Here is a 72089-nt window from a genome sequence, read left to right as displayed (position 1 = left end):
GTCGGTTCTTACTCCACAGTCTTGCTGTAAACAATTTTTTTGTGAGGGTTAAAGTCAAAGACTTATTTATATCGAGCGAAAACAAATCGACAAAAATCTATAAAATTTCTTGCAAATGTAGCGTGGATCACCAATAGCATTCTTCGGATATCAGTTTTCAAAATTTGTTTATAGGGATGAGGTTTAAAATCGGAGGAGTCTGGCTTTACTCGGAAAAATTATTTTTTGATCTTGAAGAAATGTGTTTTAGTCATATTAGCTTTTGAAAACCTGAGCCTCAGCTGCTCATATATCGAAACCGGAGAGCACTACTTATTCATAAAGCCGATGCAGGAGACGTTGGCCTTTTTTCACTATCACTTATAATTTATTAATTATCCTCCATGAATTAAGAGTGTTGAAAGATAAGGATAATTGATATTCTATTTTTACGATATATAGCGACGACGCAAGTATTGAAGATACTTCTCCAATTCAAGTGTTTTTCTCTTGTGTTCTGTTTTGTTGAATACGCTTGAGGCCGGAATAATCATAGAAATGATAACGATAAAGATACCATTAAATTTGTACGAGAGGCGTTCCAAAAGCAATACCTCCAATTTTTTTTAATCCGAACGACTGGATCAGAAAGGATTGCAAGTTGCATTGTTACGATGACTGAACTCATGCATTCATGAGCTGAAAGGTTCATTTCTCTGTTGCAGATATTGATGGTGTGAGGCTCAAACAAAGCAACTCTTATGATGAACCGAGTCTTGTTGCCATATCTAGGGTCTGCTAGCAGCCACCTGATTGTACCGGGAATCACCACACTCTTCAGCACATCCAGTTAACATAAGACAGAGGATGATAATGATGGAGAAGCAGAGATGTGTCATTGAATTCCTGCCAAAAATTAGATTGAGAATAGCAGTAATTATGTGAACGTTTAATTTTGAAACGAACTTTGTGTGACAAAACGCAATCCGGATGCCCATGCACAACCACGGAACATAGCTAGCAAAAATGCATTGAGAACGCTGGTCACTATGTAGAAAATAAAAATTCTAGAGTTCAAAAAGACCGCACCTTTAAATGGTATCATTCTCGCCTTCGTATCTCTTAATCATATCGAGTTAAAAAAATAGGAGGTTTTACTTTTGGAACGACCCTCTTAGATAAGCCCCCTACCCTAACTTTTTTGGACAGAGCACTGTCGTTACATGATATCGCATGTTGCTTACTCAGCATAATGCAAAGCTTTTTGTAAATAAATAAATAGAGGACTTTATTATTTTTTATATAAAATGTATATCAGTGTGGATCCCATAGCTCAGTGTGGAAGCTGTTGACTATCAACTAGACAGTTGCAGGTTCGATTCTTGATTTTAGATGGTTGGTTATCTAGTTGCACTGAAGTGCTGGGATACAGCGAAACAGTATGGCTATGGATACATATATATTCGTACAAGGGAGTCGCCACTTATCAAGGTTCGAAGGCCCCTCGGGGATAAGGGTTAATGAGTGCAAGTTGGTAGTGTAGAAATCGTTAATGGTGTAAATTTGAGGCGCATGAAGGTTGCCGACATCACCCCTAGTGTTACGTTGTCGTATGATAACTGAGCGTTTGTTGTATATTGGTTGAAATTGGAATGGAGATGATATATTAAAACGTGTCTATTTATAAAAGATTGTGTGTTTGATTATCTTTTCAGAGTTAATGTCGTTGTGTGTGGGTGTGATCGTCTAGTGGTCTTTCTATTACATATGTTCATATGCTGTTAAGTGTGAATATGTGTGTGACATGTTATTTGAACATACCTTCTGCCATTTTGTTGGTCCATCTGGAAATTCTCGTCTGGGAGGGAGACTTGATACCTGTTTTTGGGGACGAAGATTTATTTCACACCAAGACAAGCAATTGGTTCTATAGTTTATTTCACTTTCCCAGATGTCTTGCAGAAGGTGGAAAGTGAATTTTTCCTGTGTTGTTTTTTTCTTCTAGGTCTTATTTCTACCACGTCAGCATTCGTCCCTCCTCCAGCGAAGGGGAGGAGACAACGGCGAAGCCGTCCGCTCTCGTCCAAGTCGCAACCAAATCTTCCCGATTCAGCTAACCTGATCACATGACTCACACGCAATCCAATCAGCAGATCTTGACTTCCGGTCAACGTGTCTACACTATAATTCACCCCCTGTCTCTCTCTCTCTCTCTCTCTCTCTCTCTCTCTCTCTATATATATATATATATATATATATATATATATACATTCTCTAACACTAGTAAAGTGAGTAGAAATTACATACGAAGTTTTGTGTCTAAATAAATAAAACCTTTATAAACCAACCAACAAGAGTCCATGTCGTATTTATTAATAGAAGCATCCGAGTTGCACAGCGGTGACGACCGGAAGATATGTCGAGCTCTTGATTACAGCGAAAAGAACATGGGTGTAGAACAGTTTATATACACACATTGTTAAGCCGCAATGTTACACATCTCGTCGTTATCTATACTACTATATTTTTTGCGTGTATTGATATTCCTATTAAAACTTTTTTTCTCTTTATTTAAAAAAAATACAACTTTGTTATATATGGGTCGTTGAATTACATTCATCTGCAAAAGCTCTACCTAATTTGCATATTATTTTAAACATTCATTTTAATTAATTACCTACTAGTATTTCGGTTTTCTTATGAGATGATCATCTTTAGTTAACTATTACGTGTAATTATATTCATGCAGATATTCTATATGGCTTTTATTTGCGTAATATTTGTGTGAAATGATTATAGTAAACACAAACCTCTTTCCATATATATTTATGTATGCGTATATATATTTGTTAAATAATTTTGTCTACAAACTCTTTTGTCTGTTTTTGGTCTACAGACATGAAACTTAATATATAGGGTATTCGAACCCATACGAAACTTTATATTTCGGTTTTAGCCGGGGAAAATCGGTACAAAAGTGATAATTAAAATAAAATGGAATTTGCCAGGTGGAGGTCGAACGACAGCATTGCGAATATGCATGTGTAACGTAATAGTTATTCGTTCAAGTTTTAGTTTTTAACCTTGCAGCAAACATGTCTCCATAGCTCAGTTGTTGTCACCGTTAATACGTCAAAGGGAAAAGTAAATCTTAAGCTAAACGTTTTGGTTTCGATTCGGAGCCATTTTTTTTTTTTTAACTTTTTAGATCATTACTATATATTGGGTCCAATATAATATAATAATAAATATGAAATCTGCATTAATCAAAATATAATTTTAAATTTTTTTTTTACATGGGGGTCATCACTTATCAAGGCCCGAAGGCCACTCAGGGATAAGGGTTATTGCGTGTACAGTAATCAATGAGATAGTATTGTAGTAATCATTAGTATTGGGGGGTTGAATAGAGTATCTTACTTAAGGGAGCGGTTTGTCAGGAGTTTGTTTATCTTGGACTTGAAGACGTCCAAGTTGTAGTCAGGTGGGAAACAGGCAATCGGCAGAGAGTTCCACTGGCGTGCAGCTCTAAGAAAAAAGCTTTGCTCATGGAATCTACGTTTGGATTTAGGCACAGATAAAGAGTGGGGGAAATTTTTCACAGTAGTTTCAGCCAGACGAGTGTTTCTCGTGAAAAATTGGCGAGGGGGGACGAGGGATTGGAGCTCAGACGAGCACCTACCATGGAAATAACGTCTCTTCTGTGGGAGAGAGGTTGCAGGGAAGAGAAAAGGGCATCCCCCACTAAGCCACGAAGTCTATTTTGTACTCTGTCAAGGCAGGATAAGCTGTTTTTAGCAGCTCCTGCCCAGATGTGGCAGCAGTATTCCATCCTTGGTTTTAAGCGTATTTTACGATCAGGAAATGCCGGGCGGCCTGCTTGTAAGAATATAAAAATAGAATATAAATATTACTGTTTTGAAAAGTTTAGAAAATTAAATAATGTTCAACAACATTTTATTTCGTAATTAATATTATTGTTTGTCTAAAGTGACATGTATGTTTGCGTGGCGGTGCGAATATTTTATAACATTATTTGGTTTTCTAATTTTTCAACATTACAAAACAATGTTTTTTGGCGTAATGGATACGAGTACATCTGGATCTTTCTTCCTTGTAGATTTTGATTGGCTGGCTAAGCCATAAGTAACGACCTGAGAGAGAGACGTCGAAAGGTACGCAAGCCTCGCGCTATAAACACCAGCTGCGATGTTCAGTACAACGACTTAGCAGATTCATTAATCGAACTGAAGCAAGACCGTTTATTTATTTCAACGATGTATACCCCTTTCTATAGATCATACTGGCGACTTAGACTCGTTGCTCTAGTGGTCTACATCAATTTAATGTTTTTATAATTTATTCCAGTCTTTAACTCCAATCGTATCAAACTATTTTCCTACAAACTGGTTTACTCCTTCTTTTTTCTTTTTTTGTCTTTTCAAGGCCAATAGACAAAGAAAAAACAATTATTGAAAAGACTGAAAAGTCTTTTCAATAATTGTTTTTTCTTCGTAATAGTTCTTTATATCAAGTGGCTTTATGTCTAGACTGGAGCGATTTCCATATTGTTTTTTAAATAAGCAAACAATTAGTACGTGTTTCTAAAGATAAAGTTTGATTATTCATATAATTTGGATTCATCAGGCTACTGTTCCCATCTTAAGTGTCATTTTCACGATGCATTAAAGCATTGTAACCTTCGGGATTCTGCATGCGATTTTGAACGGAACTCTACTTACTTCACGAGGTACCATAGCATAGTGGATAAAATACTTGGTAAAATTTAGTTACACTGCTGAAGGGTAAGTCTTCATTGCAAACGACATTCCAAAATACAAGTGTGAATTATATAGCACTTCTACCCAGTCATGGCTGACAAAACAAGAGCATGCTAGCCCTGTGGATTAAATAAAAAAAAAAAAGCTTCCGTTCGAAATTCTGTGGAGATTCCCAAGTTTTACAGAAAGATTCTCGAGTTCGACAGAAAGATTACCGAGTTCAACAGGATACACCTGAAGAAGGTCGGAAGTTACATCGACCGAAACGTCATGCGAATAACAGTCAAGGTATTTACAGTATTCTTAAGAATCCAAATAATACGAAATAACACATGCTCATGTTTTGTTAACTGTGGATGTTTATCTTAATGATGTTTGTATTCGAGCATATCTATTCAATGTACCCACCTTCCGCCTCAATCACAGCCTCGATAGAGTCCGGAACCGGGAGCATGCCTTTTTCCTTGGCGAATACTCGGCGGACGGCGGCAATCAGGTTGGTTTTGGTGTTGTGGGAGGTCATGTTGGTGAGGTTCTCGACGTATGACCAAACAAAATATTTCAGCGGGTTCAGGTCGGCGGAGGAAGGAGGCCAGTGTGAAAAGCGTCGAAAGTCGTAGCACTCCTTGTGAAGCTAAGCCTAAGGCACCCCTTGTGAAGCCGAGTCCTTCTGATACACCCAGGGTCTGATTGCAACAGGAGTGCACCACACTCTTCAGCACATCCAGGTACACTTTGGCGTTGACTTTCAAGCTGACTTCGAAGATGTGTGATGACATGATGTAGCCGTCACTTGAAACGAAACCAAAGAACATAACCGTAGCCTGAAACTTTGTTTTCATCACCCGGGTAACGTTCTTGTTATTCATGGCAATCTAGCTATGCATTTTTAGAGTGCTGGCAATGGTCCTGCTGTCATAACTTGGATCAGTAGAGAGCATGAGTTTTACAGGGGGTGCATCTCCGATCTCGGTCGTTGAACTTTGCGTCACTTTCAGACATGATAGAAGGCTCCTATCGCTCCTGGGATTTGTACACAACTGGCCATCTGCAACGAACAAAGAAAACCGTTTTTTTTCTTAGGCGATAATTTTATCGTTCGATACTGTAGATTTAGCTTTCTGTGTATTGCAATTTGCGATTTTTATAAAGGAAACGTTAACAATATTCTACCTGACAACTTTTTGTTCAAACTCCATGGCTTAACATTCACAAGCAAAACATTGCTAAGGCTACCGATAAAATGTGGGCTATCTCTTCCTTGCTAAAAAATTAGCCCATACTTGGAGTATTGTTGCCATATCTCTGGGTGTGTGCATCTACTACAAATCTCTCTCTCTCTCTCTCTCTCTTTCTCTCTCTATCTATCTATCTCTCTTAGGAACAAAAAAGTCTCCAATGTAATAGGTTCCACACTATCATCAAAAGTCCAACCACTGCTTCATCGCCATAATGTTGTATCCCTGTGCCTGATCTACAAGTATTTAAATGGAATGTGCTCGGACGAACTCAAGGCGCCTTTGATGTAAATTCCCCTAAGCCAAACAGCAAAATCACGCCCCTTCACTGTAGAGATCTATAGATGTCGAAAAGCCTACTCCCCTAAAAGCTTTTTCTCTCAAATTGCTAGACTTTGGAAATCCCTCACGGTTTCCTGCTTCCTTGATTGTACTGGCATGCAGAATTTCAAGTGTAATGTAAACAACTATCTCGCTGCTCAACTCATGACATATGTCCTTGTAGATAAAGTCCCAAATAGCAGCCCCTTCCGTCCAAATTCCACTTTGCTCCGTTTGAGGGTGAATGAGAGCACAAAAAGTAGGTCAACCTCTGTCCCATCGACGAAATGTTGCATCCCTCTGCATGTTTTACAAATATTTTATTGGTGGATGCTCCGACGAACTACAAGCCATTGTACCCCTTTGATGTAAATACCCCTGACAAACCCGACAAGCAGCAAAGTCTCACCCCTACATAATAAAAATCCCTAAATGTAAGAAAACCGTCTACTCTACTAATTTCTTCCCCAGAACTGCTAGACTTTGGAATTCTCTTTTAAGTTTCCTGCTTCCCCAACTGTACTGAAATACAGAATTAAAATGTAATGTGAACAGATATTTTGCTGCTCAAATCCCTACATAGTATCACTGAAACTTATGTTCCTGATAGTAGCTTGCTACATCAAAGTTGCATTGTGCCTTGTTCGGGGTAAAAATGTAATTTAAAAAAAAAAGAAGAAAAAAAATTCTGGAATAAGCTCGGGTGGGGTTTCAAATCTTTACATAATGGCAGTAGCGATTGAAATATACCAGCTGCATGGAGAGGGAAGCAGAGGGGATGAATTCGTCAAACGAAGACATCTTCATCCATTGAGTTCGAGAAGGTGGGTGGATATCCTTTCGACATTGGTAAAAAGCAGACTGACATTTTACAATTAGTCTCCGCGTAGTGATCCACTTCTTTCTCTCAACTCCTATTTGCCTCGCTTACCCCCGGGGGTAACTTTCAGGTCATATTTCATTAAAAACTAAAATTACAAATTACCTCAGTCAAGCAGGAATCGCAGAGATAACAGAACAAAAAAAAGGAAATAAATGTTATAAAAATGAGAAAAAAAGGATGAATTCATAAAAAAGAAGACCCCCCCCCCCAAAAAAAAAATAATAAAAAAACAAGCAGGTCTTTCCACTGCTTCTTCACGTCATTGCATTTTTCCCCGCGGCTGCTTAACTGCGTTGCACATCTTTGCAAACGGACTTAATGCAGTGACTCGCAGGCAACTGTATATTGGAATTGAAGGAATTTTCAATTTCGCAAGCATCATTATTTTGTGGTGGGTTCGTTGTGCGTGTATCTGCCTCTGTGTGTATCTGTGTGTGTCTGTTGCTGTGTGTCTGTGTGTGTGTGCGCGCGTCTGTGTATTCTTGATTCTGTATGCATCGTTTTTACATGCCTTGATTTTATCTGCATTTCACATTGAAGCGTATTGGTTATTGGTTATTGATTACGTATTGGTTATTGGTTATTGATTACGTATTGGTTGCAATATTTTTAGTAAAATAGAAAGAGTAGTTATTTACTACTTGCTGCCCACCACAGCAAGATGTGACACAAGGTCAGAAAATAGAAGGGCACTCTTGCCAAGCAAAGATTACCTGGGCATCCTCGTCAGCATTCCCCGGTCATGGCGTTCCAAGCAACAAACTTACTCCACACGAAAGCTGAGTGAAAAGGTCTGAGAGAGTGGATATTCTAAGTAATACTCAGGTGGCGTACCTCAGTTCGACAGATTATAGGCCACGTAAATGCCTCATCATCTGTTGGGCTGATGGTTACGAATGGATTATTAACTAGTAATGCATGCCACATGGTAATTACAGGAACAAACCATAAGCTTAGCATTCCACGTTCTACTTCTGTTGATACATTATCTACTGTTATATATATAAAAAAGGAACTTTGTCTGTGTGTTTGCGTATCTGTGAGTTCGTTTCCTATGGACTTGAAAACGGCTGGGCCGATTTTTATGAAAGTTTAGACGAAGATACTTTATCTGTCTGGCAGTATTCTTAGATAGGTTTTGTATCGGAATGTCTTCGATAATTTTAGATAATCGAAATAATCCAATGAAAGAAGGAACAGGTGATTGTTACCAGAGTATATACAACTTACATAACATAACATTACAAGTGCATTTGGAAAGCTATATTATCACACAAGCAGTAAGGCTAGGCGTATAAAATTAACAGTAGGTTTTTTGATATGACAGACGCGCGTTTGAAATGAATGTTTCTGTTTAAAGAACGATTAAAGTGTGACACTCCGCTTATACATTTGAAACCTTAATGTGACTTAATCCACAGTACATTGTAGTCAACATTACAATGTAAATTATAATGTATTGCCGACTAAATTACTGTGGGAGACACGTGAGATTGCTTCCGATGCATTGGGATGGGTTCCAGAATAGTGCAAGGAATATAATGATTCGATGTTTTAAAAATTGGTGGTTTCACTGATTTCGATGACAATAAAAGTATTGGAGGTGTAGAACTTTTGTTGATTCTCATTAGATTAGAGCAACGTCAGGTTTTCCTGCTAGTCATTAATAAAATTCAGATTCATTTCTGTAATGCAACTCTCTTTTGTTACAAATGAATTCTTTTTTTTTTTTTGCTGGGTTCGTTGTGTGCGTGTCTGCGTGAGTGCTTACTCTTGACCTCTTATGCATTGTTTTATTTATATGCATTGAAGCGTAGTGGTTACAGGTTGTTGCAATATTTTGGGCAGAATAGAAAAGGTAGGTATTTGAATGCTTCCCACTATAGCATTGTGTGACACAAGGTCAAGAAGTGGGGATACAAGCAAGCTCCCCTTAAGGAGGGCACTCTTGCTTCGACAAAAATTGCCTGAGCATCCTTGTCAGCATTCCCCAGTCGGGGCGTCTCAGGTGACAAGCAATAAACTTACCCCACCCGAAATCCAGGTGGCAAGGTCTGGAGGGTAGACCTCTTGGGTGATACCCAGGTGGCGTACCTCAGTCCGACAGGTATTGGGCAGGTTTTCGTCCACATTTGTCGGGCTGTCTGTCCAGAACAGGTCCTTGACAAGTACTTTCTACCCAATCTCTAAGCCGCTGAAGCCGCCGAAGCCACCGAAGCCGCAAGGAGATTCATCCCCATCATGAATAATGGGGGTAGAGTATAGCCACATAGATTTGGGCGATTCTATTTATAATCCTGTGTGATAAGAACGAACCAATCACATGCCAGAATAACTTTATAAAATAGAGTGAACCTTATTTAATTAATCAATGATATCTTTCTGTCTCTAAACGAGAAGACCGCTACGTTTCTGCTGATCGTGATTATTTTAGAAGTCAATTTCTTAAAGCTGTCCAACACATGTCAAAAGTGAACTTTCTTTTTTTAGTTTGACTAACGAATTACTGCTCATTAAGGTCGAAAGGTCACTTGAGGACAAAGAGTAATGAATTGTGTCAGATAGATGATGAAATTAGTTCGTTGACGATTGCAGAGCAGGATTGGATCTGGGCAGAATTTAATTGCTTAAGAAGACAATTTGTTAACATTAGACTTGAATCAGCCCGGTGATAATACGTTCCACAGACGAACAATTTTTAAGAAAAAAACAACTTTGTTGATGGAAATTCCGTTTAGCTCCAGGGATATAGAGGGAAAAATAATTTTTTATAATGGTTGTAGGTAAACCAGTGTTTATTGAGAACGTTTGATTACTCATGGGACAGTTTATAACAAATATTTGATGACATTTCACTTGAAGCCAACTAGGTTAAAAGCAGTTTCGCACTAATGGTTCACAGATGAGATGCCCTGGGAAGAACCTCTGGCCATGGAAATTCTGCCTGACGCTATGCACAGGGAAGAAGAAAAATACGTTTTGTCTTGTTTTTATAGCAAAAGGAATTCTTGCTGTGAAAGTTTTATAAAGAGGAAGCCGATATTCGATCTCGATCATGATCTTTCCATGATAGAGTAGAAAAAGACTAGCAAAGTCTCTTCTGTGCAGAAACGGACAGAAAAGATCACCTAGTAGATCCGATGCCTCCATTTAGTCTCGAAAGACAAAGGATACCCTCTGTAGATGCAGCTGCACGTGTAATTGTGTGGCAAGGATTGCGCAATCTCCAACTGCACCTTTCCCGAATCGGTACTGTTTGAGTCCAGTGTGCAAAGAGAAGTCCAAGATAGTCTGAAAACAATGCCGAGATAAGCGGAGAGCACATACAGCAACTGGAAGTTCCAAATGGTCACCCATCTGGTACTGGCCAGGCTCACCGTTGCTTATCTTTGATGATTTGACGGGACCGGTGTGTCAAACGTGATTATGCCGTACCACTAGATTGTAAATTTGATTTGGAAACCTACTTATATCATGTTTTAATGCGGATAAAATAAAAGAGGCGTTGCTTGCCTTTATTTGTATTCCTTGTCTTCTGTATAATTAATATTTTTTAAACTATAATTCTTCTCATTGTATTTCACATTTTTTCTATTTCCTTCTCTTGTGTACTCTTTTTAAAACGAAATTCATCTCTCTCTATCTCTCTCTCTCTCTCTCTCTCTCTCTCTCTCTCTCTCTCTGTATATATATATATATATATATATATATATATATATATATATATATATAAAGCTGAGTTTTTTTCGCTCTGACTTTGATATTAAAAGCCTACTTTTTCTATTTACTAATTATTAAAACAAACTTCTAAATATACTCAGTCATGGATATGCGAGTGACTACATGAAGGTAAACTAAATAGCATTGGAAAAATGAATGTTCGATTTATTCTCGTTTTAAGTAAGATGATTGGTTTCATTTCATTATTACACTGAATTAAATTTATGCATAGTTTCTACATTCTGCATAATTTCATAAAATTTAAGATGAAAACTTTTGGCACAGGGAAATGTTCATATATATCTATATGTATATATAAAAAAGAACTTGCCAGCATGTGTGAGAAAAGTCTCTACCAAACTCCTTTCTGAGTATTTGGTCTACAGACTTAGAACTTGATATATAGGGTATTTGAACCGTGGGAACACTTTTTATTTGTTTTTTAGCCGGTAAAAATAGTTGCTAATGGGTCAAAACTGCAAAAAAAAATTAATATTGGCAGAAGTTAATTGACTAACTTCGGAGCATGCGTACACCCTTGTCTTCTTAACACCCGGCATGGTCACCTATCTTCTTCATTCGGACTCTCCTTTCTGGCGGCAGGCACCTGAAAATGAAGGTATCCTCTTCCGAACGGAACATCCAAAACACTGAGTTATCATTTCCAGATTTTTATTTCCAAATGCTTCACGTTTTTGAATTTCCAGCTGTTAATCTTCTATCTTACATCTTCCTTAGTTGGCTGATAGATGTTTCCATCGGACCACAGAGACAACCGCTGTCCGCTTACTAACCCAGTGACTACCTAATTCACAACTCATCTTCTCAACTTCCTGTTACAGACTCCTAATTCTTATTTTTCCTGGATTACATGCTTCTTACATTAGCCAGAGACGACAATCGTTTGTCACGTAAGTCACGTCATTGTTTACTAAACCAAATTCCAAATTAGCTTTGCATATACTTTTCCTTTATTCATAATATTTTACCTTCAACCTAAATCCCCTGTTAAATATTTTAACACAAAATTTGTTACTAACATTCTTTTCTTATAAAACATTTTTCTGAATATTTTTTAGCCTAAATAATTTAAAAATTAATCATAATAATCGTTCTGAACCTTGGCACTGCTCGCCACAACATAAAACAGATACTATGCTGTGATCATAGCCAAAGGACAACATAACACAGCTGATGAGACTGAAATCGTTTTTTTAACTTTTGAAATCATTATTACATATATATTGGGTACAATATAATAATCAATAAAAAATTGGTTGTATAACAATATCATATTTCAGCGTGTTTTATGATTGAGCAAAGAACAAGTCAACATAAACTGCTTCTCTATGTATGCGCAAATATACATTTATACATTAACTTGCATTAATTTTCAAAGATTTAATATCCATCTGTTCATACGCGAGTAAATATCACTGTAACTATTTGAGACTTTCAGGTGCCGTATGTTCTCTCCGCTTATCTCGGCATTGTTTCCAGTCGTCCTGGACTTCTCCTTGCCATTGGACTAAAGCAGTCTCAATTCAAGAGAGGAGATTGCGTAATCCTTGCCTCACAATTATATGCACAACTGCCCCTACAGGGGGTATCTTTTGTCTTTCGAGGCTGAATGAAGGCATCGTATCGCTGGAGAGCTAAATGTTTTGGTTTTAATTCTAGCTGATGGCACCCACGTCATATTTTTAATTCTTTAACTTTTGAAACACTACTACAATTAGGTACAAGATAATAATCAATACAGAATTGGTGTCGTAATAATAAACATGAAATTTGCATAAATTAAAATATCATATTTAAACGTATGTCACGACCAGCCAACGCCGGACGGCATGCTAGATATTCATAATCCTTTTTACTGATTTTTTCATGTTTAACGATTTCCGAGACTACCATTACGTATACAGTGATTGTACATGCAAGGATAACATTGCATTTCAAGTATTCTTCGACAATAACACTTAACCATAGACAAACATGAACGTAACACTAAGCTAACCATAAACAAAAATAACTCATTGATTATGCATGATATTATTAGCGTATTCATGAATAATCAAATAGCGAGTCATCTCCTCATGATGATAAATCGTCCAAATGATCCCCTGTATCCTTATCAGTTTAAAATTAAATGAAAAAAAAAGTATTTTCTTTCTGATCAAAGTTTCAACAATAACTGTTTACCTGAGTCAAAGTCGGAAGTCAGTGCTCAAGCAAACCGAGGTTCACGTTGGCATCATTCTTGCAACCTAGGTTCTGTCCTAATTTTAGACTTTTTTTTTCTTTTGCTGAGATGAAATATGGTAAAATTTAGGTCTAAATGTTTTGTGTTTTTTGTATTTTTTACAAGGAGTCACCACTTATCAAGGCATGAAGGCCACTCAAGAATAATGGTTAATGGGTGTAGGATAGTGGGACAACATCGTAGGGATCAGTAGTGATGGAAATTGAGGTATAATTTGATTATTTAAGGGATCGACTAAATATGAATTTGTTTAGATTTAACTTGAAGACGACTATGTTGTAGTCAGCTGGAAAGCAGGCCCACTGTACAGAGTTCCACATACGGACATTTCAAAGAAAGAAACTTTGTTCATGTAATTTGTGTTTAGATTTAGGCACGGATAGAGATTGGCGAATTGTTGACAATGGATGTCGCTAGACGAGAACTTGTGAAAGTTTTGTAAAAGGATGAACGATAGATTGAAGCTCAGTCGAGCACTTGCCAAGAAAAAAAACAATATAGTAGAGGTAGATGTGAGAAAAAGGTTGCATAGAGGAGCAAAGGACATCATCTATGAGGTTTCAAAGCTGGTTGGGATTCTGCCAAGTTAGCAGGAAAAGGTGCCCCGAGTAGCTCCTCCCCAGATGTAGCAAGAGTACTCTATTTCATACAGGTAAAGGATTGTCGGAAGTGAGGTACCTTTTCAAACAGTATAATAGTGCAGTGATTTTTATGGTGCCTTTGGCAATAGATTTGATGCAAGTTTTTCATTTCAGGTTGGAAGCTAAGGTCAGTCAAAGAAGCTTGTCAAAGCAGGGCACTTTCTTGAGACGAGAGCCATTCATTTCAGTTGTGGCTACCTGACGATCAGAGCATTGATGGTGAAAAAAAAAAATAAAAGCTTAGTTTTGGATATATTAAAATTGACCAGCCAGTATTTTTTCCTTTTTTTTTTTTTTTTTTGGTATTAGACTCCTTTGAGATGAGTAATTTGCGTATTTGTTTACTTGAAGACTTTTATTCTCATCTTTATTCATTCTTTGTTTCTTCGCAACGTTTCGGCCAACTATTTCTCTGCGACGGGATAGGGATGCTCTCTTGACTGTATCTTCAGTAATTACTTCCTTCCATAGTTGTCGTCTCACCATGTTTTGGCCAACGAATCCTCTGGTCAGCTTTGGGTAGGATTCAATGCTTCTCTCCACTGCGCCACTGGAGGGTGATCAAGGTTGAACTTTTTGTCTTATAAATCTAACCACCTGATGAAATGTTACAGAGAGAGAGAGAGAGAGAGAGAGAGAGAGAGAGAGACAGACAGACAGACAGACAGACAGACAGAGAGACAGAGAGAGAGAGAGAGGTGAGTGAACGTGGAGTGTAGACACGTTTACAAGAACCGAAGGTCAGCTGACCAGATTACGTATGAGTGACGTGGTTGGCAGATCTGGAGATTTGATTTGGGCTTTGAAGAAGACAGACGGCTTTCCGTTGTCTCCCCGTCTTAACTGGGGAGGGGGGAGACGAACGTTGACGTGTGTAGAAGAAGAACCCCCACACAGACTGATTTCACTTCCACCTTCTGCAGGACCTCTGGGGAAAGTGAAATAAAAACTATAAAACCATTTCATCGTCTTGGAGTGATAAATCTTCGTCAAACAGGTATCAAGTCTCCCTCCAGGATGAGAAATTTCCAGATGGTCCAGCATCGAAGAAGCAGAGGTAGGTTCTGAAAATACATGTCACACACACGATTCCCTTTATGATAATCAAACACACAACCATTTATATTAGAGACAATCATACGCACACGGAATCCTTTTATGTTATACAACAAAAGTAAATGGTGCCCCTCGATGATAACCCCAGTGAGAATTCAGAAGATAACTATATGTAACAAATGTTCAATTTGGCGCTCCTCGATGATAACCAAAATATATAACAGAAGGCCAGAACAATAGTTGGCCGAAACGTTGTGAAAAAACAACTATGAAGATGAGAATAAAGGCTCTCAAATAAATAAATAAATAAATAAATATACAAACTAATCATCGCGCAGGATTCCCATAATAAAATAATATGCTATTCGGCATGGACTCGATGACAGAAGACCAGGTAAAAACGCAAAACGTGGATTTATGAGATCAAAAAATTCAACCTTGATTGCCCTTTGCGACCTATGGCACAGTAAATAGAGGCGTTCAATCTCTATGGTTTCAGGTAAGTAATTCCAATTAAACAGCTTTGTAAGAATAGGAGTTTGTTCCGGTTGCAGCTTTTGGAGTACTAAGATTGCAATATTTTATAGCCCAGTTATTTTGCTGGTATCAAGGTTCTTGATATGCACAGAAGCCTCACGGACAGAAATGTGAAGGTCACTCAGATTATTTTCGGTTTCAGGAAGAAATGCAGGATATTGATGACCCTGGGTTTAGCTTTGTTAGATGCTGACGAAATTATCTCAGGCTCATTTATGATAATTGCATTAAAGGACACGCATCTGTTCAGGATGTTGTTTGTTGATCGGAAAAACGTAAAGGAATCAATTACATCCCCCAGCAGAAAAAAGTGGTTGAGTTAAATGAGGGGGTGGGGCAATGAGTCTCTACTCAGCTAGTTTTGTATTCTTTCAGATTGCCCCAGGGGAAAGCTAAATTACATTAAAAAGTTTGTTTTAAGATGAAATGATTTGTTGATTTTTTTTTTATCTCCCTTGCCGGTGCAATGTAAAATATTCCCGTGTACAAATTATTCTTTTTTAACTATAAGAGAGAAAAGTTATTTTTAAGATCGAATTTTTTTCGATTTTCGATACTCATCAGATGAATTTCTGTACAAAACATGTCTAAGAACACTACCAGACATAGAGATTAGCTTTGTGTGAAATTTGCAAAAGATAGGATCAACTGTTTCGGAACCTTTGAGCAATGAACTCACACACACACACACACACACACACACACACAAAGTGACATTTTTATAATAGTAGAGAGAGAGAGGGGGGAGAGAGAGAGAGAGGGAGAGAGAGAAAGAATCTACACACCCAAATAATTTCTTCCATTTCAACGAATTTCGTTTTTTTTCTTTTGTCATTTCTTATGAAGTTCCGGCCATAATTCTTTATGTTCGAACTGGGGGATTCTATATCGATCTTTGAAAAAAAGACTTTAAAGAAATAAGTGCATTTATTTTTATTTCTTTTCAATTTGGTAGGTTTTTTTTTTTTTTTATTTCATTATCGTTACGTTATTTATTACTCATGGCATTTTTTGGTGTAGGGAGGGAACCATAATTTGTTTTGAATTTCTTAAAAATGTTTTATTCATCGAAAAATCCTTTTCATTTTATCTTCGTTTTCATTTACTTATTAATATGGATGATAATTTTAAATTCTTCTCTTATTTTTATTTATTTAGTTTTTATGTTTTGAATTTATTAATAAAAAGAAATAAACTTAACATAATCTTGTAACTCCGTTTACCGGAAACGACATTCATACACAAAACGATTAACAATAAAGTTTATTATCATTTGAATCTGAAAACATAACGAAAAAAAAAAAAAAGAAAAAAAATGAAAAGTTTTACTATAAAATCACTCGATTAGAGTTCTACTAATAATACTAATACTATCTAATGTAGTTAGTATTTTTTAAACTTTATCAGTCAGGTGGGTTTAAATCTTATAGGAAACATTTACGCTCACATAATAATGTATTTATTACAAGCAGGAGGACCGAACATTGCCTAGCATTGAATGATGATTAACGAATGTCTAACACTTCCAATAGTTTTTTTTTTTTTTTGTCGAAATCGATGAAATCACCAATTCGTCAATCGAATCAATTAATTACATGCTCTGGTCGGGAAACCACCGCACTGTACCAGTAGGAAGCTTCACATGCTTTCCTGCAGTGACTTAGTCCACAATATATTGTAGTCTACATTTCACTGTAGAGAACCTACCGTTGATTTTATAAAAAAAAAAATTCTCTATAATGGCTTGAATTAAAGTTTAAAATGCAAAACTCAAGTACCATGGCGCAGTTCTGCTCTAAACAGATGCATTCATTTCAAACGCGCTCCTAACTTTTCAAAGAGCCTACTGTTGATATTCTATGCCGAATCCATCCGCTTGTGTAGTGATACAACTTCTCCAATGCATTTGTGATGTAAGGCTGTATAAAGGTGTTAACTCTGATTTTTTTTTTACACGGTGGTCACCACTTATCAAGGCCCGGAAGCTATCAGGGATAAGGGTTATTGCAAGTACAGTACGTTAGTGTGGAGATTTGATGAAGTGTTTACTTAAGGGGGCGGTTCATTAGGAATTTGTTAACGTTGGACTTGAAGACATCCAAGTTGGAGTCAGGTGGGAAGCAGGTAGACGGAACAGAGTTCCACAGGCGTGCAGTTCTAAGAAAGAAGCTTTGTTCATGGAATCCACGTTTTGATTTAGGCACAGATAAAGAGTGGGGGAAATTTTCCACAGTGGATTCAGCTAGACGGGTGTTTTTCGTGAAAGATTGGCGAGGAGGGACGAGAGATTGGAGTTCAGATGAGCACCTGCCATGGAAATAACGATAAAACAAGGATAGGCTCGCAACGTCTCTTCTGTGGGAGAGAGGTTGCAGGGTAAATCGAAATGTTCTTTCTTTAATTGTATTTTTTATTATCAAATATCGATATTATAAGTGTTATTCCGATACAAAACCTATCTAAGAACACTCCCGCTTTGTAGTAAAGAAGTTGAGTGAAGAGTTTTCAATATGTTCATATTGAGTGAATATCTGCATATTTGACTATGTGATAGCATCTCATTATGTATGTGTGTGCGTTTTTCTTAGCGTGTGTATAAATGTGCGCGAATTAATTAAGCATAGATGTAAGTTATTGAGTCCTTTTTGCCTTGCCACCCCAGTTCAAAAGGTCACAGGGTTGTTCATAGAATATTCGTTCTTGGGTTTCATTCATCTAATTGTTGTTTTAGTTTATTGAAAAATAAATAAAAAACACAAAATTATAATGACGTTAGACATCAGCTACGATTCATCGAATTCAAGTCTATATTCTGAAAACTGAGCTAACAAATATGCTAGCCGATTTGACTGCAGGACTAACACTTGAATTCAACATCTTCTGGCACCGACACAAACCAATGTAGTCACATTCGGGAGTTGTCCTATCATCCCCTGAAAAAGAGATATATTCTCGAAATAATTGGAAAAATTAACACACCTATCATCTTGTGCAACACACTATGTGCGAAATGTATGTGAAAAGAAAATTATTGAAATTGCTTCAATATTGTCATCGTTATTTATTTTACTACACGTTATTATTAGGACCAAATTAACGTATTTTGTGTTATTATCATCAAATCGTATAGTATATATTTTAAATTAACAGGTCAATATATGTATCTACGTACGTTGTTCTTAGTTAAACGGACTGTTGTACTCTTACCTAAATGTCTATCTTAACAGCCCGCGACTCATCTAGTTTTTGCGTGTGCATGTCAGAACATATAATTCACGAAACGAAGACAACATACCTGTCCGCTGTTGGACGCCTCTGTCATTTGGACGCTGACTGGGGGGATTCGCCAACTGTGGAGGCGGGCCCTGTTAAAAGGAAACGTTTCAAGGCAGACCCAAGACAGATGAGTGTTTTTAATATATATTTTATTCACTCCTCAGACATCTTGTCATAGCAGAATTAGAGTGAATCTTAGCTTGTGGTTTCCTTTTTGAGACCGTCCCCCCCATAGGGAGACGTTCTTAACCTATCTTGTTTGTTCGGTGTCAAATACAACTCACAAAACTTTACTCAGCTTACGTCAAACCGGAGCACCTGACATGTCAGTTCCGGTCTCTGTTCGGAACTTCCGGTGCAAATTCACCAGTTACAAAGTTTGATACATGTCAAAACATGTCACCATGAAAATCTCTGTTGTCCAGTCATAGATAGATAGATAGATAGATAGATAGATAGATAGATAGATAATTGCTTCTTCCCGGCTATTATCTATTTATCTTCAATGAGAATATTTATTTCATTCATAACAAATGACAAAGCAGATTTAGTGTCACTTTCTCAGATTTTTTAATAGTGTAATTGTATTAATTTATTTTTTCATGTGAAATATGCTTATTTTTAAAATATAATATCGATAAAAAACAAAAAATATAATATTGATAAAACAAAAATATAATATTGATAAAAACAAAACATATCATATTGATAAAAACAAAGCATATAATATTGATAAAAATAAAAAAATATTGATAAAACAAAAATATAATATTGATTAAAAAAAATTATAATATTGATAAAAATAAAAAAATATAATTTTGATAAAAAAAACATAATATTGATAAAAAAACAAAAATATACTATTGATAAAAACAAAAAATATAATATTGATAAAAACCAAAAATATAATTGTGATAGAAACAAAAAAATAATATTCATAAAAAAAAAATATAATATCGATAAAAACAAAAAATATAATATCGATAAAAACAAAACATAGAATATTAATAAAAACAAAAAATATAATATTGATAAAAACAAAAAATATAGTATTGATAAAAACAAAAAATAGAATATTGATAAAAAATAGAATATTGATAAAAACAAAAAAATATAATATTGATGAAATAAAAATATAATATTTATAACAAAATATATAATATTAATAAAAACAGAAAATATAATATTGATAAAAACAAAAAAATATAATATTAATAAAAACGAAAAATATAATATTGATGAAAACAAACAATATTATATTGATAAAAACAAAAATATAATATTAATAAAAAAATATATAATATTTATAAAAAAATATAATATTAATAAAAAAATATAATATAGATGAAATAAAAATATAACATTGATAAAAACAAAAAATATAATATTAATAAAAACAAAAAATATAATATTTATGAAAAATATAATATTTATAAAAAAATATATAATATTGATAAAATAAAAATATAATATTGATAAAAACAAATAGTATAACATAGATAAAAACAAAAAATATAATATTTATAAAACGACAAAACATAATATTAATAAAAACAAAAAATATAATATTAATAAAAACACAAATATAATATTGATTAAAACAAAAAATATTATATTGATAAAAAAAAATATAATATCGATAAAAATAAAAATATAATATAGATAAAAACAAAAAATATAATATTTATAAAAACAAAGCATATAATATCAATAAAAACAAAAAATATAATATCAATAAAAACAAAAATATAATATTAATAAAAACAACAAATATAATTTTGATAAAAACAAAAATATGATATTGATAAAAATAAAATTATTACATTGATAAAAACAAAAAAAATATTAATAAAAAGAATAAATTTAATATTTATAAAAAAATATATATAATATTAATGAAAAATACATAATATTGATAAAAACAAAAAATATAATATTAATAAAAACAAAAAAATATAATATTGATAAAACGAAAAAATATAATATTAATAAAAACAAAAAATATAATATTGATAAAAACAAAAAATATAATTATAAAAACAACAAATATAATATTGATAAAAACAAAAAATATAATATTGATAAAACCAAAAAAAATAATATCGATGAAAATAAAAATATAATATTGATAAAAACAAAACATATAATATTGATAAAAACAAAAGTATAGTATCAATAAAAAATATAATATTAATAAAAATAAAAAATATAATATTAATAAAAACAAAAAATATAATATTGATAAAACAAAAAATACAATATTAAAAGAAACAAAAAATATAATATTGATGAAAATAAAAATATAATATTAATAAAAACAAACAATATAATATTAATAAAAACAAAAAAGTAATATTAATAAAAACAAAAAATATAATATTAATAAAAACAAAAAATATAATATTAATGAAAACAAAAAAAATAGTATTGATAAAAACAAAAAATAGAATATTAATAAACACAAAAATATAATATTGATAAAAACAAAAAACATAATATTGATAAAAACAAAACATATAATATTGATAAAAACAAAACATATAATATTAATAAAAACGAAAAATATAATATTGATAAACACAAAAAATATAATATAAATAAAAATAAAAATATAATATTGATAAAAACCAAAAAATATAATATTAATAAAAACAAAAAATATAATATTAATAAAAATAAAAAATATAATATTGATAAAAACAAAAAATATAATTATAAAAACAACAAATATAATATTGATAAAAACAAAAAATATAATATTGATAAAAACAAAAAAAATAATATCGATGAAAATAAAAATATAATATTGATAAAAACAAAACATATTATATTGATAAAAACAAAAGTATAGTATCAATAAAAAATATAATATTAATAAAAATAAAAAATATAATATTAATAAAAACAAAAAATATAATATTGATAAAACAAAAAAACCAATATTAAAAGAAACAAAAAATATAATATTGATGAAGATAAAAATATAATATTGATAAAAACAAACAATATAATATTAATAAAAACAAAAAAGTAATATTAATAAAAACAAAAAATATAATATTAATAAAAACAAAAAATATAATATTAATTAAAACAAAAAAAACAGTATTGATAAAAACAAAAAATAGAATATTAATAAACACAAAAATATAATATTGATAAAAACAAAAAACATAATATTGATAAAAACAAAAAATATAATATTGAAAAAACAAAACATATAATATTAATAAAAACGAAAAATATAATATTGATAAAAACAAAAAATATAATATTAATAAAAATAAAAATATAATATTGATAAAAACCAAAAAATATAATATTAATAAAAACAAAAAATATAATATTAATAAAAATAAAAAATATAATATTGATAAAAACAAAAAATATAATTATAAAAACAAAAAATATAATATTGATAAAAACAAAAAAAATAATATCGATGAAAATAAAAATATAATATTGATAAAAACAAAACATATAATATTGATAAAAACAAAAGTATAGTATCAATAAAAAATGTAATATTAATAAAAATAAAAAATATAATATTAATAAAAACAAAAAATATAATATTGATAAAACAAAAAATACAATATTAAAAGAAACAAAAAATATAATATTGATGAAAATAAAAATATAATATTAATAAAAACAAACAATATAATATTAATAAAAACAAAAAAGTAATATTAATAAAAACAAAAAATATAATATTAATAAAAACAAAAAATATAATATTAATGAAAACAAAAAAAATAGTATTGATAAAAACAAAAAATAGAATATTAATAAACACAAAAATATAATATTGATAAAAACAAAAAACATAATATTGATAAAAACAAAAAATATAATATTGATAAAAACAAAACATATAATATTAATAAAAACGAAAAATATAATATTGATAAAAACAAAAAATATAATATTAATAAAAATAAAAATATAATATTGATAAAAACCAAAAAATATAATATTAATAAAAACAAAAAATATAATATTAATAAAAATAAAAAATATAATATTGATAAAAACAAAAAATATAATATTGATAAAAACAAAAAATATAATATTAATAAAAACAAAAAATACAACATTAAAAGAAACAAAAAATATAATATTGATTAAAACAAAAAATATAATATTAATAAAAACAATAAACATAATATTAATAAAAACAAAAATATGTAATATTAATAAAAATAAAAAATATAATATTGATAAAAATAAAAAATATAATAATGATAAAACAAAAAATAGAATAATGATATGAACAAAAAATAAAATATTGATAAAAACAAAAAATAATATTGATAAAAACAAAAAAAATGCAATATTAATAAAAATAAAAAATAAAATATTGATAAAAATGAAAAATATAATATTGATAAAAATAAAAAATATAATATTGATACAAACAAAAAAATTATTATTGATAAAAACAAAAAAATATAATATTGATATAAAATAAAAAATATATTATTGATATAAAATAAAAAAATATATTATCGATATAAACAAAATATATAATATTGATAAAAACAAAAATATAATATTTATAAAAACAAAAATATAATATTGATAAAAAATATAATATTGATAAGAATTTTTAAAAATATAATATGTAGATAATCTTACACATTTCATATAATTCCTCTTAATCTGTTTCGTCCCTAATGAACCTTACGCTAGACGCCGCATCTTCCCCATGCTAACACCTTCTCTACTCTTCTGATGAGAAGCATTAGGCTTCGAAATGCCTTGGCATAAAGAGTCCCTTCTATCCCCAAAATTTTGCCTGTATTCCATTATTCAATAAATGATCCATTCTATATCTACCAATATATAGTTTTGTGTCTTCATTTCATACTCTTTTTGTCTTATTGTATAAGCTCCAATAATTATTGTTGAGCTTGGCATTATCTGGATAAGCCTCCTTTTGTGGAATTGAACTTTCTATTTTCCTTCTAGAAGGAAAACTCTGATGTAAAACCTGATATATATATATATATATATATATATATATATATATATATATATATATATATATATATATATATATATATATATAGCATCAGAGTTTTCCTTCTAGAAGCATGTCATAACGAAGACTGTGGGTGCATTTCTCCCAATGAATCAATGTACCTCAGATATCACTCTGAAAATTTCTACGATATGGCGCGGTACATACAGCACCTAGCCTTTCCAAATGATTACCCATTGTTTCTTAACTTCAGTGATCTGACGGGAACCGGTGTAGCAACGTTATTGTTTAGTATTAGGTTTACTGTATGCTCTGTCATCTGTTCTGATAAAGATTAGAAGTAATGCCAATACGTGTGGTTGGTTCCACACTAGGTCTTCACCACAATAAACCAATCATCCGTGTGGATTTTCGAACAAAGTAAATTTTGTGGCGGTAACTACTACACCGAAATCGAGGGGAGAATCCTTATATACATATATATATATATATATATATATATATATATATATATATATATATATATATATATATATAGGGGTGAGAACGAAGCAGGTCACACACCCATAAACGTTTTCACTTTATTATAAGATTGTTCTGAATGAAATAAAGACAGAATGTCGATATACTTACTTTGTTCTTTTTTATCTATTACATCGGAATACTATTTCCATTTTTCTCTTTATATATATATATATATATATATATTGGGTGAAAAATGCGAAGCTCGCTTTTTATATTGTTTATAAACAGGCGGTTTGAGCACTATAAAAGTGGTGGACGAATGTTTGTTTAAAATAGACATACGTCCGTGGTAAAGTGGTAGAACTGCCGACGGTTCAAGCCTTGCCTTGGGAGAGGTGCTAGTCTAGCGGCACTGATGAGTTGTGATACAACGAAACAGGACTGTATGTCGATGACTACAAATATATATATATATATATATATATATATATATATATATATATATATATATATATATATATATATAGGCTTATGCGGGCTTTCTCAAGAGGAATGCTCCTTGACCACCCCTCTTGTGAAAGTCCGCATAACCGCATAAGACGGGCGAAATGTCGAGCCTCTAGGTCTATCCGCCTCTATTTTAAATTTCATATATATATATATATATATATATATATATATTGTAAATTAACTTACATTTTAAATTTCATATATATATAATTATATATATATATACAGATATATACATATATACATATATATATATATATATGTATATGTTTTAAATTTCTTACATTTTTTTCTACGCACATTTTTCTTCCTTTTAATAATATTATTTAAACTCATTTCCTTTTCCTTGTACCCATTTGTGAATTATTCCACAGATTTCTGCCTTTTGGATTACTTTGGACCATCTTTCAATTACGCGATTCCCTTGGATTTTACTTGTGGAAATGGAAATTTATCCAACTTTTATAGAAATGGAAATTTTAACCAACTGGATTTTTGGATTTTATTGGCTATTTTACCCTTCACCAGACTATCTATTCACGTGAAATCGCCTTTTTCTTCACCCTATACCCTCTGCTTCACTATTTGATACCAAGTAAGATCGATGACTTACTTGTAGTTTCATTAAATACTTTTGCAAGCAAAATCCGTTCCCGCATTTTGATAATTCCTACCCTCTTATGAGAAGGAAAGTATTTCTTCGAAACTCCGCGGATGAAGGACTATCCACTTATTTTGTGCTTACTTTTTAAAATTAAATATGTTTTTAACTCTTTTTCAAAGTTTTTTTTAACATGTTTTGTTAACTACTTGTTCTTATATATATATATATATATATATATATATATATATATATATATATATATATATATATATATATATTATAGATTCACTTCCAATTAAAATTTCATACATACATATGTTGTAGGTGTTAAGATTCATACAAAACTACCTAGCAGCATAAATAAATCCTAAATGTAACACAAGTACAATAGATAAATATTTATTGATAAACACGAACAAATGACAACACTGCAATACCGAATAGCACAATAAAACATTACTCACTTCAATAGTGGGTTTACTGACAGAGTGTAGGGGGATTAATCAGTCTAGAGTTCTACTCTGGTTCGTCTGACATTGTTTCACAAGGGGGGCATTTTAGGACAGGCTCTACACGTGCTTAAACTCGTTCCTTTTTTGCTTCTTTTCAAGGGACATCACTCCTTACTCTACACCGTAACTCGGTGTTGTTTCTTTTATTCCCCCCCACATATATATATATATATATATATATATATATATATATATATATATATATATATATATATTGTAAATTCGCTCGCAATTCGATGCAAAAATACGAAACCTCGGCGTGTAGAGTTAACCCCCTTTTCTCCTTTGCCAAACATATATATTTTCACACCTGAAGGAGATCGGAGATTATATCGATCGAAACGTTGTGCAGATTATACTCAAGATGAGAACAATAGTCCGATTAATCCAAATAATACATACATTCATACCTCATTTCAACAATTAAAAACGGTAAAGAATAAATAATGCAATTGTTTTCAGCAACCATTATTTTTCTACTTTTTCTTCTTCTACGACTTCGACCACAACAACAACAACAACTACTACTACTACTACTACTATTAATAATAATATAATAATAATAATAATAAGAAGAAGAAGAAGAAGAAGAAGAAGTTTTCCTTTATTCATCGGACAAGTCAAAATTTTACAGGGAAATATTCTTCTTTTTACACGTTTTTGTTCTGTTCATATTTTGTTTACTTGTTATTTTTTGGTTTTAGAAGCAATTGTTAGTTTTTTTTACCCTTTTGTTCAATGAAAAAAAATCCATTTAATTTCCTTATTCTTATCATCATTATTCAACACCTCATGATTTTGAGACTGTATTGTTTATTTATTTTTATTATTTATTTTGGTTTCTTATAAAACCATAGTCTCGCTACAATTACAAAAAAAACACTGATTTATAGGAATTGAAAAAAGCAAAAATGGCAGTTCAGCAGTTCCTTTAATTTTAGCCTTCTCGCTCATTTCTTTTGGTGTTAAAGAAAGAAAAGAATGGATCCGAGTTCAATGGCTGCTGTCGACCATTATACCTAAAATGGACTTTTCTACGGTGTGTATTTTGGTAAGAACACAAAAAGTTTTTTTTTTTTTTTTTTGCAGTATCAATATTGGTATGAAAGGCAAATAAAATTTGAGCAGGAATACATTCTTTTAAATATGCTTTTACAGTCATTTTTTTTAAATAGATTTTTAATACTTTTAAAATGTTTTTATCATTTTCAATATATTTTCTAATATTCATATAGCCATTTCGTACTGATACATTGGGACTTTGGGCTTTGATTACAGCATAGAATATGTGTTAGTTTGTAGCGGGCAATGCCAAAGGTCTGAACGGTTATTATTATTGGTTTATTAACTGTTATGTAGAAAAAAATATATATTAAGATATATCTAGATATTTAGATGTATATAGTTATGTAAGCAGAGCAACTGTTTTGAAGAAAAGAAAGGTTAGCTAAAATATTTATGTTAAAATTCCAAAGGAGATTTTTCTAACTTACATTTATCTCTATATATAATAATTTGATTTCAGAAATCCCCCTGTGGACCAAAGTGCACTAAGTTTCCCCCAACAGACTCCACATACAGATTTATTATGTCTAGGTTATTAACCACTATATTATGTAACTTTTGAGCGCGTTCACACATTTATTTGTAAGGAGCGACATCGTCACAGTCGCTACCATCTTTAGTGGAAGTAGTTGCTAGTTTTCCCTCTAAATAAAAAGTATTCCTACCGCTCCCAATCAACACCGGGAGCTCTTCTGCATTTTGGACATAACATTTCCATTTTCCGATTCCGAAAATAATGATTTCTTCCTACACGCATTCCGACAAATCTGGCTGCGAACTGACTATTCATTCAATCCACATTAAACCTTCATACAAAAGCGAACGCTCTGTAGATTTACAAACATGGCTTCACTATATACAAGAGGCAATATTTATACATTTATGACCTCCCAACTAATCAGACCATAATCTTTTGGATTATGATGTGTAGGGAGTCGTTGAAAAGAGAGTTAATATGTATACTAGTAACTTCAAATCCCCTCTGATGGAAGCAATAGCCCGAGCAATTTTACATATATATATATATATATATATATATATATATATATATATATATATATATAGGCATCACCATGTATCAAGGCCCAGAGACCACTCGAGGATAAGGGTTAAGAGTGTACAGTAGTGAATTGGACAATATAGTAATCGTTAGTAATGGAAATTCGGTAAATTTGTTAACTTAAGTTGAGCCGCTTATCATAATCATATGCTAACAGGACCTGTGTCTCGGCGTTGCTCATGAATATAAAAGAATGAGTTAGCATTACAAGTCTATAAAATATTTTCAGTTTAAGATTAGCGGTTTATTGTATGTGGGTGAAGGGGTTGGATGTTGGGGTTACGTTTTCTTTTTTCAATTCATTGCTCCTGCACACTATAAACACGACTTACCCGACTGTGCAAACAAGAACTAAAACTTACTTTAAGGTTAGATTAGGATTACTTATGGGTTATGGTAGGATTAGTTTAGGGCCAAATTTAAAAGAAGAAAGTAAAGGAAGAGATTGGAGCAAAACTTCCACATAAGTAATTATAGATATATTAGCTTTTTAGAGAAAGCAACTGTATGTAACAGAAGAGAACATCCTCCTCATGTATAAACATCACTTTGTGTTTGTGTATAAGTGTGTGTATGTGTGTGAGAGAGATAGAGAGAGCGTTTCCAGTGGACTCCGAAACGGCTGGGCCATTTTGTTTTAAATTTAAGACAAATGTACCTGTCTGAAAGTGTTCTTAGATAATTATCGAAAATCGAAAAAATCCGATTAAAAGAAGATCAGTCCGATTTCGACCAAAATTAACAGCCAAGTATATTTAAGAAGCTTTATCCTCGCACAGGCAAAAGAAAAATATCAACAGTAGGTTCCTTGATAAAACAAGAGCGCGTTCGAAAGGAACGCTTCAGTTTAGAACACAATTGAACTATGATAATTGACGTTTGCATTTTAAACTTTAATTCAAGCCATTGTATAAAAGTAATTTCATAATATAAACAGCACTTCTCTACAGTGCAATCAATTGATTTGATTGCAAAATTGTAAATTTCATCCATTTTGATGATAATAACAATATTGGAAGTGTGGAACATTCGTTGATCATCACTCAATAACGGGTAATGCCGGATCTCCCAGCAAGTATATATATATATATATATATATATATATATATATATATATATATATATATATGTATATATATATAGTATATTAATGAATCATTGTCCTAACGATGACGCAAAAAAGCATTAATTTTTCATAATGAGTATTTATTTATATACTTAATTTACAATCGTTATTATATACAATCGTTATTATATACTTAATTTACAATCGATTTCATTTAGTCATGGTTCTTAATTGCCTTTATTGAAAGAATTATAATGAGACTTTTCGGATGGAAATCTAGCTAATCCATGCCACAGAAATCTATAAATCCCTGTATATATGCGTATCAAGATATGTTAGGATTAGTTCAAGGTTTAATTCACCATCTATCCGATTGGTCTGGTTTGTCAGCATCATGGCATATCAACCCCCTGTTTTACTAATGATACACTACTTATAAAAAAAGCCACTCGAGGAGACAAGGTAAATGAGACGGATACAAAGCTAGAATTCGCCCATGCATGCATATATATATATATATATATATATATATATATATATATATATATATATATATATATATATATATATATGTATGTATATATATACATATATATGTATATATTTATATATATATACATATATATATGTATATATATGTATATATATATATATATGTATATATATATATATATATATATATATATATATATATATATATATATATATATATATCGTTGTTGCGGACTATCTGTGTTACGTAAGAATGAAATGATCAGTACACAAGAAATACCGGAAGACAAAGCCGGAGTTGATATCCGGTGAACTAACCAAAATTATTCGTCAGCTGGACGAACACCCCGTATATTTGTATGTTCTTGTGAATACATTTTGTCACTTTATTTCCATGTTCTTTTGTTATTGTGACTCCTTAAAAAGGATCATAATATATATATATATATATATATATATATATATATATATATATATATGTGTGTGTGTGTGTGTGTGTGTGTGTATATATGTGTGTATGTATATATATATATATATATATATATATATGTCTGTGTATGTATATATATATATGTTTGCTCGCTGTTTGTTTGTTTGTTTGTAAATAAACAAGTAGCTCGAGCACTGTAAAAAGCGGTGGGAGAGTGTGTTGGAGTCATTTGGAACACCGATCCCATGGGCCGGGGGTTAGAACTGCCGACTATCAACGCAATGGTTGTTGGTTACATCTCCGGCTACTTAAAGGTGCTAGTCTAGCCGCACTGATGGGTTGTGATACAACGAAACAGTATTGTATATAGATGATCACACACACACACACGCACACACGCACACACACACACACATACACACACACACACACACACACACACACACACACATATATATATATATATATATATATATTGAGCTTTACATTTTTGGCTAGGATTATCCTGAAAGTATTACCTCAGTATAATATCTGACATGATAATTGACTTGATCTTTAATCTGTGATTTATCTCACTTTATATATATATATATATATATATATATATATATATATATATATATATATATATATATATATATATATATATATATCAGGGCAGAATATATACACAATTGACATAATAAGTACGTGAATGATTCTATGCTACGGAACAGGTGCTCTTAAAAAGTGATCATATGTTAACATGTTGAAAGAAATGAACAGTAAGATGGACAACATCTTGAGATTTGAAATATAGACTTTTTTCATATATTTTTTATACTCTGTAGTTACATTAAGCGTCATAAATTAAAGGATTGGTATGAATAAAAGATGAAATAGTATTGAATAAGCATATTTTTCTCATCTCCCTCTCTCTCTCTCTCTCTCTCTCTCTCTCTCTTTATATATGTATATATATAAAAGCACACATATATATATATATATATATATATATATCATGTTAAAAATTATATTATAGTAATATGATATGATACTAAACAATTCATGACCCATATAGATTTTTTTGTGCTAAATATAATTCATAATATTTTTTCAAATTGCCTTTAAAAACAACGCCGTGATAATGGCAATGGAGCAAATATCACAGGTGTTCTGCTATTTTCTTGATTAAATAAATAAAAAATAAAAAAAATAAAAACAACACCTAGAAAACCCCTACAACAAAAAGAATGTGAAGAATCTTTTCAACCGAAAGCAATTTTCTCGCGATATAAGTTTTCCAAAGACTAACACACACACACACACACACACACACACACACACACACACACACACACACACATATATATATATATATATATATATATATATATATATATATATATATATACGAAGGAAAAAGAGAAATCCTAACTCGATTAGGAGAGCTGCCACATAATTTCCAAACTGCCACATTTAAACCTCGATCCCTCCCTCTCTCACTCTAATTTCTTTTGCTGCGTTTACCTCTGACTACCACTCCCCCACTTCCGGAAGTTCTCATATCCACTGCGCCGGCGCCGTCAATTCTTCCGGCCACCCTACAGCACCGCTTTCCCAATTTGAATGTCGTCTCCACACTGTCACTCACTTTTGCAGCACCTCTCCCTCCTCCCCCAATGCTCCCGGAAAGCCGATAAAAATAAAAATTAGATTTGTGCGAGCTCAACTGCCAGGCAATAAGCAGTTGGTTGCTGGTGGGGAGGAAGGGTATAGTGCAGCAGGAGGCTCCGTATTTGGGAATAAAGGGGCGCGTTGCAAAACCCTTGGAGGGTGAGGGGGGAAAAAAAGACGCAGACCAAAGCTGTATCCACCCAGAAGGAAGGAACCTTTATTTTCTTAATCCAATCTTCCATTTTTTATTATTATTATTATTTTTTTTTTTTTTTTACATTTTTCGCTATTGAGGGTGGGTGTCTATTTTTTTTCTTTCTCCGTGGCTTTAAGTGAAAGAATTGGATAAACCAGTCGCAGAGAAAACCATCGATTTTCGTTCGGAGTTCTTCATGGTTCCAATGCCTTTCTTATTTTCTCATCTCTGAAAAAGGTCAAAATTAGGGTCATCATTTTTCACAACGATACGAAACAGTACACTCGTTTATTTAAAAAAAACACTTTTTATGATTATTTTGATCAATTACGAATGTTTAATTTTGTAAAAATTCGTTTTTTTAAGCCACACATTTTCATCTAATGACCATTTTCATTAATTTCTGAATGTATGGTTTTAGAGAAATTCTGTTCATTAAAACGGATGTTTAAAGAAATGCCATTCATTTTCAAAAAGGTTTGTTTTATAAGTCAAACATTTTCAGATAAATAAATAAAAAAATGCTTGCGGCAATTTATTTCGAAATTCGAAATAAAAGCTAAACAAATATTTTTATTCAATAGATATTCAGATAAGGTTTTATTTTGTGTTATTGTTAATTTAGTGTTTGTTTTTGCTTTTACATATACGTTACGCGAAACTTTAACAAATCTTGGAATTATCTCCCCTTTAAATTCTTCAAAAATGAAAACAAAAAATGTTATCCTCCGAACCTAAACTGCACAAGTGCATGATTGTTTGTAAAATATATTCATCATTTTTTTTTATTAAATTTAATTGTTTTTATTGCATTTTATTTTATTTATTATTTTTTTGTATGGGCGGTCATCACTTATCAAGGCCAGGAGGCTACTCTACGATAAGGGTTAAGAAGTGCTTGGTAGATGGTGAGACAACATGACCAGTTATGGTGGAACTTGGGGAGGGCTTAATTATTTAAGAGGACGGTTCAACAGAAAATTATTTACATTAGATTTGAAAATGACCATGTTATAATATGCTAGGACGCATCCCCACGGTAGAAAAGTGACACAATGTTCAACGAGCTAGATCGGAAATGCTCCACTGTACAACTCATGCTCACTACCGATTCAAGTTATGACAACAGGACCATTGCCAGCACCATTAAAATGCATCGCTGAATTATCACCAAACAAAGTTTCCAGCAACGGTTAAGGTATTTGGTAATGTTTCAAGTGAAGGGCCACATCATGCCACCTCACATCTTCGAGGTCGGCTTGAAAGTCAACACTAAAATGTACCTGGATATGCTGAAGAGTGTGGTGATCCCCGGTGCAGTCAGGTGACCACTGACAGATCCTGCGTGTGGCAACAGGACTCAGCGGCGGCCTACAAGTCCAAAGGGACACAAGCTTGGCTTCAGAAGACGTGCTACGACTGTGTACTGGACCCCCTCCTCTCTCAACCTAAACCTTATCGACTTCTTCGTTTGGTCATACGTCGAGAGCATCACCAACATAACCTCCCACAACACCAAATCCAACCTGATCACCAGCGCTTGTGGAAAAAGCATGCTCTCAGTTCCGGGCCCGTATCAAGGCGGTGATTGAGGCTGAAGGCAGCTACATTGAATAGATGTCAGCTCTACTACATAATCAAATTACCTAAATTGATTTTTTTCATAAAAGTTTTAAAATAAAGCTGTTATATTGTTCTCTTTAGTGTGACACTTTTGTCGTTCAACCCTGTATATCAATTTTATATGTTCGATCTTATTTATTTTAATTAACTGGTGGATATGTGCAAAAAAAAAGTTAACGAACTGCACGCCTGTGGAACTCTGTTCCGTCTGTTTGCTTCCCTCCTGACTACAACTTGGATGTCTTCAAGTCCAACGTAAACAAATTCTTGATGAACCGCCCCCTTAAGTAGACACTTTAAATATCCATACTAACGTACTGTACTTACAATAACCCTTATCCCTGTGTGGCTTCCGGGCTTTGATAAGTGGTGACCACCTTGTAAAAAAAAAGAAGAAAGTTTCTTATATAAAAGTAAAGTACATATTAGTTTTTATTATCATAGTCGTGGTAAAAGCACACGCCGTTGTCAGGTTATATTCCACTTTAAAATGACCAATTTCACTTGGAAAACTGAAGCAAAAACCTTAATTCTCTAAAGAGAGTTTCAGCTTAACTTTCGAGCAAAAGATATATAAACGTCATCTAATCTTTTCGGACTAATGATTTTTTCTTTCCCGGTTGGAAGAGATCAGTGAATTGTAGATGGCAATTCTAATTCCTGACAGTTTTGGACACCGTTCCAAGAGACCGTTCGGTTGACTTTCATTTCCTTGTTTTCCTTTGTGTTTTTGTCTTTTGCTAAGGGTCAGTGTGTTTCGGGGAACAATGCCAGGGAGAGAAGAAATAAGCAACTTATTTACGACTACGACTGATCGAAACTTGTAATAAAGATAAAAACGCTTAATTCCTTTTTTAATTTAAGGAAAACAGAAATCGTAATAACAGAATTATCTCCCTTTTACTAAATAAAATCAAAGTTGGAAAGTAAAAAAGCTAGGATGATTATAAAAGTAAGTTTATTTATTTTGTTATTTTATGGCATATTAACCTTTTTTGGTTATTTAATGTCAAAACCAAGCAAGCAGACTAGTTTACAATTGGATGAGTCTTCAGACATTGCTCTGGAGAGTGAGTTGACCAGCTCCGCTCGCTAGGAGAAAGAGGGAAAGATTAAGGAAGATATTTTTTTTTTTTGCAATACCCTGCCAACCACAACAATAGCAATAGATGTCAAAACCATCATCGACTTTTTTTTTTTTTTAATTTTTTTAAAGTTAAGTTAAGCTTGGTTAGCAGAATTTCAAGCACATCTGTATCGCTGGTGCTCTAATAATAATTGGCGTCAGAGGACACTTCATCACGCTTTTCAAGCATGAATAGTCACTGTTCACTACAGCGATATGTTCTGGCGTTGCAAACTCTGCCACGTTTTTTAGAAGTCACGGACGTCGCGATCAAAGTCATCAACTGCATTCATGTGAAGTTTCTTCCGACGAAATAAGAAGGTAACATATAGGAGTTCTGTTTGACATCAAATTTTGTTGTCTATCGAAGGGGAAATAACTCTCTCGGATGTATGGACACTGTATGGGAGCGGTAATATGTCTATGAGAAAAAATAAACAACCTCCATATCCACGTCGACAATGAAGAATTTGTCATGATGCTCGCCTCCAAGGCCGTAATTTTTGGCTGACTCAACGAAATAAATTAATCCTTGTAACAGTCAGTGAAGTTCAAGACAAACTTACTTCTTAGCGTAAAGCATGACTCCAGAAACATCGAAGAGTCAGGCAGGACTAGTTACAGACTTAAAGTGTACTCTCTCGGAAAATAAAACAAGGAAACAAGAAGACAACCCAGGCACAATCAAAGAGTAGTCCATTCTCCAATCTAAAATCGCCCAAAAGTCTGTGTAGTTGTTGCGTCGGACGACATTAATATATAGACTTTTACAAAAATATAATATGCAATGAATGTGGCAGAAAAGGCCACAAATCGACACATTCCATAAAGAATAGAAGAAATACCAGGATCCGACAAGCGAGATCCGACATTGAATTGGAGAAGAATCGGCTGAAATATGTAAGTATTAACATCCTCAACAAGGCAGTGAATTTACAGTTGGCGTCCGGTTCCAACCTGTCAATCACCAACATACAAACATGGAAAAGGTTGAAGAAACCAACTATGAGGAGAACAAATCAGCTCGTGTGGTTACAGGTGATAAGATAAAATTTAAGGAAGAGCTTATACTTCCTTTGAAATTGAATGGTACCACCAAAAACGTAAGAGTATTTGCGCACACAAGACATTCAAAAACCTCTTCGGAACAGATTGGATCAGGCAATTTAAACTTTAGCTTGACACAAAACTGTTTTTTTATATATTAGGTTAGTAAACAGAGATGGCGAATAGAGTTGGTATATATTTTAGAATGAGACTTTGTTATTTTATCCTGACAAAAGAATCAGTCATCGATTGCCAGAAAATCAGTTTGGCACCTATATTACTTTTTTAAACAGTGACGATAATAATATAAAATTAGAATTTATTTACTAATTATTGAGGATTGTTATAGCCAGGAATCCCTAGATTTTTGTGTCTTTTTTTAATATGAGGAAGTATTCGTGTGAGTTAGTTAGTATATATGTTGACTAGTACAGGGTTTCCCAAACTTCAGGACACCATGGACCCCCCAAGCAGAGCAAAGGTTTTTCACGAGAAACTAATAAGACAATTTCTAAAATAAATATGAAAAACATTCATTTCAAATTTTAACACCAACTAATGATAATGTTTACAACAATTTTTTTTGTTTTTGATTAATCAGGGAATGTTGCATTTTTGTCAATTTATTTTAAATTTACTTTTTCATTTCATGAACCATCCTGAAACACTTTATACTTGTAGTTATGTTCCATATCTTTTTTCCAGTAAAAAAAAAGATCAATACTTAAATGTCTGTAGGCATTTAACTTTATCCATATAAACCATTTGATCCTCTTTAAGAAAGGGCTTCCGGAGTCCTTCAGTCTCGCTCATAAATCTCTTTGGGAAATTATGTTCTAATTGTAATTCTACCTATACGTTATCCTTACATCATCAACGCTCTGATCCCCAGCTGGCATCAATTGTGATGGATGGCTCTCGTCTGGGTGAGGCCCCGTGTTTTGACAAGCTTCTGGGTTTGACCTTTACTCCTGATCTGAAATGGAACACGTACATCAAGTCTGTTGCCAAGGTCGCAGGAAAGATGGTGGGATCCTTCTACCGCTCCAGAAGATATCTCACTACTGATGCAATTCTCTATCTATATAAAAGCCAAGTACGGCCAAGGATGGAATACTGTTGCCATATCTGGGCAGGAGCTGCAAAAAACAGCCTATCATGCCTTGACAGAGTACAAAATAGACTTCGTGGTTTAGTGGGGGATGCCCTTTTCTCTACCCTGCAACCCCTCTCCCACAGAAGAGACGTTGCGAGCCTATCCTTGTTTTATCGTTATTTTCATGGCAGGTGCTCGTCTGAACTCCAATCCCTGGTCCCCCCTCGCCAAACTTTCACGAAAAACACCCGTCTAGCTGAATCCACTGTGAAAAATTTCCCCCACGCTATATCTGTGCCTAAATCAAAACGCGGATTTCATGAGCAAAGCTTCTTTCTTAGAACTGCACGCCTGTGGAACTCTGTTCCGTCTGCCTGCTTCCCTCCGGACTACAACTTGGATGTCTTCAAGTCTAATGTTAACAAATTCCTAATGAACCGCCCCCCTAATTAAACACTTCATAAAATCTCCTCACTAACGTGATGTACTTGCAATAACCCTTATCCCTGAGTGGCTTCCGGGCCTTGATAAGTGGTGATCACTGTGTAAAAAAAAAAAAAAAAAAAAAACGTTGTGAGTTCAATCTCTACTGAAGTAACCTAGAAAAAACGAGCATAGCTATCTAGAAGGTATAGAACAGTATGAGAGCAGATTGGATCTATGGTTAAGTCCAAAAGTTTCCAGATTACAAATTATGAGAAAAAAAACACCTGAAGAAGGATGGACTCTATAAGGGAAACCCTGGACAAGTATACATTTTTAATTTCTTTATATATAATAATAATAACAAATCTGCATGATATGAAATTAGAATTTTATTTACTGTAGTCACCGAAGATTATTATGCTAGTGAAGCAATTCTTCTCGTGTTGAACAGTAAAAACGAACCAAATAGACTTCATCTAAAGTCGAAAAAGCGTCCCTCTATTCATATATTTTGGCATTTAAAGGACAAATATTACATTTCGCTGTATTTTCACATTTGATTTTGCCATAAGTTTTTTTTTCTCCTAACTTTTATTTTTGCAATTGAGCCAATAAACACAATGGAAGTGACACCGCCGAGAACATATATTTTTGAAACGTACTTCAGTGAAATAAAGGCTACACTTTCGCCAAATAAAATATAGATTATAGACTTTAGATTCTGAACGTATTATCTTTTAGCATTTTTGAATTCACTTTTTTTATCCCAATTTCTTTTTTTTTTCCATTCCCAAACTCATTTTTTACTTTTTTGTCTGAAAATTATATTTAAATTATTTATTTGTAATTTATTTTGCCATTTCGTTTTTTTTTTTCGTTATTTTTTCTTTCTTTTCTTTTTATGCGTATGTTTAATCTTTCTTCATCCAATTTCTTCCAGTTTTTTATCAAATTTCCTACATTTTATTATTGTTTTTCTTTATTTTTGTATATTTCCTTCTTTTTATTTTCTCTTGTTTTCTTTCATTTCTTCTCTCTTCTGTCTATTTCTCTCTATTTTTCTATATATTCTATCCTTCTCTTTCTGTGTTTTTTTTTTCTTTGGTTTTCTTTCTCAATTATTCTATCCTTTTCTGTCTTCTTCCGTCTCTTTTTATTCTATTCGTGCTGCATGTGAACCCTCAACCGTTTTTTATTAGCTCTGATCTATGGAGTTATTCTATTTCTAATACCTTATTATCCAATAATCTATTACACTAGACAATCTACCCAGCGTTGCGTGGAAATTTTTATTCGTCTTAAACAGTTTTTCTGTGTGACCTCATACACTACGTTATCTGATGTAACGTCATATAGAACGAATACTGCACATACATCCCTTTTAATACTTCGGTTCTTATTGTCAAGCAATTTACGTTGAAATAACATAAATCCGTCACTTAAGCCCACGTGCGCAGATCATAACGTTAAAATCATAAGATCATATTTACGCTTTCTATAAATGTTAATTTCAACTATATTTCTCGCCGCAGATTACGTTGGACGAACTATCTGTTCCTTGCTAACGGAGCCAGACATAGCTTTTGAACTGGATTCAAATCTCCTGACCTACGATAACCGTGATTCCCTGCGCTGATGATTCCCGAAAGGATGAAACACTAATGTTTGTGGGTCTTAAATATAATTATAGCAATAACTAGATGGTGGCGGCTTTTTTTCGGTCCTAAAATACGCTTAAATATGATATTTTAATTTGTTCCAGATTTCGTATATATTATTATAGAGTCGTAATTTCGAAAGTAAAAAGGAAAGCGTTTGGATGCCATCAGCTAGGATCGAAACCGGAACTGCAACTGTAACATTCAAAGCTGGTGGTGTTACCTCTGTACCAAGTAGATATTAAAAATAAAAATAAACTAAGATGAATGTACAAAATGCATAAAAAGTTTTGTCAATTTTGACCCATTTTTGACCCCTTGAAAACTATTTTAACTGACTAAAGACCCATAAAAGAATGGTCCGTAAGAAATCCAATCTAGGGTTATAATCAGGATTCGGTTCTGGGGTTCGGAAAGGAGTGAGTCACTCTCTCGACAACAGCACGTTTCTGTCCTCTTCTTTTCCAATCGACCACACCTGGCCTCTCGTCACCAATATCACACTGCACAATCCGAACGTCAGCATTACAAAATTCTTTTCAAGAGATGTTCACGACTCTTTTCTCTCTACTGCCCAGGGAATTTTTCCCTGCTTTTATATCCTCCTAAAAAAAAAAAAAGGAAGAGACAGGAAAAAAAATAGCTTCTTCCATCATGCTCTGCCTTCCCAATATGCCCTTCGCGTATGCAAATGCACTGGCCATCCTTTCCTTCTTCTTTCCCAAAGAGCGATGCAGATATGCCTGGTACGTTTCTTTTTTTTTCTTCTTTTCTAACCATATACCCCACAACGCCCCTAGCGCCGCTCTGCGTCTTTTAGTTTCGGAGGAGATAGAGTTTGAAAATATGAAGACAACCGGACATATAGCCGCTTATATATTAGATTACTATAAAATTTATCATTACTATAAAACAAAAGAAATAGAAACAACGTATGACATACTATATATATATATATATATATATATATATATATATATTATGGAATTTCTCTTCTTTCTGTTGCAATTAAATCCTGGCGCGTCTATTTCACTATAGAATCATAAGGGATCTGGTGGCTGACATCTATCCTGAGTCACAGTGCGGCTTTAGGTCTGGTCGGGGCTCTGTGAATATGATTTCTTCTCTTAGACAAGTTGCCAAAAAAAGCACGGGATAAAAACACTGAATTGTACATGATCTTTATCGACCTTACTAAAGCTTTCGACATGGTGAACAGAGAGGCACCTTGGAAGGTACTGAAATAGCTTGGAATGTCAGATGTAATGTTTAATGTTATTGTATCATTCGATGACGGCATGAAAGGTACTGTGATCGAAGATGGATCTGCTTTAGAGCCTTTTGTTGTTTCAAATGGTACAAAGCAAGGGTGTGTGCTCACTCCAATTCTATTCGCACTGTATTTTTCGGTGATGCTTCGGCAAGTATAAATATAGTGGTGAATTGCATGGTGATGCTTCGGCAAGTATAAATATAGTGGTGAATTGCATGGTGATGCTTCGGCAAGTATAAATATAGTGGTGAATTGCATGGTGGTGCGAACTTTCAATTTCGTACCAGCGGTGGATTGTTTAACCATAAAACAGTGCTGAGAACCCAAATGATATCTGATGTTATTTGCTCATGATGCTTCAATAGTTGCTACATTGTATGCTGAAGCGCAAGAACTTGTCAATAGGTTTTCTGAAGCAAATCATTTGGACTCACGATAAAAATATTAAAACTGATGCACTTCATTAGCTGCCTCCTCATCAAAAGCAAATGATGTGAAAAAAATCTTCCAGTTCATTTTTTACTGATTATTATATTTACAGTAAATGGGAAGAATTTGAAATATGTCAAATGTTCCACATACTTTGGTTGCATGGTGAACTCAAACGAATCAAATGACGATGAAATTGTAAATCGTATAACAAAGACAACATCAGCTTTTGGTAAACTTCGGAACCGTTTGTGGAATGACAGAGATATTAAGCTAGAAACTAAAATCAGAATGTTCAGGGCTGCTGTTCTGACAACTATTTTCTACGATGCTGAGTCTTGGACTCCTTACCGCACACATATTATGCAACTGGACATATTTCACAAACATTGTCTTTGCACAAAATGTGGATTATTCGTGAAGGACAAAGTGACCAATGCTGATCTTTTTGAAAAGTGTGATATTTTCTTATACAGTGTCAGTTATGTTGGGCTGGACACGTAGTCAGAATGAGTGACGATAGGATATCTAAAGCACTTTTGTACAGTCAGCTTCAGTCAGGTAAAAGGCATGTTGGCCGTCCACTGTTGAGGTACAAGGATAAGCCCAAGCCACAATCTGACAACAACTAGCATCCCACTGTCAATTTTTGAAAAAACTTCTTCTGACAGGAAACCATGGAGACTGACATGTCACAATACCTTAAAAGTCTTTGAATTAGGAAGAGTACTAAAACTCAGAGGATCAAGAAAAAAGAGGAAAGAATTGGCTGCCAGACCACGTGACATTTTATTGAATACATTTTCATTCATGATTTATGGTCGCATCTGCAAGTCATTGGCGGGGCTCAGGACCCATGAAATATATATATATATATATATATATATATATATATATATATATATATATATATATAAATTACAATTAAATTTACCAAAATGATCCAAGATAGTAAAACTAAAGTATATTACAAATACTAAAGAATTAATATTTATAAAGTAATCTCAACCAGATGTAAAAGCTCAATAAAACCAAATAGGAGATAGAGCTTATAATATCAAGTAAGATCTTTGACTTACTTGCAGTTTCATCAAATACTTTTGTATGCAAAATCCGATCCCGCATTTTGCTAATTCCTACCCTCTGATGAGAAGGAAAGTATTTCTTCGAAACTCCGCGGATTAAGGACTATCCACTTATTAAGTGTTTCCTTTTCAGATTAAATGTTTTTATCTCCTTCTCAAAGTGTTTTTTAACATGTCTTATTAACTATTTGCTCTTATATATATATATATATATATATATATATATATATATATATAAATTACTTATATATATAGATTACTTTACTTGTAAATATTAACTCTTTAATATTTATAATATATTTTAAGTTTTGATTTTGATTACCTTGGTAAACTTATTGTAATTTTTATTTCTCTCTCTCTCTCTCTCTCTCTCTCTCTCTCTCTATATATATATATATATATATATATATATATATATATATATATATATATATATATATATATATATATATATATATATATATATATATATATATATATATATATACGGATCCCGATTTCAAATCTCGCTAGATTCAGCCCCTCCGATGAGTCGTAGATGCAAAACACATGTCAGTGGATAATTCTATTTTAAAAATTATATATATATTGTCCATTTTTCATTTATTTTTTATTTTTCTCCATTCCCCATTAATATTTGCATTCATTTATACTTTTTCCGCGTCTTTTTCTATCTTTCACCATCTATCTACCTCTTCGTTCTCTCACACTCTTTCTTCCTCCACATTTTTTCTCTTTCTTACTAGTTTTTTAAAATTTGTCGTCATTCTATGTTCTTGTTTCTTCCTTTCTTTCTTTTTCCCACACACCCATTCACAACTATTGTTTCTTTCTTAATTTCTATTCTCTTCCTTTTTCATTTCTTTTCAAATTCTTTTTCAGCCCAAATAAGACTTATTACCACTTGAAACGTAAGGAATTACTATTTTGGATCGTTTTAGTTTTTCTTTAAACAAGGTTCACCACATTATTGCCCGAAAGCCACTCGAGGATGTGTTAACGAATGCAAGATGGTAGTGTAGTAATCGTCACTGGTGTAAATTGGGTGGAATTCGATTATTTATGGGGACGGCTTAACAAGAATTTGTTTACATTGGATTTGAACGCTACCATGTTGTATTCAATCGAGCAGTAGGCCAGCGAAGCAGAGTTTCACAGGAAGGCAGTTCTGGGAAGAAAGGTTTGTTCATTGAATCTGCGTTTAGATTAAGGCACAGTTAGAGGGTGGAGGAAATCCTATATGAAGTGGTTGTAGCTTGTCGAGTGTTTTTTATGAACGTTTCGCAAGGGAGGACGATAGATTGGACTTAGGAGGATTGTAGGACATTTAGCAGCAAGATGTCTGTCTATATTACATTTAAATTTCTACATTCTGTTACAGTGTGAGAAACAGGAAACAGGGAGGGAATTCCAACGTCTACCAGTTCTAGTGAACAAACTATTAAAGTAGAAAGCTATCAGGCATATAGGGCGACAGATTTCTTTCTTTTTCCACCTATTCTTTAAACGACCAGCATTTCTTTTTGCAGTTTCATTCTTTCTTCCTTTTTTGCTTCATTTTTTCTTTCTCTCTTTCTTTCTCTCTTTTTTCTTTCTCTTTTTTCAATTTTCATTCTATCTCTTTCTCTCTCCATTTTCTTTCTTTCTTTGTACGTTTTTTTTTCTATTCTTCCGACAGTCTACAAGAGATCCATCTTTAAGAACCCTCCGCGTACATCAAACCATTCTCTCCGCCATTTCAACTCTGCAGACTCCACATCTTTCTATCGATTCCAAAATGCCAAGCGATCAATTGATTCAATTCACACTTTAACGAAACGAAAAACAAAATGGCTACAAAACAAATTTGACAAAATTAAGTTGCCACTTCTTATTCGATTTTCTTCCCATTAAAATAAATGAAGGGACAAACAGCGAAGGACTTTCCCAAATTTGGCGCCGAGTTCAATAGGATTAAAACCTTTACACAATTTCCAATTAACAACGTGAAAAGAATGTAGGATCAAGATCTCGCTGCTGAGATAGCTAAAAGTGGGGGTTAGGCTCAGGTGAAATTTCCAAAAATGTTTCTGAATTTTTTAGATGAGGATTGATAATTCGTGGCCTTTCTTCAAATGTAATTTGTCAAACTCGGGAATCTTTCTATCAAATTCGAGAATCTGCACGGAATTTCGAACAGAACCCTTTACTTAATAAACTGGGTAGCATGCTCTTGTTTCGTCAGCCATGACTGGGTATAAATTCTAAGTAATTCGCAATTTGTTTTGTGTGTCGGTCGCACCAAGGATCGAAACTTCAACCTGCAGTAGAGTGTAATTTACGACTGCGGTTTATCAAGTACTTTATCCACTATGCCATGGTTCCACAAACTACCCCAGTGGATTAAACAAAGCGCTTTGTTTGACATTCCGTTCATATTCCCAAGTTCGACAAGATACCCCTAAAAAAGTTGTAACATGGCCGTTACGTTTGAACTGTATTTGTTACCGTTCAAACGTCTCTCGAATCCCCGCGCCGTAAAAGAATAAAAAAAGAAAAAACAATAAATCTGATTCGGCTTTTCTTGCATTTTTAACACAAGTCATTTATTACCGGTTTTCTTTCTCCCCATCTTGTCACCAGTTTAAATGTCTCTCGCTGCCACACGTCCATATCCCCTGATTATTTTCCTTCTGCTCCACTACATGCCGGTCGTAGACTGCCATTTCTTGTCTTCAATTTTACACGCCCATCTTTTTCAACCGCATTTTTCTTCTTCCAAACACGTGGTGTCCTTTTTTCTTTTTCTTCTCGTGCACGCTTCCGAATTTGTATATGTGCTTTATTTCGGCTACTCATGTTAATATCTTCGCAAGCCAGCAATCTTACAGCTGCTGCTGATATTTTCAGACGCGTTTATTCAGGCCCTGTTACATTGTTTTAGGTTACATCGACGGAATCTACGCCTGTTCCGTCTGCCTGCTTCCCACCTGACTACAACCTGGATGTCTTCAAGTCCAACGTAAACAAATTCCTGATGAACCGCCCCCTTAAGTAGACACTTTATTAAATCTCCACACTAACATACTGTACTTGCAATAACCCTTATCCTTGAGTGGCTACCGGGCCTTGATAAATGGTGACCACCGTGTAAAAAAAAAGTTATTCAAACAATAAGTCCAAGTATTGAATGCTAATCTTCAAAGGTGGCAGTGTTTCTTTTATCTTTTATCGATGTTACGCTCAACACATTCAAGTAGCAATATTCGTCGTTCGTGTGTGAAACTAAAGTTTAAAACCGAATTTTCCATGTGAGGTTAAATTAAGCAGAGAAAATAAAAAAAAAGATTCATGGGAAGCTAAAACATTAGAACAAGGGGTTCAACGCTCTGATCCCCTGTCTGGCATCAATTGAAATGTATGGCCCTCGCCTTGGGGGGCCTTCATGTTTTGACAAGCTTCTAGGTCTGACTTTTACTCCTGGCCTAAGATGGAACACGTACATTAAATCCGTTGCTGGAAAAATAGTGGAATCGTTCTACCGCTCCAGTTGATATCTCACTGCTGATGCAATTCTTTACCTGTAAAAGAGCCAAGTACGTTCAAGAATGGAGTATTTTTGCCAGATCTGGGCAAGAGCTCCTAGAAGCAGCTTATCCTGCCTTGACAGAGATCAAAATAGACTTTGTAGCCTAGTAGGGGATACCCTTTTCTCTTCCCTGCAACCTTTTTCCCACAGAAGAGACGTTGCAAGCCTGTCTCTGCTTTATTATTATTTTCATGGCAAGTGCTCGGCTGAGCTTTAATCTATGATCCTCTCTGGCCTGACTTTCACGAAAAACACCTGTCTAGCTGATATCACTATCAATAATTACCCCCACTCTTTATCTGTGCCTTGATTCCATGAACAAAGCTCCTTTCTTAGAACTGCATGCCTGTGGAACTCTGTCCCGTTTTCATGCTTTTCAACTGACTACAATATGGTTGTCTTCAAGTCCAATGTAAACAAGTTCTTGATGAGCTGTCCCCTTAAATAATCCAATTTACCCAATTTCTACGACTAACGATTACTATGCCATTTTCTCATTGACTACTGTACACCCATTAACCCTTATCTTCGAATCGCCTCCGAGCCTGTCTAAGTGGTAACTCCTTTGCAAAAAAAAAGGAGAATATGACATCATGGACAGGAAGTCAAAGATGATATCAATCAAGCTTTTCCCTGTTTGTCTGCGTACGGCCTAATGTCCACATATTGCCACTTGGACATAAGCAGCTACTATTTGGAACCATGCCAGGATAATTTGGGACCAGCAAAGATTAACAAGATGTTGGTTTACATTACATTTAAACTTCTGCATATCAGTACAGTCAGGAAAGCTTGTAGCAGAAAGGGAATTCCAAAGTTCAGCTGTTCGAGGGAAGAAACTATCAGAGTAGAACACTTTCTGGCATTTAGAGACATCAACAGTAAAGGGGTGAAATTTTGTTGCTAAGCGGGTTTATCAGAGATATATATGAGGGGCCACAAGTGCAACGAGTTCATCAGAACACATTTCATTAAAATATTTGTAAAACAGGCACAAAGATATAACATTGTGGCGATGGGACAGGGGTTGGAGATTAGTTGACAACTTGGGACCTATTAGATTTGAGACTTATTTTTAATCCTATTCGAAAGGGAGAAACTAGTGGTAAATGTATCAGTCCAGATGGGGCAACAATACTCCATGCATGGGCGAATGGTGGCTTTGTAGAAGTACAGCATATGAGGGACGTGCAATAAGTAATGCTCCTGACCCACTTCCAGCTGTCTGATCTAGCTGAAATTTTGCATGTGCAATGATTTATATCTCTACGAGTTATGTGGCAAATTACAGCTCTGAACTAATTGTGGTTTCTGTTTTACAAGTGTTTGAACTGAGTCAGGTGTGAAATGGAGCCTGTTGAATGTCCAGCAGTAATCCGGTTTTTGTATTTGAAAGGACACACACCACAGGAGACTTTTGATGAAATAAAAGAAACTTATGGTGATAATGCCTTATCATATGAGCTTGTAAAACGCTGGCATCGTGAATTCAAACATGGCCGGAAGTCTGTGAAAACAGCTCCCAGACCTGGTTGCCTCCCCCATTCTGCCATTGATGAGGCATCTGTCTGTCAAGTTGAGGCTGCCATTTTGGAAGATCGGTGCATTACTATTCGCCAAATAACTCAAGATGTCAAGATTAGTACAGGGTCTGTGGAAACTATCATTCATGACCATTTGCATATGCATAAGGTGTCTGCCAGATGGATTCCCAGGTTGCTCACACCATTCCAGAAGTGAGAACCCGTTGAGTGCTAGAGGGTTAATTTGGAGATGTGCCAAGAAGATGAGTCAAAGTTTTTCAAAAGACTGTTTACACAGGATGAAACCTGGGTTCATCATTATGATCCAGAGACCAAAGCCCAATCAATGCAGTGGAAGCACTTGGACTCACCACCTCCAAAGAAGACAAGGGTGCAGCCCTCCGCTGGCAAGGTCATGCTCACAGTCTTCTGGGACCAGGACGGATAGTGATGACAGATTTACTGGCTAAGAGTACCACAATTACAGGAGCCTATTATGCTTCACTTTTGAGTAAATCAAGGGAAGCTATCAAAATCAAGAGGCGGGACAAGATCAGCAAAGGTACCCTCCTACTGCAGGACAACACTCCAGTCCACAACTCGCATGTCACCAGATCAGAAGCACGGGCGTGTGGTTATGAAATCCTTCCCCATCCTTCCTACTCTCCTGACCTTGCACCCTTTGACTTTCACCTCTTCTCAGCCATGAAGTTGTTTTTGAAAAGAAAGCGTTTCCCAGATGATGCAGCCTTGATTTCTGAAGTCACGTCATGGTTGGAGGACCAACCTGAGGTGCTCTACAAAAACGGTCTCCAGAGCTGCATCAAACGATGGGAGAAATGTATAACTCTGGCTGGTTCCTATGTAGAGAAAGACTAATAACTGTGCCAAGTTTCATTGCTCTACTTCTATGGGAAGTGGGTCAGGGGCATTACTTATTGCACGCCCCTCGTGTCAAGTGTGAGTAGTCATTTAGCACGATAGAGAGAACCTACTTTCCTTGCAGCAGCCTTCACAATGTCCTCAATATATTTGTTCCAGTTCATGTTGCACGTGAATGTTAAGCCAACGAGTTTGAAGAAAGACTTCTTAGATAGAGTGTTATTTGTCATGGATATCAGTGGTTCAAAGGCTTCGGTTAATTGTTAAAGGAGAGCAGCTTAGTCTTACTAGCATTAAATGTTACCATCCATTTACGGCCCAATTCTACTACAGTGTGGAGGTTATTTTCTAAGGATTCTGCTATTGTCTTGGATTTGTGTATATTCGTTCTTCCCTCATGCATATTATGCATATATTGAATAGAAAAGCAAATTCAATAAATAAAGAGTGTGGTTATACCTCAGTCCGACTACCAAGTATGCATAACTCATGCGTGACTTGTGTGCAAATGCCGAGAGATATTTTCTCTTATTCTTATGATAAATAGAAAAATCCATTATTATCCATAAGGTGGACACACAGATTCATTATAGAGAGTCGATTTTTCGAAATCTGATTTATACACGTGATACTCTTTCATAATAATTCTAAACATGCAACACACTGCATGTTTAGTGGGGTGCATACGTGCATGCTACGAACCTGCATTGGAAAGAGATACTAACTGAGTAATAGTTTGGTTCTTTGAAACAATAACGTTTTCTTAGATACGAGGTTCTGTCCCTTTTTTTAAAAAAAATAACACATTCGTTAGTCTATTATGCTAAAGTTTGAAATAGTTAATTCGGAGCTCTGTCATGCTTCAGCTTGAAATAATAAATTCGTTGGTCTGTTTCGCTCAAGTTTAAAATAGCATTACCCTCATTAAACGCACAGATTAAATGGACACAACTCATGACTACCCTCTATTGTTATTTGATGAGGCACTAATAACTTTTAACGGTTAATCACTTTGCATGAATGACCAGCCTGTATAAAGGGTCGATAATAGTTTTCTTATGGTAAACAACCGTTTTATTTGTGTCCACCATTTTATGGGGCCAAACGTATCTGTGTTTAAGTTGAGTTTCTAAATTTGCCTTGCCTATAAAACCGTGCTTCATATAGACAGCAACAAAAAAAAACATCCCATTACTTTAAAGCTGTGTCGGTCGTTCTACACAGAAAATAAAATATATTTATGGTACTTTTTCTTTGTTGCCAATAAAACAAGATACAAGTTAACATTAAACACAATAACTGCTCAGTACATATATTGCATTACTTACATGAATTGACTCATTCTTATCTTGCAGGTACAAGAAATCGGTTGGGTCGAGTTTTTCTAACAGTCAATCAATCTGGTTTATTTAATGTCAAAACATAATAGCATTTTGTTTGGGAAATAATTGATTTTAGAGACCAATACTGATTCATTTTACTCATGGAAGGACCGTTTTTAGATTTGTCACCTTACTAAACTAATCTTAAATATTCTATATCATTATTTTTTTTAAATACTTTCAGATGAGTGAACTCATAAAAGAAATGTCAAAACTACCTGAAAAATATACCTGGTGAACCAAGTGCAAGGGAGATTCAAACAATTGCACATATAGCGGCCGTTCTCAACCGTTCCTCCATCGGCTTTATGTTTTTCTTCATTTACTCCTTATTACCATACAAAAAAATATAGTCACCATGAAGTGACAGAAAAACTGAAAGGTCCAAATTTAGAAGCTGAAGTTTTGTATAAAAATAGTTTATACATTCGTATCACAGAAAAAAAAAAATCAAACGTTTTCTAAATAGAAAATTGTAAAATTAATTTGTATTACATTAGACATGACACAATATAAAAGAAAATAATTGTTTTAAAATTATCAGGTACTTCAATTATGCCTATATGCCCCTCTCCGCTGTGCTTCGGAGCCCATGGCACAGTGGATAGAAGCATTGCATCTCTACAGTTCCAAGTGAGCATTTCTAAGGGTAGCGGTTTCAGTTCTACCCAAAGCAGGCCAGAAGATTAGTTGGCCAAAAAAAAAAAAAACGTTTCGACCAACTCACCTTCTGACCTTCTTCAGGTGGTTAACCACAGCAGGATAGGAATGCTGAGTCTTATAACTATCCCCATTAATTACTGCCTTCCATAGTTGTTGTCTCACCACGTTTTTGGACAACTAATCCTCTGGCCCCCTTTGGGTAGGATTGAAACTGCTATCTCCAGAAAATGCTCACCTGGAATCGTAGAGACTCAACACCTTTATCCACTGCGCCAGATGAGTGAGATGTTAGCTTATTTTACATTTAAACTTCTGCATTTCAATAAAGTCAAGGAAGCATGTAATAGAGAAGAAGCTTTTAGAGTAGAAAGATTTCTGACATCTAGGGACTTCTACTCTGAAGGGGTGTGATTTTGTTGCTAAATGACTTTGTCAAGGGTATGTATGTCGAGCGGATACAAATGTAATGTATTCATCAGAACACATTTCATTAAAACAAAAACAGGGATGCAATATTGCAGCGATGGGACAATTACGTTCTTTGTTTTTTAAGTCATGTTCACCCCAAACAAGGCATATTGCCACTTGGACTTAAGGATTATGTTTAGTGGAGAAGAGCAAGATGTTGGTTTACATTACATTTAAACATCTGCATGTCAGTATAATAAGGAAAGCAGGTAACAGGAAGGAAATTCTAAGGTTTAGCAGTGTTCTTGCGTAGTTATCTCTAATAAAGGGGGATCGTGTGTGATCGTCTAATCAGAGTTAATGTTGTGTGTTCGTCTAGTGGTTCTGTCTATTTCTTCACGTGCCATTATGTGTGTGTGTGGTACATGTATTTTTCAACATACCTTCTGCGTCTTGGATGTTGGTCCATCTGGAAATCTCTCGTCTTGGAGGGGAGACTGGTACTTGTTTTAGGTGAATATTCATTCACTCCAACACGATGAATTTGTTTTATAGTTTTTATTTCACTTTCCAGATGTCTTGCAGAATGATGGAAAGTGAATCTGGCTTGTGTGGTTTTTCTTGGTCTCGTTTCTACACACGTCAGTGTCCCGCCCCCCCCTCGTAGTGAAGGGGGGGAGACAATGGTGAAGCCGTCCGTCCTCTTCTAAGTCTAATTAATTTTTCCACTTATTATTATATGCTATAATAATAATGATCTGCAATATAGAAATTTTCAGTTAAAATTAACAAAAATTCATGGAAAAATATTGAAAAATCGATTTCTTCCTTCATGAACAAAAAAATGGGCTAAGAGTGAAAGAAGGAAGAAATCGATTTTTCAATATTTTTCCATGAATTTTTGTTAATTTTAACTGAAAATTTCTATTTTGCAGATCATTATTATTATAGTATATAATAATAAGTGGAAAAATTAATCCTAAAAATGGTAGGACCGCATCTTGGCGAGGATATAAAAAATCGAATTGCAGGATTAAGGCAGCCCAAAATGAATTATAAGCAGATTTTTGATATTTTAAGAAAAGAAATTGTGAAAACATCTTTTTCTGTTGTGAAGGGAATTGATCAAAGGTTCCAAATCGAACGCTTGGTAAAAGGGAAATCTGGATCTGGTCGCCCTAGAGTATCCACTTTGAAGGACGATCACATGCCTAAATTAACTCTTTTGAAAGATTGAAAGAAAACTTATGTTTACCATAGCAAAGAATTCAAAACAGGGACTGGAAATTCTCTTTCTAGATATATAATATCTAGACGAATGAAAGAAATGGGATTTTCTTCTAAAAGGTACGCAAAGAAGCCATTTTTATCTAAGAAGAACATCGATGATAGAAAGAGATTTTTCTCGTGTTATGGCAAGAAAGATACAGACTGGTTCAGGAATGTTTTTCGGTTAGATAAATCAAGATTTTGTCTTGTTAGTGATGCCCTCGAATAGTGCAATTGAAGAACTGGAGAAAGTTCTTTGCCAAGTTGCATAAAAACGACGGCTAAACACGGGAATGGATGGATAATGGTATTGGGAACATTTACTGCAGCAGGAGTTGGGGAACTTATTAGATGTGCGAATCCAATCAATGCAAAGGAATACATGTGAATATTAGAAACAGGACTGTTACCAAGTATCCAGAAGCTGGGAATATCCCAGAACATTATTTTTCAACATGATAATGCCCCTGCACACACTGCTACAGTCACAAAAAATGTTTTTTCTGATCTGTCAATTAATGTGCTATTTTGGCAAGGTCAAAGCTCCGATTTAAACCCAATTGAGAATATTCGGTCCATAATATCTCGTGCATTAGCTGGAAGAACTTTTTGGAACAACAACAAACTGTGGGAAGCTGTGCAAAGCGAATGGAATAGCATCTCCTCTTCGCAGTGTTCCACTTTGGTTGAGAGCATTTCTAAAAGGATTGATCTTTTAAAGAAACCAAAAGGGAATGCGATTCCATCCTAAGCATTTATTAAATTAAATGTCTTGTTCTATTTTATTAGTCTCGTTTAAATTTCCTCGATTAATTGTTCTTTGTTCAATATAGCTTTTAGTGCAATAAAATGTATAAAATTTGGTTGCCCAATTTTTTTTGCTCACGAGTATATATATATATATATATATATATATATATATATATATATATATATATATATATGTGTGTGTAGACATTAGTGGACCTATTATCGTAAGAGTTTTTGACTTGCATCCTGGAATATGGCATTTATGGTATTCCATGCATAATATTTTACACAAGTCTTTTAGAGTCAGCTCAACTGTAAAGAATAGTCCATCAATTTCAGTTTCTATCGCATCTTATTAAATGAATGACTCATCAAAAAAGTTTTAAAAAATAAAAAAAATTTTTTTTAATTAAAACAAAATGGTCGTCTTTGATAAATTTTGAGATGAAGCTGCAGGGTGAAATCAGTGGAAGTGCATCTAAAACTGTGTCCACTCGCTCGTGAACATAGTCAAGGGTTGAGAAGAGAAATACCAGAGGATATTTGGAGATAAGGGCAGTTTATGTGTGACATTTTATTTTTTGTGAACTAGCAAAAAAGGAGTTATAAGAAGTAGGAATTGAGGACGGGAGTGGGATTGAGAAAGGAGGAGTAGGAAGAATCAAAGAGGTAGGAGGATGTGAAGGATGAGGAATGGTAGGAAGACAAGAAAGATAAATATTAGTAGTATTAGTAGTAATAGTAGTAGTTTGAGACAGAAGAAGATGAGGAGATTGGAAAAAGAAGGGGGGGGTGAAGAAAACGAATTAAAATATGAAAAAAAAAATAAAGGGGAGATAATAGAGAAGATGGATAAAAATAATGAAAAATAAAAACAATAAAAAATAATCGTTTGCAAATATCTTTCCACTGGTGGAAAGAACGCATTCTTTGAAAGTCTGCGGATTAAAGAAATTTGAATATTTCTTTTTGAATAGCTTGTCGAAATATGAATTCTTGTAAAGTATAGTTATCGATCTTTTATTGTCTTCTTTATATATATATATATATATATATATATATATATATATATATATATATATATATATACTAGTGGAAGGGGGCGCCTGGATTTGCCCAGGCGTAAAATACGCTTAAATATGATATTTCAATTTGTCCAGATTTCGTATATATTATTATAGAGTCGTGATTTCCAAAGTAAAAAGTATTTGGGTGCATTCAACTAGAATCGATACCTGAACTGTGACGTTATTACTGTCCCAATGTGACATGCATAGGAACTGATTAAAAATTAAAAATGAAAAATAAACGAAGATAAATGTACAAAATGTATATCGATTCCTTCCATTTTGAACCATTTTTGACCCCTTAAAAACTGTTTTAATCAGCTAAAGACCCATAAAAAACGGTTCGTAAAAAATCCATCATCTGAGGCCCCTAGTACCACTCTGAGAGTTTTAGTTTCGGAGGAGATAGAGTTTGAAAATATTAAGACAGACTGACAGACAGCCATATAGCTTTATATATATTTATATATCAGAATCCTTAGGCGAATATGAACAGAGATTAATGAACCCTGTAGTATGGAGTCTTAAAAAATATTTTTCAGAGGTAATATTATATATGACAATCCCAGCCACCCGAGCTGCCTATAATAGAAAAAGGACAAGATATTCTAGTAAAAAATATATAATTTATTTATAACTTAAAATGTGGCAGCATCAAGAAATTTTTTACCCTATATGTGTTTCCAGATTGCACTAGCTGGAACTACTACATTTATATTTGCTCTCTATCGCCCCGACAACAGCGGAGTTACTATTTTTAAAAGAATAACTGAGAAAATTGACCACGCCCTATCTGTTTCATTATTCATGTCTGTGGAGACTTCAATGTTCACAATGTGGAATGGTTAACTCACTCAAACAAGACCGATGATGATGGGAGGTTTTATCATGATTTCTCGATTGCTTATGATCTCACTCAGATTGTTCACGAACCCAACCGTGTTCCCGATTCTGACGGCCAGTATGCCAGTCTCCTAGACCTCTTTCTCACAACTTGCTCTGAACTGTGGTCAGCTTCTGTTCTGTCTCCACTTGGATCTTCCGACCAATCAATGTATCAGTTAAGATAAAAATGAAATGTAATAAGTCCCCAGATGTACATCTCCATCATACAGTATATCTATACTCTATGGCTGACTGGGATAGCTTCCGCACATTTATATCAGATCTACCTCTGCATTTTATGTTTAAAAAGGATATGCCCTCTATAGTATCAGACCTGACAGAATAGTTAATTGTAGGTATTGACCGTTTCATACCCTCAAAAAAATTCCAGCAAAAACCTATGGTTCTCTCCGGAATGTGCTGCTGCCATTGCGCATAGAAATCACTTTTTCCATTGTTTCCAACGTAATACATGTACTGAGACTAAAGCAGCTTTCAGAATTGCCAGCAACCACTGTAAAAAAAGTAATAAAGTATGCAAAGAGTTGTATGCTCAGTCCGTCAAGTCCAAAGTAGCTGAGCAGCAGCTTGGTTCCAACCAGTTTTGGCAAATAGCAAACAGAATCCTGAACAGAAACGTGTGCTCTATCCCAACTCTCATAAATGGACCTGAGGTAATCTCGTCAGCATCAGACAAAGCCAAACTCTTTGCAGCTAATTCTAACCTTTGCGATCAAGGCTGCCAACCTCCAATATTTCCTCCTGTATCAGAAAACAGGCTATGTGAATACAAATATCTGTACATGATGTTGCCAAGCTAATCAAAAATCTTGATTCCAGTAAAGCAACCGGCCCTGACGGTATTCCAATTATAGTACTCAAAAGACTTCAACCAGAACTTGCGCCCATCCTTACAAAACTGTTTAAACGTTGTCTTAAGGAAAATTGCTTCCCGTCACCCTGGAAAATCTCGTCAGTATGCCCCGTATTTAAGAATTCAGGTGATCGCTCATCTCCCTCAGAGTACAGGCCAATAAGTCTCCTGTGTGTCATGAGTAAGTTGCTTGAATCTGTGTTAGAAGAACGGAAACCATATTGCGTGTCACTAAGAAGGTTATTTTTGCTAAGATGGTTGATTAACCATCTTAGCAAAAATAACCTTCTTAGTGACACGCAATATGGTTTCCGTTCTTCTAGATCTACAGCAGATGTGCTTACAGTTATATCCCATAGGATTAGCGAATATGTCGACGGAGGCTATCTTTCTAGGGCAATTGCTCTTGACATATCAAAGGCCTTTGATAGAGTATGGCGTAAAGATTTACTTCACAAGATCTCCAGCTATGGTATAGCTGGAAATATCTTCTCAATAATTAAATCATTTCTCTCTGATAGGTTCATAAGAGTAGTGGTTGATGGGCAGAAATCCGATGCTCTTAGTATTAATGCTGGAGTCCCTCAGGGGTCCATCCTGAGCCCTACTCTCTTCCTGATCTATATTAATGATCTTCCAAATCACATCCGTACATCATTCGTAGACATCTATGCTGATGGCACTACTATCTATGGTAGCACATCTAAGACCGTAAACAACCAAGTTCTCTCTGATTCTCTCTCCTCTGATCTTGAGCAAGTGGTACAATGGGGAAAGAGGTGGCTGGTTACTTTTAATGCATCTAAAACCAAGCTTTTATCTTTACATCATCAACGGTCTGATCCCCGTCTGGCATCAATTGAAATGAATGGCTCTCGCCTTAAGGAGGCCTCATGTTTTGACAAGCTTTTGGATTTGAACTTTACTCCTGATCTTAAATGGAACACATACATTAAATCCGTTGCCAAGACCGCTGGAAAAATGGTAGGATCCTTCTATTGATCCAGTAGATATCTCACTGCTGATGCAATTCGCTATCTATATAAGAGCCAGGTACGTCCAAGGATGGAGTACTGTTGCCACATCTGAGTAGGAGCTGCTAGAAAGGACTTATCCTGCCTTGATAGAGTTCAAAATAGACTTTTTAGCATTGTAGGGGATGTCCTTTTCTCTTCCCTGAAACCTCTTTCTCACAGAAGAGATGTTGCGAATTTGTCTGTGCTTTATCGTTATTTTCATGGCAGGTGCTCAGCTGAGCTCTATCCTATGGTCCTCCCTCGCCAAACTTTCACAAGAAACACCCGTCTAGCAGCAAGCACTATCACTAGTTTCCCCCACTCTTTATCTGTGCCTAAATCTAAACGTAGATTCGATGAGCAAAGCTTCTTTCTTAGAACTGCACGCCTGTGGAATTGTCTTCCATTTTCCTGCTTTCCAGCTGTTTACAATATGGTTGTCTTCAAGTCTAACGTAAACAAGTTCTTGATGAGCCATTCCATATAAGTTAACAAATTTATTGAATCTCCATTACTAACGGTTACTATATTGTCCAATTTCTACTGTACACTCTTTAACCCTTATCCTCGAGTGGCGTCTTGGCCTTGATAAGTGGTGATGCCTATGTAAAAAAAAAAAAATTCTTGATGCTGCAACACACTGCTGATCAAAAATTTAAGTTCACTTAAAAATCTTAAAAAAAAACTTTTTTTAAGGATAGATTTTAAACTCTTCCGCCTTAAGGTTAGCAATGCTCTGTGCTTAAACCTAAACATAGACTCCATCAAGAAAGCTTCTTTCTTAGAACTGCACGCCTGTGGAATTGTCTTCCGTTTTCCTGCTTTCCAGCTGACTACAATATGGTTGTCTTCAAGTCTAACGTAAACAAGCTCTTGATGAGCCGTTCCATATAAGTTAACAAATTTACCGAATCTCCATTACTAACGGTTACTATATTGTCCAATTGTCTACTGTACACACTTTAACCCTTATCCTCGAGTGGCGTCTTGGCCTTGATAAGTGATGATGCCTATGTAAAAAAAAAATAAAAAAATGCTACAATCTAAAAGGTTATGGAAACAAAAAGAAACATTCCAAAGATTTATTTTTTTAAATTTATCTTTTTTATTAAGTTAGGCTTTTTACACATGATCAACATTATAAGACCAGAGACAAAAATTCTATTAAATTGTACAAAAAGTGCATGAAAAGTGTATTAAACCATTCAACAATCAAACTTAATAATGATTTCTACCTCCACTGCTTTTGATGACTTCAAAAATTTATTGGGGCATGCTAGAAATAAAGGTTTCCATTCAGGTGTGGGGGGATCCAGTTTCTGAAGATGGCTTCACAGAGTTCATTTTCTGTTGAATATTGTCTGCCATTTCAATAAACTTCTTTTGTCATCCATCCCAAAATATTTTCAATTGGGTTCAAGTCCGGTGAGTCTGCAGGATGTCCCAAGAGATGGACTCCATTTTCTTGTAGAAAGCTCAAGATTTGTCTTGCAGTGTGGATTGCAGCATAACCCTGTTGGAATAAGCATCCATCCCCACACAAACGATGACTCTCCATGATCAAATATTCTTTTTGTAGCATGCTAACATGACCAGCTGCTGTCTGACGACCCTGCACCACCTGGAGCTCCATCGTCCCTCTGTAAGAAAAGGCACCCCATATCATTACGGATACTCCACCACTATGACGTATGGAAAAAATTTCAAGGGGGATGTTTTTGTCATGGCAATATCGCTGGAAGCCATCAGAACCATCCAAATTGAATTTTTTCTCATCAGAAAACAGGACTTTCTTCCACTTCTCAACGTCCGAGGTTTGGTATTCATGACCAAAATTAAACGGTCCACTTTGTAACGAGGAAGCAATTGAGGATTTTTTTTAGCTTTTTATTTACTATGCCTTTTTGTTGTAAGTGTCGTCTGATGGTTATTGGACTGAAATCAGCATCTGTAACCGCCTTAATTTGACTAGAAGAAAGTCCTCTGTCATTCATAACAACCCGTCTGATTCTCCTACTCAATGCAGGAGAAATTGGGGGGGGGGGGGGCCTAGCAAAGGATTTTGCTTTTCCATAATTCTCAGTGTTCTTTAGAAAGTTGCAAATAACAGTTTTACTGCGATTTTCCTTAGCTGCTATCGCTCGCTGTGACAAACTTTGCTTATGGAATCCTAGAATTCGAGAGCGCTCAACTTCGGTTAGTTTTCTTGCTTTAGGCATGGTAACACCTTTACACAGTGATTGCTAATCTCTAACTGAACTAAAAACATTAGAATTACCATAAATCTAAAAATTTATACCCTTGGTCATATAATTTTGATCATGTGTAAAAAGCCTAATTTAATAAAAATGCAAATTTTTAAATAACATTTTTGGAATGTACCTTTTTGTTTCCATAACCTTTTAGATTGTAGTATTGGTAACCTTAAGTCGGAAGAGTTTAAAATCTATCCTTAAAAAAGGTTCCTTTTTAAAGATTTTTAAGTGATCTTAAATTTTTGATCAGCAGTGTATTTTAAATTATAAATTTATTACATATTTTACTAGAAACCTTGTCCTTTTCTTTTCCAGTTTTAACAACTAGTCTTTTACTTTTCCATGTTTAAGCTTAACCATATTACTTTTCATGTTCGCATTTTTCTATTGTAATATATATAAATATATATATATATATATTTGTATATAAATGTGTGTGTGTATGTGTGTGTATGCATAAAAACATGCAATTAAAGCACACATGCATAGGTACATAGGCATACACATACCCACATACAAACACAAGCACGCATATGCACCCATCCAAAAGGCATACGCACATAAGTACAGGGTTAAACATACACATGCATACGCACATACACGAATCTTCATGCGCACACATACCCATGCATAAACGCACACATTCATAGGTACACAAAAACTAACTTCAAAAGGAAAATCTTCAGTCAATGTTTCCTGATAAAGAAGTAAAACTACAAACGAAATTTAGAATTTTTATTAAAAAAAATGATGAATTTTGAGATGTTAAAGAAAATAGAAGAAGATGAAAAAAAGAAGAAGAAAAAGAAGAAGAAGAAGAAGAAGAAGAAGAAGAAGAAGAAGAAGAAGGATTTTCTGTTTTTTAGAACAAAATGCAAAAAGTTTAAAACCAAAATGGCTGAACATTTTTCTGGACTTCTTATCGATCACGTTTCAAAAGATAGAAATTTAGAAGATGGGTTTTTAATTTTTTCCCCGCTTTTTTAAATTATTTTTCCTTTTCCTTCTTTGGTCATATTTTTCAAGAATCATAACTTTTAACTGGCATTTCTATTTGAGTCGAAAGATGAACAAGGCGGACATTTTTTTTTCTTCGTTTTTCGTTTCACTTGGGCCTTTGTTTTTTTGTAGTGGACAGATTGTGGTGACAATGTCTTCTCCGTGCAACATTGAAGAATCCACCTTAATTAATAGAAGATAATTCCGTTTGCGTTTAATTTGTTAATGAAAATTAGATGGAAAGTTTTGGGTTGGGGTTAAAATTTGAAATGATTGACTGAAATGTTGTTTTTACTTTTGGGGGAAGGTTGGGGATGGTGGGTGTCTTTTCATGTTTTTAAAGCTTTTTCTATTTTTTTCTTGGAATCTTTTGTGTTTGGGTAATTTGAGGATTGGCAGCAAAAATTTATGGGCCTTAGAGAAAGATGAACAAAAAAAGATGGCTGAAAATTTTTTTTAATGAAATAAATTTTTCCCCCCGTTTTGGTTAGATAATAGTGTAGGGTTTGATCAGAGAGAGAGAGAGAGAGAGAGAGAGAGAGAGAGAGAGAGAGACAAAGAGACAGAGACAGAGAGAGAGACAGAGAGACAGAGAGACAGAGAGACAGACAGTGAGAGAGAGAAAACACGGCTGTATATTATTAAGAAAATTTCATTGCTTGACACACCAGTTCCCGCTAGATGACCAACGTTAAGCCTCCTTGAACCTAGTCATTTGTAAAATGGGTGACCATTAGGGAATACCAGGTACTGAATGCGCTCACTGTTTGTCTCAGTATTATTCCCAGCCGTGTCTTTGCCACTGGATTTTGATAGTGCTTACTCAAGAGAAGTGTGGTTAGGGATTGTGAAGCTTTAATTTAATCTACGAGGTTAGCATGCTCTCATTCCATCAGCCATGACTACATAGAAGTCCTAAGTAATTTGCAATTGTATTCTTTTTTTTTTTTTTTTTTTTTGAGTATCGTCCGCACTGATGATTGAACCGTCAACCTCCAGAACTTTACAACTGAATTTATCGAGTACTTTATCCACTACGTCACTGGTCGTTAAACTCAAGATGATACAGTAGTTTGATGAATCCAAATAATATGAATAATCAATCCTCGTTTCAAAACTTCAGAAATATATTAATGTTATTCCACATTTAAGTGTGACGGACCAAACAGACCGATTGAGTGACAAACAGAACCTCTTAAATTGATTTGTGGACGCAGCTAAACATGTTATTTCAAACTGAAAATTGACAGACATACTGACGAATTCACAAAGAGAGCCTCTCAAAAATTATTGGACGTATCTCAAATGTTTGCCTTGAAGAAATTTTTCTCTGAAATTTTACTGAGTCGGGAATGCAAAGTGAATTGGAGAAAAAAAAGAAAGGAAGAGATAGGGGAGACAGAGAGGAAGGATAGAGATAAAGGGAAAGTGAGAGAGGGGGAGATGGAGAGAGAGGATAGAGAGAGGAGGATAGAGAGAGAGATGCAATATACAGAATATAAAACAAATTGATTTCGTTTTCTTTTGTTTGTTATACGGCATATCAACACTTTTTGGGGGTTACTACTACTACTACTACTACTACTACTACTACTACTACTACTACTACAAGTCCTTAAGCTATTGTAAATGTTAATGTTCCCCACTCCAATGTTAGGAAGAAAAAAAGGAAAGTGGAAAAAGTATAACGAAAAAGATTAAATAAGTTTATTAGAGAAAAAAGGTATAGGAAATAGGGTTGGTGGAAAGACAGTGTATAAGAAGTTGTTCACCAAGGAAAACAAAAAGGAGCTGAGATGAGGTTGATGACCAAGATGTGACAGTGGATGTGGCTCGGAGGAGATGGGGAAATAAATTGATCAACCGACTGACGAATGTATGTACATGTGGACCTCAGTGTGTAAAGGTCGATCGTACAACACATACCACCCGGAGTGCAACCAAGATCTACAGAAAGTGTCGGAGTCTCTATTTGAATTTTGAGGTGTTTTATTTCATTTTTATACTTGTGAACCTGTGCGCCCCCTCGACAGCCATAACAAATGTGAAAGACGATGACAATGCCAGAAGAGAACACAAAGAGAAGATGAAGGAAAAGAAAACAATGGAAGCGACGGTGGGAGTTGGCGTTGTTCTCAAACGGAGTACCACACAGTAGCACTGCTAATTGCCTTCACTTATAATATATATATATATATATATATATATATATGTATATATATATATATATATACATATATATATATATATATATATGTGTGTGTGTGTGTGTGTGTGTGTGTATGCCATTAGCATATTAAGTGATGCTCTTCATATTAGCAAATTGAGCTTAGGCATTTTGGACAATGTCATGACATTATTAATTCACTATCCACATAGCAGCAGCCGAATAGCATAACAGTTAGAAGCACCGACTGTCATTTGGGCAGTCGATTTTCAATCCTGGCTTGAAGTAGTAGCTTGTCTAGCCGCACTGATGAGCTGTGATACAGCGAAACAGTACTGTATGTGGATGACTATATATATATATATATGAGCAAACAGTTAATAAAATATGTTAAAAAGCACTTTGAAATAAGTTAAAAACATATTTAATCTGAAAAGGAAACACTAGATAAATCGATAGTCCTTAATCTGCGGAGTTTGGAAGAAATACTTTCCTTCTTATCAGAGGGTAGGAATTAGCAAAATACAGGATCGGATTTTGCATGCAGAAGTATTTGATGAAACAACAAGTAAGTCAAAGATCTTACTTGAAAACAAAAAAAGTGAAGCAGAGGGAATATGGTGAAGAAAAAGGTGATTACACATGAATGGATAGTCTGGTGGAAGATAAAAAATCCAGTGACGGTAAAATCCAAATGTAAAACTTCAAGTTAAAAGAATTTCCATTTGTACAAGTAAAACCAAGGAAATCCCGTAATTGGAAGAAGATAATTGACCTTGTCTGCCTGTCTGTTTGAGGAACTGTCTCTATCAAACTCTTCTGCCAGATTCGAAACTTGAGGCATTCGGACCTGTGGAACAAATTCGATTTCGTTTTTAGCTAGAAAAAGAAGCTAATGAAGGGTCAGAATTGAAAAACTGAAACTTGGTAAGTTGACTTAATGTGTACCCTCTACGCATGCGCAAATGCAAATGTATATGCTGAACTGCATTAATTTGTAAAGTCTTGTAGCAGTTAACAAACTATTTACTATAAGCGGATCAATGCCCGGTGCCAAAGTGATTCAGCCACACTGACCAATCGGTTGACAGGGTGCATTAATTTGAGCTGTCCCCTTAAGGACTATTTTTAGCCCTTTGGGATCTCAGCTGTGATCGCCAGAGAGAGACCAGCAAGCGACCTATACAGACCTTTCTCACTCACCCCTCCCACTGCTATTTGTTGACGACTGCAGTCTGATGGCAGACGACACCTTCAAACAGACATTTACACTTTCTTTCTCTTCAGTCTTAGACACAATCTCGCCTTTTCTAAATAAACCCTTTATTATTGTTTTGTTAAAAGCAACGTCGTTTGGCCTTGTGTTTATTTAAGTAATTATTAGGAGAGAAATGCACAACATTTTCCCTCTATAGTCTTGATACCTATGCATCCTTAGAGCAGATGTAAGCGAATAATGCGAGAGAGCAAATGTTTTCATTTCGATTCTGACTGATGGCACCAAAGATTTTTTATAAACATTTGTGCATTCTCACTCTTTTCCCTAGATGGGACCACAAAGTTTCAATGAGATTTAGATCTGAGGATTGAGGAGATCATTTCATCACTGTAATCCATTTTTCTTAAACCAACCCATTAAAACTTTTAACATATGGCATTGTCTTGTTGGATGATTACATCACTTGGAATTTTATTATTAAATATTTTAGTCAAAGAGTTTTGGTAAACCTGGTCCATAATGTTCGTACAAATTGTGGAGTTCATTTTGCCCTCACATGTGTACAACAGTCCAGTGCCTGAAGAAGCCATGCAGCCCCAAACCATTACGCTTCCTCCTCCAAATTTGACAGTTGGAATCATACAATCAGGATGAAATGCCTCTCATTACCTACAGCGAACATAAATCGCTTCAAGGATTCTAAAAATCTGATAAAAAAATGAGAATTTGCTACAATTTTTGAATAGATATTATGCACATAACAATTTCAATTGTTCTCTTCAAAGTTTTGGAAATAGAAGCTTTTAACTTACCTCAAAGTTACTTTCGTCAGACCAAACAATTTTGGCCCAATCATCAGGTGTCTTATTTTCATGTTTTTTTTTTTTTTATTCCAATCGTTTTTTTTTTGTTTTTTTTTTTGGCCTGAAACAAGTATGGCTTCTTCCTTGCTTTGCATCCTTTTAATCCCGCTTCTAATACCCTTCTTCTCATTGTTCGAAGTGATATGTTTTTGTTCGCATCTTCCCAAAGTTCAGCAGCAAGCAAGAACTTTTCTTCCTATCGGCAAGGAATGCTCCTTTCAAAGATCTGTCTTCCCTGGCAGTTGTAGACTTTTTACGGTCTTGTTCTTTTCCGTTTTTGAGAAGACATTGTTTCCATAAGCGTATAAAGCGACGCTCTTTGTGTAAACAATTCGAGTGGAGGCATTTGGACGATGTCTAAACAGCATTAATTCGTTACCCACACAACAGCAACGTATAGCACAACGGTGAGAAGCCTTGACTGTCGATTTTGCAGTCGGGTTTCGATCCTGGATTGAGGCAGGTTCCTGTCTAGCCGCACTGATGAGCTGTGAAACAGCGAAACAGTACTCTATATGGATGACTATATATACGTGACCTTAGCAGTGTGTGTGTGATCCTTTCCTTGAACATTACATCTTTCTGGCAATTTCTACCCAAGAAATATCCTTTACCAGATAAAGGAACAATTTGTGTCCTTTTAATCTCTGAAAGCTGCTTCTTTGGGGGCATTCAATTAAATATACTATTCTAGCACTGGCAGGAATCAAATATTATCCGAAAAGAAAGAACTTTTAGTATGACAATGAATCATTTTGAATATTCGAATGAATTTAGAATGAAACTCAGTTAAAACTGTTGAAAGAGACTTTAAAGCAAATAAATATTACAATTTAATGTTAAATAGTTTATATTTGCTCTCAACTGTTCACTGTACAATTCTTAACTTTTAAATGCGTATGTTTAAACTATTATCTAAGTTTTTTAGAGGTGCTCCATAATTTTGCACATGGTTGTATTTTAATTCGTACAGATTTCTTTTTCATATACAAAGAGAAAATTCTCTATTTCAGTATTATCCTAAAAAGTTATTAAAAAATATGACTTGGGTAACATCCGCTAGAATCGCTTCCAGCCTTAGTCGTTATTTTTCTCCTCAGCATCGTTATCGTCTAAGTTGCTGTCATATGAATATGACAGGTTAAAAATTAAGCGACTTTGAGATATGAATGTTTAATGTTGCGCAAAAGTAACGGTAATGTTTTATTGTAATTACCCTGCCAAAATCAACTGTTTTGTTTTCAATTCTTACCCCATAGCAACAATTTCCCGGCGAAAAAACAAATCGAAAGTGTGCTGCAGGTCTAAATACCCTATATATCAAACTTCAACTCTGTTGACCAAATATTCAGAAAAGAGTCGGAAGAGAGGTTTCACGCACACACACACACACACACACACTGCTAAGGTCACATATATATATATATATATATATATATATATATATATATATATATATATATATATATATATATATATGCTTCAGAATAGTTTTTATTTAACAATCAGTTGTTATGTAAACGTGAGATTGTAAGGTTTACAAAATATTACTGGCAGTAATATTCTATTATAGATTTATTATTTTGACTTTGACGTTCCATGTCTCACTGACTTTAGCAAATAGGGTGCATAGCTTATAAATATTTGCTAATATTTTCTCTCCTCTGATAAGATGGTAGACATCGAAACCCTATAGATTAAGGAGATTAACTTTCTAAAGTATTCTTTGTCTTGCTTAGAATAATAAAAATTCTTTGATATAAAATTAATTTCAATGAGAGTTTTTTTGAAATTCATTGAATTACAATTTAATATATATATATATACATATATATATATACATATATATATATACATATATATATATATATATATATATATATATATATATATATATATATATATAGTAATCCATAGAGAGTACTGTTTCGCTGTTTCACAGTGCGGCTAGACAGGCAACTGCCTCAATCCAGGATCGAAACCCGATGGCTCAAATAACAGGCAAGGCTTCTCATCATTGCGCTCTACGTTGCTGCTGTATGGATAATGAATTAACGATGTTTTGACATCGTCCAAATGCCTCCACTCGATTTGTTTACACAAAGAGCGTCGCTTCATACGCTAATGGCAGTTTGTATATCACTTCCCAATATGCTCAACCCAAGATAGGGAGCATGATATATACGTATCCGTGTGCTAGAACCTTTTCAGCTTGAATTCTATGCAATAATGCAGAATGTAGAAACTATGCATAAATAGAATCCAGCGTAATAGTGAAATGAAATCGATCTTCTAATAGGAAACAATCAAACTGAATAAATAATTAATGCTCGTTTTGAAAAGAATTAGTTAATCTTTATGTAGTTCGTTTTAATAATTTTTAAATAGTTTTTTTATATAAATGTCAGAGTGAGAAAATCATCAAGTTTATATATATATATATATATATATATATATATATATATATATATATATATATATATATATATAAAATAAAAGTTACAATTAAATTTACCAAAATGATCCAAGATGGTAAAATTAAAATATATTATAAACATTAAAGAATTAATATTTATAAAATTATCTCAGCCAGATGTAAAAGCTCGATAAAACCAAATAGGAAATAGAGCTTATAATATGAATGAAATATATATAATATTTTACTATATGCCTTTTTTTACCCTGAATTTGCAGATACCGGCCTTCCTCTCCCCTTAAATAATTTTTTTTTAATATTTTATATTTTATTTTATTTTTTTTATTTATTCTTTATTCATAATTTATTTTCTATTTATTTATTAATTAATTTATTTTTTATTTATTTATTTTCCTTTTAGTGTCGTCTAACAACTCTTGCTGACATTTTTTTAACTGATGACCTGTACATTTCAGTTGACCTATATTATTTTGCCCTATATATATTTTTTTTCGCGCCTTTAACATTTCTGTCTGGATCATTTTGACTTTTGTTTCCCTTTACTTTATTTTATATTTTATATTTAACTTGATCATCTTTTTTTTTCCTCTCTTCTTTCTCTTCCATGATCTTTCTTATTTATTTTTATGTCTCGGAAGTAGAGTGAAAAGCATATTTTCTTTTTCTTTTATTAATATTATTGGAATTTTTCCTTTTTTCCCTTGTACACATTTTTGTGAATTATTCCATGAATTTCTGCCTTTGGATTATTATGGACCATCTTCTTCCAATTACGGGATTTCCCTGGATTTTACTTGTACAAATGGAAATTCTTTTAACTTTCTTGAAGTTTTACATTTGGATTTTACCGTCACTGGATGTTTTATCTTCCACCAGACTATCCATTCATGTGTAATCACTTTTTTTTTTCACTATATTCCCTCCCTTCACTTTTTTTGTTTTCAGGTAAGATCTTTGACTTACTTGTTGTTTCATCAAATACTTCTGCATGCAAAATCCGATCCCGCATTTTGCTAATTCCTACCCTCTAACGAGAAGGAAAGTATTTCTTCGAAACTCTGCGGATTAAGGACTATCCATTTTTATCTAGTGTTTCCTTTTCAGATTAAATATGTTTTTAACTCATTTCAAAGTGTTTTTTAACATATTTTATTAACTGTTTGCTCATATATATATATATATATATATATATTAGTGATGGGACGAATCTAATATTTTTCCTAGTTCCTAGATACAATTACTGATTCCGTACTAAGTTCCCGATATGATACAATTACCGCGTCTGATTCTTTATAAATCTCTAAATTTTTTACTATACAGTTATTATATTTTTTCCCCGATTACTATATTACTGTGATTTTAGTTTTACTGGTAGTTGAAAAACAAAAAATATTTTTATTTTATCATTATTTCCAACAATGGCAAATTTTACTTTAAACAAAATAAAATCAAAAAGACACTAAAATAATCTTTTTAGCACCGGGAAAAGGGCATATTTTTTCCGGTTCTGATACTGATTCCAATACTCCCAAATATCCTGATTTTTCTGATTTTTGATTCCGATTCATTATCAAACCACTAATACACACACACACGCACACACACAGAGATATATATATATATATATATATATATATATATATATATATATATATATATATATGGAAAAATGAGAAAGGAACAAAATCAAAATTATTTATATATTCATTAACGTTTTGTTTTTATTTCAAATCTTCCTCAGCATGATTGATTTGAAGCAAATGTTACATTAATATTTCTTTAAATCAATAATTTCGAGAAAATCCTGAAATAAAGGCGAGACATTGAATAATAATAATAATAATAATAATAGTAATAATAATAATAATAATAGTAATAATAATAATAATAATAATAATAATAATAATAATAATTGGAGCCAGATATTGGAAGAAAGAAAGGACCATAACAGAAAAACAGAATGGTTGAAAGAAATGAAAAAAGAGTCACAGCAAATCGAAGAAGGGACACAGAATGAAATTAGCAAGGAACCCCTAAAGATAACCCTACGAAAAATGGCTAACTGGAGAACACTAGGTCATGCAGGAATACAAGCCTATTGGTTTAAGAAATTCACAAAAATACATGAAAGGCTAGTCCAACAACTGAAAAGATGCATCCACGAAGCAGATGTACCAGAATGGATGACCAAAAGTAGAACCACACTGATGCAAAAAGACACAGAAAAAGGGACCATCGCCAGCAACTACAGACCTATAACCTGTTTACCTACAATGTGGAAAATACTTACTGCACAACTGAGAGAACAAATTTATCAGTCAATTCACAACCGCAGACTACTCCCACAGGAACAGAAACAATGCCAAAATGGAAAAAGAGGAACACATGACCTATTATACATAGACCAGAGGATTCTTAAGAAGGTCAAAAGTAGAAAAAAGAACCTAACCATGGCATGGATTGACTATAAGAAAGCATATGATAGAATCCTGCAAGCATGGATAATAGAATGTCTGAGAATTTACAAAATACAAGGACATATAACCAATCTGATAGAAAATGCAATGAAATGGAGACTTGAACTGACAATGCAAAGAGGAATCATCCAAGTTGATTCCCTATCACCATTACTGTTCATTATAGCCATGATGTCCCTGAACAACATCCAAAGAAAATGCCACGCTGGATGTAAGTTCACTAACACGAAAGAAAGAATTAACTACCTAATGTACATGGATGACCTGAAACTGTTTGCTAAAACAAAGCCAGAACTAGAAACACTAATAAACACGACCAGAATCAGGGAAACAAATTTATCATTCTACGCCAGGAGGTACAGAAAGGATGCCAAAAACGAAAACAAAGAAACACATGACCTCGTGTGTATATATATATATATATATATATATATATATATATATATATATATATACCGGTTCTCATCAGATCACCGAAGTTAAGCAACGTTGAGCCTGGCTAGTGACCATTTGAGAATTCTAGGTGCCGTATGTGCTTTCCGCTTATCTCAGCATTTTTTTCCAGTCGTCCTGAACCTCCACTTTCCACTGGTATTCAACAATGTCGACTCAGGAGAAATGTGGTTGGAGATTGCGCAACTCTTGCCACAAAAATTTCCCGCGCAGGAACCCTTATCATGGGTATCCATAGTCTGTCAAGACTGAAGGAAGCCTTTATATATATATATATATATATATATATATATATATATATATATATATATATATATATGTTTTTTTTATTTATATTTTATAGAAGGAATTAGACCTGGAGTCTAAAGATCAGAGTTTATTTTAATGCATTAATAAATGTGTAATACTTTTAAAAGAACAGTGCCCATTGTACTGTAGATATATAATAAGCTCAATAGGTATATGTATGCTAGAGCTATATTAATATTGAGTGAAAAGATTAATAATTGTGAATTAAAAAAGTGCATTTATACACATGCACAAATATACATTTATGCGTTAAAATCAGTTTTGTGTGTTTTTTTCCTTTTGAAACTGATTTATAATTCACATTATTAATCTTTTTACTCAATATAAATATATATATGTGTGTGTGTGTGTGTGTGTTTGTGTACTTGTGCTTATAACTCTACATACAACATATGCACATACAAACACATATGCGGCCCTGTCGGTGGAGCATTAGAATACGCCGACTGTCCCCCTGCAGAGGGTAAAAGTCCCTCAATGGGGGGTCCTGGATATGACTTTAAACTATATCCAGTGGTGAGGCCCCAGCTTGTGGGCTTTGGGGAGTGTGGAGCCACCCTTTAATTACCATTGCTCCCAGGTCCACTCTGACCCGGAGTGGTAGTACCTGTTAGGGTCCCAACTATGGGTTAAATAGAAACCGACGTGAAAACAACAAATATATTCTATTAAAAAAAATTTTCTTCCAAATCTTTTGATTCGGTATTAAATAACCCGAAAAGGGTTGATATGCCGTAAAACAAACAAACAAACAAACAACCAAAAAACACATATGGATATATGCGTGGTTATAACTACACACATGACCTATGCATACACTCACACATTTCTCTTTCTATACATTTATACGTGTATATTTATTCGTATGCATAATCTAATTTATAAAACTCACTATGTCTGCCTGTATGTCTACATTTTTCAAACTGAATCTCCTGAATTGGCAGGCATAATTCATGATAATAAGTGCATTTGTACGCATGCACAAATATACATTTATGCGTTAAAATCGGTTCAGTTTTCACTATTTCTTTTCTACCTGACGATAGCTCAAATTAAGGTTAAGAAACTATATATTAAGAAACTATATATTAAGAAACTATATATTAAGACAATATAATGATCAATAAAAATTGGCTAAATACGAAATCGGAATAAATTAAAATATAATTTTGAAGCGTATTTTTAAACCGGACAACGCCGGGCACCTTGCAAATAGTATAATAATAATAACAATTTTTCCATCGCCAGAATGTTGCATCCTTTTATCTGTTTTAGAAGTACTTCAATGGCAAGTGCTCAAACGAACTGAAGGCACTAGTACCTTCTCGACGTAAATACCCTCGACAAACCAGAGAAGAAGCAAAATCCCACCCTACGCTGTAGAGATCCTTAGATGTCGTGAAGCCTCTATTCAAATAGATTTTACCCTCGAATTACTAGACTTTGGAATTCCCTCCCGGGTTCCTGCTTTTATGATTGTACTGACATCAAGTGTGATGTGAACAAACATATCGCTACCCAATACTTTACACATTACCCCGGCAAATAAGGTCCCGAATAGTAGCCCCTTACGACTGATCTCGAGCGCGTGGTTCAGTGGGGGAAGATGTGGCTAGTTACCTTTAATGCATCTAAAACCAAACTCCTATCCTTACATCATCAACGCTCTGATCCCCAGCTGGCATCAATTGTGATGGATGGCTCTCGTCTGGGTGAGGCCCCGTGTTTTGACAAGCTTCTGGGTATGACCTTTACTCCTGATCTGAAATGGAACACGTACATCAAGTCTGTTGCCAAGGTCGCAGGAAAGATGGTGGGATCCTTCTACCGCTCCAGAAGATATCTCCCTACTGATGCAATTCTCTATCTATATAAAAGCCAAGTACGGCCAAGGATGGAATACTGTTGCCATATCTGGGCAGGAGCTGCCAAAAACAGCCTATCATGCCTTGACAGAGTACAAAATAGACTTCGTGGTTTAGTGGGGGATGCCCTTTTCTCTACCCTGCAACCCCTCTCCCACAGAAGAGACGTTGCGAGCCTATCCTTGTTTTATCGTTATTTTCATGGCAGGTGCTCGTCTGAACTCCAATCCCTGGCCCCCCCTCGCCAAACTTTCACGAAAAACACCCGTCTAGCTGAATCCACTGTGAAAAATTTCCCCCACTCTATATCTGTGCCTAAATCAAAACGCGGATTCCATGAGCAAAGCTTCTTTCTTAGAACTGCACGCCTGTGGAACTCTGTTCCGTCTGCCTGCTTCCCTCCGGACTACAACTTGGATGTCTTCAAGTCTAATGTTAACAAATTCCTAATGAACTGCCCCCCTAATTAAACACTTCATAAAATCTCCTCACTAACGTGATGTACTTGCAATAACCCTTATCCCTGAGTGGCTTCCGGGCCTTGATAAGTGGTGATCACTGTGTAAAAAAAAAAAAAAAAAAAAAAAAAAAACTTAGAGACATTTTACAGTGTGGTGAAAAGAGATTAAAAATAAAAAAAATTGTATGACCCTACCACACACACACACACACACACACACACACACACACACACACACACACACACACTCACCTTTATGTTTACCGTATCTCTACTTAATTATGTGTGAATCAGATTTGTATTCTCTGTTGGAATTGAAAACGGAAGAAATAAAAATAAATCTGTTTGATCTCTTTAGAAAAAGGTTTTCCTCTTTCGGTAAAATGTTTTCTTTGAGAATAAAATACCAACTTCGACTTTCATGAACGAACCACCCGTAGACAACAAACGCAAGCTAATAAACACGAACACACGCACGCACGCACACACACACGCTCACACACGCGCACACACACAAAAATACGCATGCACACACATACACACAAATATATATATATATATATATATATATATATATATATATATATATATATATATATATGTGACGAACGTGAAAGTAAAAAAAAAAACAGAACTCAACATATTTGGAAAAATGAACCGTAGACATCAAACGCAGACTAAACATTGCCCCACACGAACGCACGCACACACACACACACACACACACACATATATATATATATATATACATATATACATATATATATATATATATTACGAGCAAGAAAAAAATAAGT

This window comes from Euprymna scolopes, chromosome 21 (assembly GCF_053919585.1).
Source record: "Euprymna scolopes isolate OS-2025 chromosome 21, ASM5391958v1, whole genome shotgun sequence".
NCBI classification, from domain to species: Eukaryota; Metazoa; Mollusca; class Cephalopoda; order Sepiida; family Sepiolidae; genus Euprymna; species Euprymna scolopes.
The sequence above is the reverse complement of the archived record's forward strand: the minus strand, read 5'-3'. Positions refer to the sequence as shown.